General features: G+C 41.8%; 1 protein-coding gene across 1 annotated transcript; it reads left to right on the top strand.

Moving 5' to 3' along the window:
* Positions 1-13,604: 13,604 nt before the first annotated feature.
* Positions 13,605-42,381, top strand: SOCS5 (suppressor of cytokine signaling 5). The gene is made up of 2 exons (XM_080340897.1): positions 13,605-13,818; positions 40,733-42,381. The coding sequence occupies exon 2, from the start codon at positions 40,745-40,747 to the stop codon at positions 42,353-42,355; it is 1,611 nt and encodes a 536-aa protein (XP_080197023.1). The 5' UTR covers positions 13,605-13,818; positions 40,733-40,744; the 3' UTR covers positions 42,356-42,381.
* Positions 42,382-67,866: the final 25,485 nt, after the last annotated feature.

Genomic DNA, 67,866 nt, shown 5'->3' with positions numbered 1-67,866 from the left:
AAACACCATCTTCGGGATTGTTTTTTTTTTTTAATTCAAGTGGATGGGGGAAAAAACTGTGACAGAGTCTCCTCCTCCCCCTGCCCTTTGTGGTTTTTTAATTTTTTTTTTCATTCCCAAGTTGAGTGGAAGAAGAAGGCACTCTTAGCCTCCCCTTCCCAACAGAGAAGAAAGCAGTGCAGCAAATGAAACTTAATGAGGCTGCTATACTCTCTACCAACTGGCAGAAGACCCAGGAGCAGATTTATGCAATGACTGAAGTTTCTTCTGGCTCCTCTCCTGTACCCAGCACCTGATGTCTCTGGGTTTGCCTGCTACTGCAGCTACAAGGTGAGTCTGTGATCATCTGCAGAACTTCATTTACTCTGCAGGCAAGCTGAGTGGAGTCTAAGTGGAACCTGAAATTATTCACCCCCCAGTGGTTATGATGGGCATGGCCTCAAACTACCTCAGATAAATGCTTTGACATTATAGCTCTTCAAGGTAACAGAAATAGTCACTTGGCCCACTGGGTGCTGGACTGCTTGGCGCTAGATGCTGCCAGCGCTTTAAATAAGCAACCTAGACACATGGAACATCTGGTGACAGCAGCGACTTTTAATCACACAGGCCACAGGTCATGTTGTACCATAGCTCACAAAATCAGTGTCACATTTAGCAAAGCACGTTTATGTGACCACCAGGTGCCTTGAGGTCAGATTTAAAAGCTTCTGCAGATGTAGATAGGAACCCAGCAGGATTTTCACAAGCCCCTAAGTGCTTATTTCCCATTAGTTTCTCACTAGGACTGTCTTTAGTAATACTTGAAAAATAATTGAAAAATATGGCATTAGGTGCTGAGGGCACACTGCCTTGCTTCAGACTGCAGAAAGCCAGAAGCTGCTGGGTGGGTAACTGGTTTTTAACCACAGTTATTTTTAGGGCAGCTGGTCCATGACTGCACCAAAATCCTGTAAGGTTCATAGTCTGGGAATGCAGGAGACCTGGGTGAGGTAATAGGGACAATTGCTACGTGATCCAGGTACATTTTAGTTAACAGAATTGCACAGAAAGTCTTGGAAGTCTTTTCTACTTCCTGGGGTGTGGTAATCCCTATGGATTTTTCAAAGACATAAATTCCATGTATACAGGGAAAAAAATAGTTTATTCACCACTTGGGCTGAGCCTGGTGCTTCAAAGTTGTTCTTGCAAGTAAGGATACCTCCCTTCTCCTGCTGGTGCTCTCCAGCCCCACACCCAGACTGGCCGTGCTGGAAGGTGTCAGGCCCTTCTCCAGCTGTGCTTTACTGAGCAACTCCTGCATTCCTTTTTTAAAAGCTGCACACTTTTAAGATATGGAAACAGATTCTTTTTGCAAGATAATCTCCAGTTTCTTCCCTATTCCACAGAGTTACACTGCTCAGAGCCAATTTTAATGCATAGCATTGCTGGGAGATTTGTTATAGAAATGTACATAATCTATATTATGACTTCCCTGAGGAAAAAATAGGAAAGGGTGGGCAGGTGCAGGATGGGAACATTCCCAGGGAAATTAATTGCATTTTCAAGATTTCAGAGTGTTTAGAGCTAGAAGTAATGGATCCAGAACAATGTCCTTGGAAATGTTGTACATCAAATGCAGGGATCAGCAGAGTAGCACTAGATGGCACCACAGTAATTTTCACTGAGAAAGCACAGGCCAAGCCCAGGGAAAGATTGACTCGGGTCCAGCTCAGATTTACCATCTAAACTTTACCTGGGTGGTCTGGGGAGATTCTGAGGAATATAAAACATAGCAGTCTTTCCAAGGATTATAATACAAAGCCTTGAGTAGGTTGATAACTGATATAATATATATGATGAAGAAGAGTGTAGAAAACTACCTGAATGCTTTTACTTCACAAAGTGAAACCACAAGGCACCTGAAAACCTGCTATGTTCTGTTGAACTCAAGGTAAGGGTACCTAGATTCAATACATTTAAAAACACCTCACTCAAAAGCACACCAAAAATTGTGTGTCATCTTGGCAACTGGATAATTCAATATCTGTCTGCAGATATAAACTGGCTGTTTGTAACTAGAGTGTTTTGTGGCTAAAAGTGAAAATTTCACCTAGCAGGCCAAAATCAGCTAGATTTTGGGACTAGCCTCATAGCTTGCATTTCCTATCATACAGAGTTAAATGCTAACTATTGCCAACTTCTTTTAATATTTCCCAAAGATGACAAGTAAGATCAGAGCTTGATACAATGTAGCTTGCTGTCTCTAACAGGTGCTGGAATAAACTAATTTGGGAGCCTGCTTTTAGAACTTAGTGAAAGTGTAGTCTTATAGGAACAACCGAGTGTTTCTATAACTCTTATTACCAAATGCTTATAGGAGAAAACAGCCTGTTGAAAAAATTCATACTCATGCTTGTAAGTTGAACCAATTTAAAGTAAATTCAAGCAGTTGTTGCAATTAAATGGATCTCATAGATCTCATATTTGAATTCTAAAACATTGTAGAACCAGACTTATAAATCTTGTAAATCCTTTTAAAGGAAACACCTAAGTGCAGAATATTCACTACAACAGTATTGTAAGCTATTTTTCTAATCTTACAATTATTTTTTCTATTATGCATTTCTGTGAGGTACATTTTACCTTCTATTATGCTCCAGGTTCAAATCTCCAAAGGTTAATTAGTATCTGTTTCACTGGAATCATTGGAAGTTAATTATTTCAGAGATCAGGAGCTCTGTTTAAGTTTCAAGGACTGGCATGAACGTTTAAGTTTCTTCAAGTTAATATCATTCGAGTTATATAGCTACATACACTCTAGCTATACTTCCAGCCAAAAGGCCATCTACTTTGTCAGTTACAAATGAAAAAAAAAATAAATCTAGTAGTGCATTCCTTTACTACAATAACTATCTTTATCAGTGGAAATAGCCTGACGAGACAATAGGATTGCTTAGAAAATTATGCACTGGAAACAACAATATGATTTGACAATAGGTTGTGCTCCCACTCAGCCAATATGTGCAGGTTGACTCCAATGGACTTTGAACACAACAAGGGTGGAGAAGAGGGGTTGTAAGAGTCAGAGTATAAAAATCTGCCATTGCACCATTGCTTCAAACTGTCAACACTTAAATAGCATTGTTTAATAAGTAAATAAATGCCCCTTGTGCTGGAATTAAGACTGTTTGTCCATGCAAGGCTAAACCTGTGGTAAAGATGAGAGACATATGATGTCCAACAACACTTCAAACTGTCTCTTTTAGTCATGAGCCACTGCTCTTTGAAATGATTACTGTGTGGTTCTGAGAACATCTTGAGAAAAATGTTCTAGTTGTCCTACTTCTTCTAATGTGTACTCTAATAAGGGCTCCTTTAATCTGCGCTTTAAACTTCCTTTAATCTGGTCATGGTTTTACACTTTGAGATGTACCCCTGAGGCTTCCTCTTGCCTCAGAAGAGGCTTGAAAACAACCATAACTTGCTGCTTTCTTTCTCAGACATGTCTAGGTCTACAACTCTGGAGTTGATGTTGGTCCTGATAGACATGTCCTAAAAGCAGACTCCATCCTAGATGCATAAGTGGTCTGTGTGGCTGGCAATGAAACATGGCACTCAAGGAAATAGTCACTGGTGAGGTGAACATCTGAGACACACAGTTTGTTCAGCCCATTTTGCAACCTGAGTGACTTAACCAAAGTTGATCCCAACAATCCATTTGAAGTCCAGAAGAGCAACTGGAAAAGTTTCCTGCACAGTGTGGCATGCCTGTGGGAAATGATGACAATGCCCCAAAGCTCGCTGTTTTCCCTGTCACTCCCACAGTACAGGGTGACACAGAAGTGGATGGGGCAGTGCCTGGCCTTACTTTGAGCAAGTACAGCCACAGCGGTGGTGTGTCCCTGCCCAGCTCTGCAGGCTTGGGAAGAGATATATGCTTGACAAAAGTGCTTGGGTCAGTGCTAATTACATTGCCAGACCACTGTGTGCATGTATGTGGAGGTGGGTGTGTGAGGCAGGAGATTAGGGAGTTGTTTTACCTACGTCTGTTAACTGAGCACCAGATATCTTGCCTAAACTAGTCACCTATGCCCCCTTTGTGTCAATGGCAAAGTAGGTAGGGTAATATATCCTGTTCTAACCTAGGAGATAAAGCTTAGAAAACTAATTTAGAAAATGAACAGCTACTGTTTAGTTAGTTGAACATAGAATCACAGAATAGTTTGGTTTGGAAGGCACCTTTGAAAGTAATCTAGTCCATCCCCCCTGCAATGAGCAGGGACATCTTCAACCAGATCAGGTTGCTTAGAGCCCCATTCAGCCTGGCCTCGAATGTCCCCAGGGATGGGGCATTTACCACCTCTCTGGGTAACCTGTGCCAGTATTTTAGCATCCTCATTGTCAAAAATTTCTTCCTCACACCTAGCCTGAATCTCCCCTGCTTTAGTTTTAAACCATTACTCCTTACACTGTTACAAGAGGCCCTGCTACAAAGCCTGTCCCCATCTTATAGGCCCCTTTTAAGTACTGAAAGTCTGTAATAAGGTCTCCCTGGAGCCTTCTCCAGGCTGAACAACCCCAGCTCTCTCAGCCTGTCCTCATAGGTGAGGTGCTCCAGCCCTCTGATCATCTTGGTGGCACTCTTCTGGGCCCTCTCTAACAGGTCCATGTCTTTCCTGTACTAAAAAGTGTCCCTTTGTTTAAAAAATCAATCTATCATTAAATATTTTCAAAATATACCACATTAAGACCCTTCCAGGTTTAATATTCACATCTAAAACTTTCTCAACATCTTTGATTTGTTGATTGCCATGAATTTTGAGCCTCTCCATTTCCAGCCTAGCCTGGCTCACTCCACCTCAGGCAGCCTGGTGACCCTGAGTTCCCTGGGGACCACTGTACTGATGCTAGTGCAGACACCTGCCTGGCACAGCACCTGCAGCCACAACACCTGCGCACAAGTGATCTGGTGGACTCAGGTCTGCACCACTGTCCCCAGAAAACAGCAGACCTGGGCTGCATTAGGAGGGACATTTGTTGAGGGAAGCGATCCTTCCACTCAGCCCTGGCGAGGCCACACCTGGAGTGCTGTGTCCAGTTCTGGGCTCCCCGGTACACGAGAGATGTGGACTCACTGGAGAGACTCCAGTCAGCACAGGGCCACAAACATGATTAAGGGACTGGAGCCTTTTTTGTAGGAGGAGAGGTGGTCTGTCTAGCATAGATAAAAGGAAGTGCAGGGGAATCTTGAATCTTACTCATGTATACAAAGACCTGACAAGACAAGAGGTGATGGGCACAAATTCAAACATACAAAATTCCATCTGAGCACAAGAAAACACTTTTTTTTACTGTGAGGGTGACTGAACACTGGGACAGGTTGGCCAGAGAGGCTGTGAAGTCTCCATTTTTGGAGATATTAAAAACTCGTTTGGACACAGTCCTGGGTGACCTGCACTAGCTGACCCTGCTTGAGCAGAGGCTTGGACAAGGTGACCTCCAGAGGTCCTCTCCAACCTCCGCCATTCTGTGACTTTGTGATTCTGTGAATCTGCTTTGAGAAAATAAAGCTTCAAGTCTTTATTGAGTCTGTACTTTGTGGACAATGTCCAATCCGTAGTAAATCCAGACAGCCCTGATACAGGAAATAAGGACTAATTTTAACATAAACCTGGTTTACTCTTATGTAAATTACACTGGATTCAGATTAAATGTATGTTCATTAGTATTCCATCCCTTTCACTCTCATTTGCCTATAATTTTCATTTGTGTAGCTCTCTTCAATTATGGCTTTAGTTGTATATGGTTTGTATTCTCACCTCAACTACAAAAAAAGAAAACAAAAAGCAAAACCAACCCAAAGAAACAACTATGTTGTGTATTTTCTCTTTTTCTTCATGGAGAGTTAGGAAAATTTGAGATATATTCCATCTTTTTTTACTACCTTGCTATTCATTACTAATCTATGCCAATCTTGCAGGACAGTGTGTAGTTACAGGGGCCCAGCACTGAAAATACAAACCAGGAATGTATTTGAGTGGCACTAACTAGGTTTCAACCCAATCTTTTTCTGCTGCTGCTGCTGTAGCCTAAAAAACTATGCAAATGCATTGCTGCTGAAGAAAGGAAGGAAAATGAAACAAGTCCAGGCAACAGAACCGCCAGCTCACATCAGTATCTGCCATGGTGAAATAAACCAGATCGTTCAGACAAAATAGGCACAAACGAAGGTCTCATCAGGCATGTAGCTGCTTGAATAGGAACAGCTCTAAACTCAGGAGTGCCACAAATCCCCTTTGAGAAAATGAATTTTGGAACACTTTTAACATTTTTAACTGTTTTTCAGTTTCCATGGAAGAGTAGCATGCCTTAGGCCACTCTAATAACATTCTTGGCTTGCCATGCTGTAACAATCTGTAAAAACTCATCCAGTGAGATGATTTGGGTTTTAATATCAAGTTGCTTTGGAGAACATTCATGGTTGGAAGTGCATAATAATGTTTTATTACTGCTGTAAAAAAAATTTTAAAAAAATGCTAAAAGAGACGTGGTTTGCTTTTGGCCACTGGGGAGCTCCGGTTTGTTATTACATTCTATGCAATGATAATTAATGACTCCACAATCAGCACTAAAAAAGTGTTCCCTGGCCAAAATTTTCAAAAGTAACTAATGGTGTGGGGTTTCTTTGCTTTTATGTGTTCAGTTTGAAATACCTTAAAGAGGGACCTGGTTTTCAGAAAATGCTAAGCATTGCCTTTTTGCAAATCATCTACCTTTCTCTTAAAACCTTCAGAGCCTGTCATTTTCAGGTCATGGTAGGTGCTGCCTACTGGTAACAAAAGAAAGTATGTCAATTCACAAATTAGTAATTGAGCACCAGAGTAGATCACAAATCCATCTCAAAGGAAAGTATTTTAAAATGATACCTTCCTTGCACCTGCAAGAACAGACTTCCAGACTCTTGGCATGACTGGAAGCTACTTAATAAACGAGCATGTGAGCAAAAGAGGGTAGGCTAGGGACTGGTTCTAGCAGTTGTTTTGTATTACTTAGTAAAAGAAAGATCAAGACCACATCCTATAGTCCTGGGTGGTGCTTGGACATGTAGAGTACTTTTGAATGTCATTGTATGTGCTGCACCTGCCTGAAGGTGTCCTGGAGCCTGACTGTCCTTTGCCCGGCAGGAGGAATCATGTTGAAGCGTCCTTGCCTTTTCTTTGAAGGGCAGTCCCTGGCCAGAGCAGGTGTGCTGGATGTTCAGGTCAACATTTCAAACATATATTTCTCTTCTGACACCTGAGGTTCTCACATTTTTAAGTGCAGATTTGCCTTCTATTATTTATTTGGGCAAGATGCAACTTTTGGGCCTGTAAAATTAACAATGAGTGTGCTTGCAAACAACCTGATCACTGTGCTGTGGCTGATTTTTGCATGCAAGCAAAACTGTCAGAGCTCAGTGAAGGCAAAGCAGGATAGCGCTTGGTAGCTTAAGGTGCCCGGCTGCATGGAGCTGACAGGCCTGCTGATGGGGCTTCCTCCATTCTTAATCCTAAATATGTCCCATGTTGGGGTCATTTTTGTTGGGTTAGTCACCAGGCAAGGTTCTGCACTTGTGTGAGCTTGCTCTACCCTCCCCATGATTGTCCACTGTTGCTTTGCAGAGGTCTCTGTCCCTATTGAAAGTCTCTCTTCCCAAATCTTGTGGTTCATCTAGTATGTGCTTAGCATCCTCTTACGCCAAGGTGTCCTTTGCTGACGGGATTTATTCACAGACACCAAGTGGTTATTGTTTTACTCCAGCGCTCTTTCCTTGCTATTCCCTTAGATTTTTCATCACTAATTCTTCTTCTCTGCTTGACTGAAGAACAGTATTCATCTAGTTCCAGTCTGGAGCAAAAAAGCCTGGAAGTAAGGCGGCAGCAACAAATGATCACACTTCTGATGACTGCTCTGACTTTCATGGGCGGTTCTCTGGCTGTGGGTCACTATGGCCTAGAAGCAGTACCCCAGCCTGGGAAAGTTCTGCCATGATAGCTGTCCCATGGTTTTTGCAGACACACAGACTTTTGGGCACAGGGCAGGGATGCTGGGTCTGCAGAGGTGGTGGCTTGTTACGCCAGCCAGAACTGAAAGGGCACTATTTTGCTGTGCTCAACTACAATTTGATTTTACAGCTCCTGACACACTAACAGAGGTTTGATGCTGCTGCTAGGAGTGAGGGGAGAACATGTGCCTTGACTAACTTCATCAAACTTTCTGAAGTTCTGCTTGGAATTAAAAAGTTTTATTTAAGGTCTCTGTCTGCGTTTGTTTGCTCAGAATTGCTCCAGGCTGCAGAGAGGATAAACTCTGGAGAAGGCAGTGAGACAGAGTGCTTGGAGCCCGAGCCACAGAGCTTGCCAGAGTCAGGCAATTTTTCATGCAGAACCAGGATCAGTCAGGGACACACTGAGAAGCAACGATGCAGCAAAGCTGGGCTGGGCAAACGCTGTCAGTGTGGCAGCTCAGGGCCGGGGAAGCAGGCACTGTGGCTGATGGCACAGGAAGTGGGCAGCGTCCCCCAGGAGCGGCAGGCGCAGGGCACGGTGCACGCCATGCCCAGCAGTGCTGTGCTGCGTTGTTGGCAGCACACGCAGGAGCTGGCGGCACGCCCAGGAAATAAACATCGAAAGATGAAAGGAGGCCAATGTGGGAGGTAGCAGCCTGCTCTGTTTCCAGCCTCTGATCACCTTCTAAGCCCTGTTTCCTCACAGTGTCCCCTTGTCCTCCTACAATGAATGGATCATTGCCCTCCACTGGGAAAATGAATTGCCTTCTGATAAAAGGGATTGCCCAGATGTTTCCCCAGAGAACTGCTTTGCATTCAAGGGTGTGTGCACATCCTGAGAAAGGAGGTGATCTGATTTGCTTTAATAGAATCATTGCAGCCTCATAGTCTGGAGCATCTGCAATTGCCTGTGCCTTTCTCATATCCTTCTGAGTCTTACTGATACAGCACTTTAAGATGTCCTTACCAACACATAAGTACAGAAGTACCACAGCAAGCAGCATCATGCTTTGAGGTCTCAGTGCTGGTCCCTTGCAAAACCTAAGTAGATCCCATAGCTGTGTGGATCAGGCTGGTGAAGCCTGGAGACGATAACCAGAAGTCACACAGTCTCCATCCTGCTGGGCTCTTCTGCTATTATAGCAAGACATGTAGATGTAGCCTAAGGTCTTTTCCAACCTAAATGGTTCTATGATTCCATAAGTAGCAGCCTATTTTCTTTCTTTTCCTCTATCCTATCATCAGATCCCTAAAACAAATCATATGGTAGTAAGAACAAAGCAGTTGTTTTTTTTCCCCCTATTCAGTTACTAGTTCTTTGCCCAAGTAGCAGACCAGAATGGCAGGTGTTTTCATTTGATGAAGGTGACTGTTGTTCAACCTTAGTCCTGACAAAAATGGTAACATCAAGAGAATTTATTCTATGATAAGAACAGATATAGCACATCTGGGGGTTTATGTTACTAAAACTTTATACTTCTGAGAAGTCTGTAAGTATCTAGCATAAAAATATTTACTACATACTAGACATGAAAAATGAATGCTAGTTTGCTACAGAAGTAATTAAAAAGGGCAGCAGCCTACAAGTTGAAGTTAAAATTGTCTTAGAGAACTTTTATACATGTGGAGTCACTACTGGGTAATTGCAGAAAAGATTGTTATAGCTTAACTCCAGCTGACAACTCGTTCCGCTCCCCTCACAACCCTCTGGTGGGATGAGAGAGAGAATTGAAAGGGTAAAAGTGAGAAAACTCATGGGTTGAGATAAAGGCACTTTAATAGGTAAAGCAAAAGCCATGCGCACAAGCAAAGCAAAACAAGGTATTAATTCACTGCTTCCCATGGGCAGGCAGCTGTTCAGACATCTCCAGGAAAGCTGGGCTCCATCACCTGTCATGGTTATTTGGGAAGACAAATGCTGTAACTCCTTTCCTTCTTCTTCCTTCAGCTTTATATGCAGAACATGATGTCATATGGTATGGAATATCCCTTTGGCCCACTGGGGTCAGCTGTCCTGGCTATGTCCCCTCCCAACTTCTTGTGCACCCCCAGCCCACTCACTGCTGGGTTGGTGCGAGGAGCAGAAAAGGCCTTGACTCTGTGTAAGCACAGCTCAGCAGTAACTAAAACAGCCCCGTGTTATCAGCACAAGCCCAAAACATAGCCCCATTCTAGTTACTACAAAGAAAATTAACTCTATCCCAGCCAAAATCAGCACAAAGATAAGTGATGCTTTTGAAGCAAAAGCTCTCAGATGATGTAGTGACATTAAATGTTACAGAGTCACAGAATGGTAGAGGTTGGAAGGGACCTCTGGAGGTCATCTTGTCAAACCTCCCCTATTCATGCAGGATCAGCTAGAGCTGGCTGCCCAGGACCACATCCAGATGGCTCTGAAATATCTCCAAGGATGGAGACTCCACAATCTCTCCAGTGCTTGGTCACCCTCACCGTGAGAAGTGTTTCCTGATGTTCAGGCAGAACATCCTTTGCTTCAGTTCATGCACATTGCCTCTGGTCCTGTCACTGGGCAACCCTGTAAAGGGCCTGGCTCTGTTCTCTTTACATCCTCTCTTCAGATATTTATATACATTGATGACATCCCTGGAGCCTTCTCCAAGCTACAGTCCTAGCTCTTCCACCCTCTCCTCATAGAAGAGACACTCCAGTCCCCTAATCACCTTCCTGACCCTCCACTGGACTCTCTCTAGTAGCTCTGTACCTCTCCTGAACTGGAGAGCCCAGGACTGGACACAGCACTCCAGGTATGGCCTCACCAGGCCTGAGTCAGGGGAAATATCTTGTCCCTCGACCTGCTGGCAACAGTTCTTCTGGTGCAGCCCAGGATACCCTTAGCCTTCTCCACAGCAAGGGCACATCACTGGCTCACGTTCAACTTGGTGACCCTCAGATCCCTCTCTGCAAAGCCACTTTCCAGTCAGTCCCCAGTGTGTATGGGCGCATGGGGCTGTTGCTCCCCAGGTGCAGGACTTTGCATTTCCCCTTGTGGAACTGTTAGACTAGCTAGATCCTAGCTATGCTGGCTCTATGTTTATTTTGTCTGTTGTTACTACTTGTTAGCTCATTTTTTTTCTTGCGCTGTTTATGTACGACTACCAAGTGGCAATTTAGCTGCATCTATGCTGGGTGCACATGAATCCTTCATGAGTGCTACTCTGTTCTAGAAACATAAATTCACACATTGGCCTCATCAGTATCATTTTGAATGCAACTAACATCAATTATGTATGTTTCATTATATTTTTCATCCTCTTCCAAGATGCAGGATTGCTTACACAGTTTATTACTTCATCTTTGGATTTTTTTGCTGGCAATGTATATGCTAGGCTGTGTTCTGTATGCAGAAGTATTCTGAATCTATTTCTTCTCCAAGCTGAATGAGGCCTGGCCTATCAGTCCATCCTCACAGAGTAAGTGCTGCAGCTTCTCCTGGACAACTTGGTGGCCTCCACTGAACTCGCTACAGTTTGTTGAGGTTTTCCTAGCATTTGGGGACCCAAAACTGGACACACATATATGTGGCTGAGCAGAAACAGATAATCCCTTTTCTTGGGCTACTGGCTCTATTTCTGGATGCTCTTGGTCTCCTTTGCTTCCAGGACACACTGCTGGCTTGTGGCTAGCATGACTCCACGTCCTTTCCTGCAAAGCTGCTCCCCAGCCCAGCAGTCCCCAGCCTGTACTGTTGCAGAATGCTCTTCCTTCCCAGGTGCTGGCCTTGTTGAATTTTCTCACATTTGTCTTTGCCAAATTTCATAGACTTCCTGACAGGCCATTTCTCCAGCCAGCCTAGATCCCTTTGAATTGCAGCTCTGTCCTCCTGCATTTCCACTCCCCCACTTCAGCATCCTCTGCAAATTTGATGAGCATACACTCCTTCTCCTCTGCAAAAGTCACTGAGAAAGATGTCAAACAGAACAGGCCCCTGCTGTACTTTGTTTGCTACTGGCTTCCAGTAGAGGACAACCCGATGACCCTTACCTGCCAAGCCTGACAATCTAACAATTTTTTTCTCATCTAACTGTCCACCCTCTGTACTGTAGTGTCCCAGTGTGTAGATACAGAAAGAAGACATGCCCTCTGTTACCTGGAATAGCAGCTTGCCTTTTTGCACTGGTGCAGGAACGAGTGACTCCTGCAGCCTCACCTGGAGCACTGTGTGCAGTGCTGGGCACCACAAGATAAAAAAGGATGTAAAGCTACTGGAGAGTGTCCAGAAGAGGGCTACAAAGTTGGTGAAGGGTTTGGAGGGGAAGCCCTATGAGGAGCAGCTAAAATCACTGGGTTTGTTCAGCTTGGAGGAGACTCAGGGGAGACCACATGGTGGCTACAGCTTCCTCACAAGGGGCGGAGGAGGGACAAGAGCTGATCTCTTTAGCGACCAATGACAGAACCCAAGAGAATGTCAGGAAGATGTGCCAGGGGAGGTTTAGGATGGACATTGGGAAAAGGTTCTTCCCTCAGAGGGTGGTGGACACTGGAACAGGCTCCCCAGGGAGGTGTCACGGCCCCAAGCCTGACAGTGTTCAAGAAGAGATTGGACAAGCCCTCAGACACATGGTGTGAACTGTGGCGTTGTTCTGTGCAGGGACAGAAGTTCGACTTGATGATCCTTGTGGGTCCCTTCATACTCAGGACACGCAATGAGTCTATGAAATGTACTTCATTTGTACCTCAGCCAAGCAATGAGTTTGCTCCCCGTTATATGGAGGAGAGCAAAAGAAAACTGTTTTGAACCGGGTGTTATTCCCTTCCAACAGTTTGTTCTTCCAAGAGTCTCAATTTCTAAGCATTTAGCGTCCCTTCCGCTTACAAGGAACCGTTTCACTTCTGCAAACAGGATGGCAGGGCAGCAGCTGCAGGCGGCGCCTACACGAGCAGCTCTGTCCCCCGGGCAGCCCTCTCTTCAGACCGGACAAATCCCGCACTCAGACACGCTGGGGAGCAGCTCCGAGCCCCTCTGGACACCCGCTGAGCGGCGGGGGGGAGCAGAGCCGGGCCCGGGCTGGCTGGCATTCCAGAGGCCGGGCTGGGCCCTGTCTCCCTGCGGCTGTCCCCCCGCAAGGCCAGGGCGGCCGGGCACGTCTGCACCGGCTCCCGCGGGGCATCTCTCCACCTCCGCTGCACGGAGAAGCGCCGGGGTCGGCCACCGCTGTTTCTGCTCTGACGCCGAGTGTCACGGGTGAACGTCGACCCGGCCTCTGCGTGCTGCCGGCAGCCCCGGCGGGGCGGGGCCGGTCGCAGCGGAGCCCCCGCCCCCCGGCCCGGCCCGGCCCGGCCCAGCGGCCGCCGCTCCCCGCCGCTCTCTCCCGTCGGCCCCCGCCACGTGACCCAGCCCCGGCCCGACGCCCCTCGCCCGAACCCAAAATGGCCGCCGGAGAGCCCCTTCCCAGATTGGGCATCGTGCCCGACTCCAAGATGGTCGTCAATGGACTCCAGTCGGAGACAGCCTAGCGGGTCAGTGGGAACGCGGCGGGCCGGTAGGCTGGGAGATGCCCCGCCTCAGCCAGCCTGCCGCTCCCATTGGCGCTGCGGGGGGCCAGCCCTGCTCTCATTGGCCAGCGAGGTGTCGCTCGCGCTTTCTCCGCTCCAGGGCCCGGAGAACTATTTTCCATTCGGCGGAGGGGGGCCGGGGAGGGGGCTCCGCTGGTCGCTCCGTCCGCGCCGAGCGGCAGGCGGCGGGCCCGGGCGGGGCGGCGGAGGATGCTGCGGCCGGTGGGGCCGCCGGGACGGCGCTGAGGGGTCGCTGTCCCCGCCGCGGCGCAGCGGTAGGTGCCTCCCGGTCGGGGCTCGGGGTTGGCGGACGGGACCTGCGCCGCTCGCCCCCCGCCGCGGTCCCAGCCTCGCTGCTGCCCGCCGAGGCCGTGGCTCCGTGAGGGAGGCGGGGAGCTGCCGCGGGCAGCTAGCGCCCGAGGGAGCCGGGGAAAGGGCCGGGCGAGTGCGAGGGGGAGGGCTCGGCCGGGCCGGGGCGCGGCGGAGTGCCCGGGGGGAGAAGGCCGCCCCGGGGCGGGGGAGGGGGGACAGCGGGAGGGCAGCTCTGCTGGGGCCGGCCACCCTCCTGAGAGAGGCGGGGGAGCCGGGACTGGGTTAGCGGCGAAGCCCGGGGCTGGGGGTGGAAGCTGCCTCGGCCCGGATCCGGTGTCAGCACCCGCGGGCAGCCGGTCGGGGCTGCCCCGCGCCGGGTGCTGCGCCCTGGGGCTGCCGGAGGGGCCGTGCAGCCGGTGCGGGAGCGCGGGGGTCGGCCGGCGGTCCGCGGGAGCGGAGTTCGCACGCCTGTTTGTCCCTGTGGAAATCACCTTTGCAAAATTGCCACTAAACAACCTGCAGTTAACCCCTTCCGCGAAGGGTGCGTTGAACCTCAGACTGTGTCCCTCCTGAGCACTCGTGAAAGTTTGGAAGTCCTCTCTATTTGCATCTAATTCAAAGTTATGAATGGTTTCTTGGAATTGTAGAAGCAGTAAATCGTGTTATTTCTGCCGTTGTTAACTTTGTAATTCTATACTTGCACTGAATCACAATAGCTTAATCCTGTAGAATACATTTCTGTCTCTGATATGTTTGTTTCATCAGGTTTGTATCATCTGATCATGTATTCTTGTGAACACTGCATGTACAATAGGTGTGCTTTCATTCCCTGAATACTTACAGAATACTGCTCTTTCTTTTTTTTTTTATTTTCCTCCTGTCCCCTCCAAAGCTTGTTGAAGCTTTCTGCAATGTTTCTATGGCTGTAAGGTATATATTTTAGGCTAACCAGATAATCATCATATGGGGTACAGTATCCCATCATGTGAGGTGTGATCCCTGACCATGCCATGCAAATACTCTCTTACAACAAACAGCACTTTTCCACTGAAGCTAATTCCAGTGTGGTTTATGAGTTTGGTAAAGGTATGGCTTTTCTCACATAAATTGCAACACCTTCAGGAGTGCTTTTGTGGGTGCAGTATACTCCTGTAACAAAATATTTTGGGGATAGATGTGGCCCAAGTCAATGGTTTGCAGGGAGATCATATGAATGGAAAGTACTGCTAAAGTCTGCATTTTTATAGGCTTATTTAAAAATAAATGTTTCATAATTTGCACAGAGGTTGACTGGACTTAATTTTAAGTTGATCTGTCTCCTTTAGAAGACAGGTGAAATAATTATGTGCATTGGATATCAAGATGAGAGTGAAAATTTTAAGAGTTTTTTTTTCTGGCTTTAAAACGTTGTGCAGAACATTAAACTGTTTTCGTGGCTACATAAGTACTTCAAATGATTCAAATACAATTGGGTGTTCTGTTTTCTGGAGTTTTTACTGTATTTTAATGTCTTTTGTGTAATTATTTTTTAAACTTAAAATTCTATTAGAGATGAGCAGTTACACTTTTTTTTTTTTCCCTTTTGGGTGAATGGCAAAAAAGACCCTTCTGTGGCTACAAGTACTAGAGTAAATATTTTACTAGGCTTCAAATGTGTTATAATGTAGCTTTAGAGTAGTTTCACTTTAATAGTCCTGTTAATATCGTATGAGTTAGGACCCAGTACTGGAAGGAGGATGTTCAGTTGCTGTAAATGTCTTTACAGAATTGGTGCCTTAATAAGCCTTTCTAGAAGTGCTTTTATTTTTATTATGGGATTATACAATAAAGGTGTAATTTCCAGTTCCCTTTTGTGTAAACCTGGTTAGCTTCAGTTTAGAGATGTTATGGCAAGATATGCTACTCTTACAAAAGAGACTTTTTAGTCCTGTTCCTCCCCACGAAGTGTATTTGTGCAACACTGACATAGTAATTGATGGGTGCCAGAAGTTTTGAGTCTGATGAATTATTGAGGATGGAATGTCCTTTTGTAAGTCCATTTCAGGAAGGGAAGTTGGGGTTGTGTCACTAAGGTAGTGATCATGGAGCCATTTGTCTTACTTAGATCTCATAACTTTTGAGTTCAAATCCCTCATGGGCCATTGTGCACACAGATGACGTTAGGGCAATTTTGTAGTTAAATTGTGCTACATCCATAGAAAACTTCAGGTGTGGTTCACATACCTCAGGAGCTCACTTTGTAGAGGTTTGTGCCATTAAAGGCTTCCTGCTGCCCTCAGCCTGAACATGACCCTCATTACCTTGAATATCTCCAGCTGGCTGATGAGGTTGCTACAGTGAGATACTGAAAGAAGGCAAATTTCCAAGTTAACAACCTCCTGATACATTCAGTTGTCAGGCTGTAAACCAAGATATTCAAATGGGCCTGGTATCAAAGGAATAACCTTAGAAGTAGGGTGTCTGTCAGACCAGATGTAATTTTTGTGGATTTTGTACACTAATAGCAACTATGGTAGAGGGAATTAGTTACACTCTTGGGGTGCGCTCTTTGTCAGTCCAAAGCAAATGACAAAAAAAGGGAAAACAAAACAATATTGAGACCAGGTGGACTGAGCTGCTCAAATCTGTTCTGATTTTCCAGTTGATCTAAATGTCTTGCATTTACTCTGGTTTCAGAATTGCATTGGCCATACAACCAGCAAGTGAACTCAGACAGCTGGGCAGCATGCAATAGCTTGACATGGCTTCATATGTCTGAGAGCAATGGAAAAACGGCTGGTCAGTCCTTGGAGGAATATCTAGAATTCCTCTTCTGCTGGTCTTTTAATGATGGCAGATATATCTAAGAAAGAAAGAGCACATGGAAGGAATTAGAAATCACCTGTGTTCTATTAAGATGGGGGTTTTTTGGTTGATTTAAGTCTTCTTTGAAACATGTGAAACCTGTCACTCTGTGGCAAGGTTCTAAAGAGGTTACTGTTACATCAAATTCGATGTGGCAATTCACGTTTCCCTGATGACTAACAACCCAAGATGGTATAACATGCATTGCCTTGGTCTCATTCATCATGTTTAATGTTAAGTAGGAGACATATTTTAATCTAATCAAAGGATAGTGGTGATAGCTGTTAATAGTTGCAAATTACCTTGTCCTGTGATAGCCTGCTGCTAAATAGCTTGATTTTTATGGTAGACACTTCATGGAGATTCAGATGACTTCATGTAACTTTCATACAGTAGTTTTATTTATTCTTAAGATTTTTTTAAAGTGGTGATGCTTCATTTACTGCTATAACTAGGGAAAACAAATGTAATCTTCACGGAAATGTACATTCCTGACTGTGTAGAATGAAAGCAAGAACTTTTGATGTAAAAACTTCACCATAATCGCGTAAAATATTGATTCCTATTCCAAAATATTGGAATAGGCTGGCTAGTTAAGTAATTCTTGAGTAGCTGTCTGTTTTCTGCTGATTTCCTTACCTCTTGTTTTCCCAAGAGATATGCTGAGTAGTTTCTTCAACCTTAAGGGGAAATTAGCACTTAGTGTTTATGTTGTGGCATTTATGCCTCAAGGCTTCATTAAGGCCACAAGGCTGGGTTGTGTTGAGCAATGTGTGGTTCCTCCCCTCCATCTGATCATGGCCTGCACTGTGTTGAGATGCCTGCTGTCTTCTGAAGGTGTCTACCTAGTTTAAACAAGATGCATTTTGACTGACAGGGTTTGGGATTATCAGTTTTTCTTATACTATTACCCTATGCATTAGTTTGAAACAAACACGCAATTGCTCCATTGAATAAGTGCTCTGAAACAATATGTATTTGTGTGGTTTGGTTGTTGGACAGCTTCTTTTAATCTTTGAGCTGTATCTAGTTAAAATGCTGTATTTAAAGTTTAGTAAATGTATGCTATACCTTCTGGAGCCCTTATACTTTGTCAGCTCTATAAATTAACTCTGACACACTGAATATTTTTCACCAGCTAACGTAGCTGTTAGTTAAGTTAAATAAAGGAGAAAAGCCCACATGCTCTCTCCGTGCATACAGCTGGACATCTCTGTTAGATTTTTCAACAAAAATGAAATTTTGATTGCTTTTTAAAGCTTCATGAATACACTAATTGGTGAATCATCTAATGTGCAGTTTAGTTTCAGGAAATATGAAATGGCTCACTAACTTCATGGTTATAAGATTATGCAGACCTTCTGAAAATCTCAGTAAGAAAATGTGTGCAGTGGTGGTGGTTGATATTTTTGGCTGTGAGAGAGGTTGGCTAAAGCTCAATGTAGTTAGACATAGTCTGCACTAGTTTATATGGTAGAAACTCATTTGAAGAATCATCTGAAAAGGAGAAAGAGTAATTTTATAAGTTTATTTGCTCTTGGAACCTTATCCAGATTTTGTTGAAGATGTTGGAAGTCAGGAACCTCTTCTAAGGTCTGTACCTGGTCCTGAATTCCTGGGTAACGTGGTAGTTACTTTTCACCTGTGCTTTTACACAGCCACGGTTGTTGAATTTTTCAGCCTTAATGTTGGACAGCTGCAAAACATTTAAAGCCTATCTTTGAAAGATTGGGATAAGGAGGAGGGGGAGATGGAGGCTGCCCAGATAAGTAATACTTCTTGAGGAGCCCGAAGAATTTTCTTTATGTAGCCATATACGGTGTGTTCCTGGCTGGCTGTGTACTACTTGATTATGTACTGTGTTGTCAGCTGAAGTATTTTAACCAGTAGTCCTTTCTTGTGAAAGTTCAAGTCTCTACAGTAGTTGAAGAATCAAAGAGGTCAGGAATTTGCTTTTCTCCTTGGTGCAGCAGAATAAGAAAAAATTCAATGAGTGTATTAAATTCTCTTTGTAAACTCAAGGTTTTTATAGTAAATATTCTCCTAATTGTTGAAGATGCATGAAGTATTCTTAGAATATCGTTGTATTGCAATACGTGTTGCAATGCTTACGGTGAACACCAGTTTCTTATAAGCAACAGCTTTTCCAGTGTTTGGAAGTGTTTCAGTGATTTCTCATTGGCGTATATTTACAGAGGTGGAATGTGGAAGATTGTTTAAAATTTTTAGTATAGTAGAAGCAACCAAAAATAGTTTTCCAGCAATACTAAATCTGATAACGTTTTTGCTCCTCCTCACCAGAGTGAATTTTAACAGTAATTCAAAAGTCAGCCTAGCATCCAGATGAAATAATTTGGGCCTCATTGCACAAGACCCAAGTGTCAATCATAGGATTAAGAATTGTGATTCTGGGATAAAAAGCTCTGGCACTTGGCACTTTTTGCATATTTCCATGAAGCTAGTAGAGACTCAGGGACTGCAGTTGAATTAATTAGGCTTGATCAAGACTGTGATAAAACTGATCAAGATAATCTCTTAGAATATTTGGCCTTTAATAGCAGAAACTTAGGTTGTAGTGATTACTTATGCCAGTTTCTAGTTTGATGTAATTTTCTTTATGGAACTTTACTAGCTGAGGATGTACATGTTGAATAGGGCAGACCTGCAAGTACCCTGTTTCTTGAAGAGAACTTGGACACCAGACTTCCATCTGCAAGATGTCTCTAACTTCTCGTACCTTGAATTCTGTCTGCTAAGATACATCTGCTTTTATGTGTAACTATGTACTTGCCTCTGGTTTTTGGTTTTGCAGTGAGACCTGTGCAGTGGAGTCTAATTTATTGACTGTCTTGCTTATGGAAAAAGTACCCATTACTAAAATTTGGTTTTGGAGAGCTTTTATGTTTGGCCTCTGTGAAGAAGGAAGTATTTTAATCATTCCACTAGTGCAGTAAGAGGTCTCTTATTCTTTTGAAGTAGCGTATGGATAAAGTGAATGAATTTTAGACTGCAAATTATCTTTAATCTTCAGTTGACTGGAATCTTTGTGTGGTAGCTTTGGTTAAACACATACTGCTTAGTTGATGCTTTGCTTTCTTAGATCTTGAATTTTCACATTTCTGTTGGGGAATGGTGAATTCCACACTTTTTTAAAAAACATATGTTAAACCTCACTTGGATAGCAAGTAGAATTCAATTAAATATAAAATAGCATTATGAAATTGGTTTGTAGTTTATTGCCTCAGATAAGCTGTATGAGTAGTAAACCCAGCATTTTTATCAAAAAACTTTTTTTTTTTTTTAATTTAAAATTTGCTCAGTAAGTTAATTTCTATACACTTGTCTTGCAGTCTTTTAAACTTGGTAGATCTCATTTCTCATTCATAAGTCTTGCTCTTGGCTTTGGAAAGGAAAATAGCCATGTATTTTTAAGCTGCCAAACAGTTTGGTGGTAAAATTATTAATACTGAAGATTGAGATCTTTGGTTAAGAGGTTATCTTCACTAAAAGAACGTTCCTTTCAACTAAAACCTGGCGGTCTGTTATTGTTTTCAACTCTCCACTTTTGAGCTAGGATAACGTAATAGCGGGTGGTTGTGCCACTCCTATGGGCTCCACCAAGAGACATCTCTCCATGCTGTCACGTTATTTACTGCTTGGTCCTTTTTAGAATTGTGGCTGTTAGCAAGAGACTTCAGGAGTTGATCCCTCCCAGGGATGGGTACCTGGCTTTGTCAACATTTAAATTATTGCTTTTCATCACCTTTTTCTCAAATAGCATTAATATATAGGCTGGGACTCTGATCACTTGGCAGAGAACCAGGAGATGTTCTGTCATTGTGATCCTAGTTAATAAAGCTTCTGTCTGACCTGTCCTAGATTGTACCTGTGATGTTACGTACTTGGAGTCCTGAGATTCTCGGACACAGTTTCTCAATTTTTATTCAACCAGTTCATTTAATGGATGATCTTGCTTTGAGCAAAGAGAGTTACTCATGCTCCTTTCTTTTTCTGGATAGTTGGTGGTAGCTTGTTGTGGGAGGCCAACTCTGAGTGCTGGAGCTGGCCTAGGAGGGTGGTCTGGGGTGGGTAAGGGGGTGCAGGGGCACGATGGTGTTGTGTTGTCCATTTGACATTCTTTAAAACTTTGGCAACAAGCACGATCTGCTTTAATTTTGACTTTTTTTTATTTATTTATTTATAGTAAGTCAAGGCATTAATGTGGATTGTCACAGTGCTGGGTAAATTTGGGTATAAACTGAGTTTTAAGTTTCAATATCAGATCAGATTTATCTTTAAAAGCGTATATAGTTTTGTCTGCTAAAAATGTTTCTTTTAATTGTTGTCCTAAAGATCTGTGTGCCTTATTTATGGGAGCAAGAATTTGACAACAAGGCCTCTGGTTCTTACCAATATAAGACAAATTATACGTAATAATTTAGATTAAGAAATTAAAATTTCTCTTAATGTAATTTTAGTGAATGCATAGGTACTACTTCTGGGTTTAAGACCCTGAACTGCAAAGTACTGACACTGGGGGAGGATATCATGTATGTGTTCGTGTTCTTTGCTGAGCAGTATGTATTGGCTTAACGGGTTTTTTACTAGGTGTACTTTTTGATGGTCTGGTCTACTCTTGTGTTATATCCCATTACCGTATTTCAGGAGTGCAACACTTGCCTGTTAGTATTTGCTGACTTTATTAGTTTGTAGCCTGGTTTGGCTATTAGCAAAATTCTGTCCCTTCTTGGATTACAGCATTATGGTTGTTGGTTTCTTTTGATGACCTAGTTATCTTTAGAAGAGAATGTTTGAGATTGTGCCCTGGCAAAATTGGTAGAAATACTGAGTTTCTAGTTCCTATTCACTTTGAGGATGATTTTGTTGTTGTTGTTGTTCTTTATTGTGAAGATAACCGAGCAATTATTCCTCTAGTATGACAATTCCAAAGTAACTTCTCTTATGGTCTTCTATGGTACTTTCATGTCTCATTTAATTCTTTTGTGAATTCAGTAAATCGACACGGTAGTCCATATCCTAGAGGTATTTTTATTGGCCATTGAACTGTATTCTAACAAAATTTGTTTGAATAAATACAAGGGCTCTTTCAGATTGATCTGCTGATCTACAGTTTCCCTTTACTGGAACTAAAAAGAAAAAATCTGGGTTAGTTTTTACATTGCTGATACAGTTGTGCTAGAAGAAGTGAGAAAACTGCTTTGCCTCAGGAGTCTGGATTGACCAGTGTCAATTCTCATGTGCAGATGATACGGTTTTGTTCTCTCAAATTCCTTGGGGTCTGAAGCATCTGTTAGAGGATTTAGCATTTTTGACAGTAGAACTGTTAGTCGTTATATGCATATGACATGGTTTTGTTCTCTCAAACTCCTTTGGGAGTGAAGCATCTGTTGAAGGATTTTTATTGTTTTTGTCAGGAAGAATGTGACTAAAATTCAAAACTATCAAGTAACCACACTCAAGTATAGCTCAGAGCTGCTTATGTGGATGACTGACCACCACCATATTGAACAAGGTTTTAATTTTAATATTTGTCTAACAGTTGTAAACAGAATAAATGAGATTAGGGGCCTTGAAGTCCAGAACAGTAGAGTGCTTTATGTCTGAAAAAGCACTGGTCATCTTCTTGTATTTTAGATTAAGGTTTGGACTTGGATTTAGTATGGCACATTGTTTTGGAAAAAACATATAGTTCTTCTGTAGACTATAGAAATATATATAACTCAGGCAAAACTGGCTTCTTGTTAGTTAATTATATACTTGTTTCCAGGACTAGGTCTGGAAGCCAGCTTCCAGGGGCTAACTCTTAAGTGGTCTGAAATCTTCCTGCTTTTGTGCATTGTTTGGTTCATCCCTTTCCCACATCTATTGGTCACTCTTGTATTTTTTCCATCAGTGCCGTTTGGCTTTTTTGTGACTAGTTTTGAGCAGGATTCTAAGAACGGGAAAAAAATGGCGTAATGTAAGCTGTCTTTTTGAGGCTATATTTAATTGATGTTTGGAAATACTTGTTGGTAGTGAGTTCCAGAGGAATTTTGCAGCCCTATTTTCACCAATACAGGTGGTTTATTTGGGTAGAAAATAGTCTCCCTGAGCATCAAAGATGACAATAGATAAGCTGAAGATTTGTAGTTATACCTGTTTTGTAAATGGTTCAGGATATCGATGGCTTTGGTTTTAGTCCTGTAAATTCTTGCTTATAGGCTCAAAAATTATCATGTTTTGAAATCACTTTTTTTTTTCAGTTAGGCAAATAATTCCAGTATTTTGACCATGCAGCGGTAGAAACAAAGACTGCAAAGGATCTGCATAGCCCATGAATTCTATATTATTTTTTTAGTTAAATGTGAGAGATTTATCAATTTTGTACCATAAGCCAATCATCTTAATGCTAGTAAAGTTAACATGGCATGCTAAGAGTATATTTATGTGTACTTGAGGAATACGTCATCCCCTTTAAAGCCTGTAATAAGTGAAAAAGGATTTTGATATGCCAGTTTCATCATCACAGACATATGATTTCATACAGTTTTCTTAATGGGACACCTGCTATGGCATTTTCCATTTTCCTGAGAAATACAGAGATGCTAAGATTTTTTTAATTTTATTTTCCCATGATCCCAGAGAGCAGTGAGTAAAGCAAACCTGAAAATTGTGGAGAAAATATAATATTGTTATGTAAAGAGATAAAACACCATACAGCTGTGGTTTACAATCTGTTCATTACTGTGAAATTTGATAAAAAATTGTATTCTTCTTTTTGAATATTAATGCTTTGTTTGACAAAAGTTTGATACAGCAAAGAAATAGATTTCTTTCATTTTTTGTTGTGCAGTACAAATCTAGGAAAAGCTAGTCTTGTTCAGGGTCTGTTCTCAATTTTTTCCTGTAAATTCACCACTTGTATCTCATTTTCTCAGCGCTCACAAATGTTAGGCTTGGTTTCTTCTGTTACTCGCACACTTGCTTTTCTTTGTACCATCAAGTTATAGCTCTAATGCCAAAAAATCTACTTTGCAATTTCATTTTGGCTGATTTGAAGCAGGTCAGTAATTATAGTTATAGTTTCCAGCAAGTTGAGTTTTTCCAGCAGTCTTTCTATGAAGAATGTGACTGTGAATTAATTGAACATAAAAAATGAGTAAAAAACTTTTTTTCTGCCAAAGGCAAACATAGGAGTAGGTGCTAGTAAGGTTTTCAAACTCTGTTACCTAGGTGATTTATAGATTTACTTCCTTGAGGAACAGCTCTAAGTAGAAAACTGATTTAATTTAGCAAGAAAGTTATTGGGGTACATGTTACTTGTAAAATATACAGCAATTTTTTGGACATTTTAAAATTTTTTTACTCTTAGAAACAAGTTGATGTCGAGGCATTTTTAAAGCCTACTGCCTCCAAGCTTCCTGCTAACAGCGAGGTCGTCATCTCTAAAGCATGGTACCCTGTCTTTTTTCCAAGTTATTCTGAATTCAGAGAGGACAGTGAATTAACAGTTGTTGGTTTAAGAATATGCTGACATCATGGATGACATTCCTAATAGAATTTATTCTCGTTTGCCTCACTAGTTTATGCACATTCTCTAATGTCCTGGAGGGGTTGAGGGGGCAACAATGATGCTCTGTGGCTGACAGGGTGACGTGCTTTAGTTGTTGAATGGTGTGTGGTAGCATTCAGCTGATGCCTCTTCTGAAGGATATTTTAGTTCTGCGGTTTCGTTAATCACTAAATTTTCCTAATGCTCAGTATGCACTTTTTGTTCTGTTCAAGCACCATAGTAGTGGTATAAGGATCAATCCAGAGGTAAATACTTTGTAAATGTAGCTGAGCTTGTTATTAGCATGGAAAAGTAGTTTTGATCATAGCTGTCATTACGGAGCTGTCAGAAACCCCATGGTTCACTTAAAGCAGGAGTTGTGATGTTACAGAAACAGCTATGTTGGCAAAAATTCTGGCCTTTGATTTGGGACAGTAATGGCAGCCAGATCAAGACAAGAATATCCGTGTACAAAGCTGCCTCTCTGTTACAAAATCTTACTAGGTAGGCCTACTGATACAGCACCATTTGCAACTCCCTTAAGTGTAGATGAATGCAGTGCTTCTGATCCTTGTTTCCTATTCATGTAGCTTTGCATGTCTATTTTATAATCTTCTTACTATTCTTGGAATTGGACCATCTATTTAGCTCTAATGGGAAGTGATTGTACTTCAACATTCGAGGCAGCATAGGTAGTTAAATGCCTCTATGCAGGAGCTATGCTTAGGGCTCAAATACGTGTAGAAAATTTCTACTTTAAAAGGCTTTGCAAGCATACCTATCCTATATGTGCAGGAATTAAGTAGATAAGAGTAAACTGTCTATTCATGTACTTCGTCATATGGGACTGCAGAGAAAGAAGATAGATTTGATCCTGCATGGTGAAGAGTAGCAGCACAGCAGCATGTCATAAAGTTTTGCATCTTTCTGCCCTCTTGTCAGGTAGAAAGGACACGTGACCATGGAAATCTGTTGAGGGAACACCTCCAAAACAAACCAACCAACCCCTCAACAACAAACAGCCAGTATTTGAACAAAGGTATAACTTTGGACCAGGTGTGCCAACTTCCAGCTGGCTGTGTGTAGTGCTCTTCTCGTGGTACTTCAAATAGCTTTAAATTGCCCATAGTGGAATGTGAGCAATGGTGACTGGAAGTAAAGGGTTAGTGGAGGTGTCTGTTTCTATCTTATTTATATATGATTTCAGACTAAACAGGATGTCCAGGACTGTTTGGAAGAGAGTCCAAAAAATGAAGAAAAATCTCTCCTGGTCATTGTGTTTTCTTACTGTTGAGGTTGGGTTTTTCCCTTCTTTAGACTCTTCGAGGGCTCTTATCTGGTCCTTGTGGACTTTAGCCCCTGCTTACTATGGGTTTATAAGTCCTCCATTTTCTGTAGTAATTTAAGATAATATTGTCCTGTGTATGCGTTCATGTTGCTTCACATTTTTGTTTGCTTCCTCCGCTCAAGTGCTCTTAGGATGGAGTGTACCAGTGTATGAGATCAAGGCTGCTGAGTCTTCCAGTTCAGTGTATCTTTGAGGCTTGCAAAGGGCCCTCCGATTTGCCTTTCAAACAATGTATTCTGGAGAAAACAAGATGGCACAGAGTATTAACGTTACCTGATCTCAATGAGTAGACAGACAGTTGGAATTTTAGAGGGGAAGATTGTTTATGTTTTGTGTTTGCTGGATCATCCTGCTCTGTAGTTTCACTGACCCTGACATTGTCCATTACACAAATAACTCTAACTCTTAATGGACAATTTGAATAGTTGTGATTCTAAATAATTGACAAAGTGTTCTATTGTGTTCCACAGCTGTAAACTTCTGTAGTGAAGTGCATTGCTGCTGCGTAAGTGAGATAGAAGTTCACACATGAGTCATTGTTCCCGCTGGTGGTGTTCTTTCATCTCTTACTTCTACAGTTAATAGGAAGTGTTAGAAAACAACTGAATACAGCATCTCAAAAATTTATAACTTTGCTGAACGCTAGTCTTTTGGGCTGAAATAATTTGTGTTTTCTTTGCCTTGAGTTTAAATTTGTTTAAGGCTTTCAGCCGAAATTATTTGTCTGTTTTCAGAAACAAAACTAGAGTAATAGTGTGTGCCATTTTTTAAGGCAGTCTCTTCTTTGAAATATTGTAGTGTTCCTCTGAACTCTGGAGTATCTACTTGAAATTTGTTAGTGGGTGACCTCTGGCTGAGATGTAATGTTTTAATTTTATATGAAAATTTGCCAGAATTGAGTCAATTCTCTTATTGAAAATTTGTAGTTTGAACACGGAAACATTTCTTTGTGGAATTCCATGGAGACTGCACTCTGCCTAGCAGGATTTTTCTTTCAAGTACATCTCTGGACTACAGTAAGCTATGCAGAGCCTGGGAACTAGAATTGTCCTAAGTTAATTAGGGACTTGAGAGGGTCTTACAGCACAAAGCCAGATGGGAAATCTCCATGAGACAGCCTTGGCACACGTCAGCTCCATGATCATGCAATCACTCTTCCTCCTTTCCTGTCCCATCAGCTCCCCAACACCTCCAGACTCCTACCAACACCTGTACTCTTGACTGTGACTTAAACTGTGTTAAGACTTTCTTTTTAGAGAAGGTGAGGTATCCACAATGGGCTAAAGCTTGTCTTCCATCTGCGAACAGATGCGTTACTTCTGAGCATGACAAGGATGCCACTCATGCTAATGCGTAACTGTGGGTTGTAGAGGCATGTACTCAGTCACTTATATGACTAGGGTTATATGCATTTGGTCAGTACTGATTGCTGTGACAGTCATCCAAAAAAGATCATTCTGATTCTTTAGAGAACTTAATAGATAAAATCTGGGAAGACTTACTCAGACAATGAACTTAAAGGTTTTTTTTCTTCAGGAGTTCCAAACTGAACCAAGTTTGGCTGTACTTCTATAAAGATAGCAGAAGATGGTCCACACTTCCTGAATTTATAAGATGAGGAGGCGAGTTTTTTAAAACAGCTGAAATGTAACTTTTTGGACATTTTTCCCACAACAACTTCTACTTTGAAGAACTGTATTAGGTAGCTACCCAACCTATAAAATTCAGGCCAAATCAGAAAGCTTCAGAAAATGTGGTCTGATAATGGGAAGCAGTGGGTGATAGTAATAAAAAGATTATTTAAAAAAAGGCAGGGGAAAAATGTTTTCAAAAGCATCTCCTTGTTGGGAAGAAGCCTTTAAGCCTACCAAGTAGGCTGAATTTCTCTGCTGCTCCTGAGGTGGCTAGCTCAAAATTTAAGAACGATGGCCTTGCTTGTTGACACTGTACATCTATAATATCCTTTTTCAATGCATTTCCCCTGCAGCAAAATCCATGTCAATTATGTAGACATTTGAAATTGTGTGAGAGAACTTTCACTGAGTTTTGTTGCTGTCCTCAAACACAAGACTGTTCTCTGCTTTTTCCTTCCTCCCTCCCAGCTGACTGGCAAACTCCTGCCAATCTATAGCAGAAGAGTCTGAGATCCCTGTGAAGTTGCATGGCTGTTTTTTGTTATTCAGACCCTCTAGCTTTATCTAATGATTTGGGAGGTGCTCAAACTCTGGCTTATCTCAAGAAAATGTCTTAGTTTTCATCTACAAATGAGAATTTGGAATTCTAATTCTTGTGATCACCATGCATGTTTTCCATCAGGAACTTCTGGCCACTATGTGACAGTAGCTAGATGTGGAAACTACCACGTCTCCAATAATAAGTTGAGGAAAACTTATATTTCTACATCAAATTATTTTTTTTAATGGAGGGTACTTAAGGGTCATAGCTTCCTGAAATAATTTATTCAATAGGTTGTCCTTGAAAATGTTTATGTAGATGTATCTTAAGTTAAATTGTCTTTTTGAAAAAATGAAGAGGAATAATTCTTGTATTTTTATGTTAATAGTTTTTGCTGTTAACAGTGTTATGGCTCCTGGATCTTCTGAAACGTACAGTGTTTTTCTAGATGAGTCAGTGTCAAGGCTTCATTTTGCCTTTTTGCTTCACAATTATAATTTTTGTTTAATAAAACGGGTTTCCTGGTATAAGGAGAATCTGGTTTAATCTTAAGGAGTGGGATTTCACAGAAATGGCTGAATCAGTGTTAACAGCTCCCTGCTGCTGATAGAGATGGTTCTACCTTTCACTCATGGCTTAAGATCCAATAGCTTCTCCTACCCTTGTGCTGTCACTTGTCTCCTGGCTTTTTTTTCCTAGCTGAAGTGCTGTCTGGTGCTTCCATTAATTAGCGTATAGTGAAAATAGAGGTCAGATGAATGTTGGAACTCATGCAAAGGGATGGGAGGGAAGCAGGAATATCCCTTTTAATAGCAGCAAAGCGATGATAGGTTAGTTATCTTGGATTATCACCCTTAGGGTGTCCTTGTTATAGCTAAATTCTGTTAATGAGAAACAGCCCATAAAGACCTGTAGTCTTCTTTTCATGCAGAGAATAGTAAATTGTCTCAGGCTGATATGGTGAAATAGCATCAATCACTCACTTTGTCTCCATTGTGTTTTGGGGTCTGTTTACTTTTGTGGTCGTGTGGTTTTAGTGGTTTTGTTTGTTTTTTCAAACACCTGTTCTCTGACAAGTTCATCCTCCAGTAATCATTGTTGTCTGATTTAGGTTTGCCAAGTTTTAAGTGGTGTTGCAGACTTTCTTCATGAAATGCAGTCTCTTTAACCATTCATAAAACTGAATCTCTGCTTCCATAAATTTGACTAAGGGCAAAAGAGGATGAGTTTTATTAGTCTCATGCAGCTGACAGTGTTGTTGTCGAGATTAATTTTTCTAGTCTGTTCCTTTGCTGCATCTTCTGGGAGTTCCTGCAGCCTATAACTTAAAGTTAGCTGTATCAGGCAGGAGTCCGTAGATACTTAGCAACTTTCCAATCCTGAATGAGCTGTTGTGTGTTTTGGGTGTTAGAGTAGTATCACAGGTTAGTGAGTTGCCTTTTTCAGATAAGCCATTTTCCTATTGATTAATAAGAATGCACAGTAGCTAACCAGTGGGTTATTGGTCTATGACTAGGTCTTGGTGCAACAATCTTTAGGGAAAATTGGAGTGAGCTTTAGGATTAGATGGACAACATCAAAAGGCAAAGTGTTTATCTTCTATTTTCAGAAGAATTTAGGAGCTTATCAAACACATACATTTTTCTTAGAAAATTCTCATCCTCACATGGGTGCTGCTTTGCTAGAATAAGCATTTTATTTAAATAATTTTGATGTAACACATTGCATTAAGTAAGGCCAAGAAGAGAGATGTAGCCTCATCGTGACAAAAAAGTCACTTCCTTTGTTCTCGCTATGCAATAGGTTCCAGGTCCCTAAAGATGGTGATGTAATAATCTAATGAACATCTCAGTTGTAATGGATTGAGGCAATAGACGCTTTGAAGAGGAAAGACAGATCTGACTTTTTTATTAATGATTGCTTAGTCTCTCTGCCTATCCTGTGTGTACAGTGTTAGTCTTACATTTTTGGTAATGTGAAGAGGTAAAATTTTTTGCATGGCACTTTTATGGTACATCCTGATTTTATGTTTTGAATTGTGGGCATTCCATTTAAAACCACAGAAATCTCCTTGCTTGTGAGTAGAGACCAAGAGAGCCTCTAAATTTACTCATGAGCCTTCTTTGTGTAAAGGTGGAGAATACAAAAGGGGAGCAGGTTTTGTGAAGAGTTGACTTTGCTGTGCTGTCACTCTGAGAAACTTTGTTGTTAGAACAGTAACTCTAAGCTTAGTAATTTATAATCTCATTACACTGAGCTTTTTCCATTTTAAAGATTGCTAATGGATCTTTGTATTAGTACTGTTTAATGTCTCTATGAGATAAAACAAAAGTGTGGTTTTTTTCTTTTAGTAGAACCTGTTTAGTTAAAACCAGAGCAACACGCTCCATGACTTAGGGTGGGTTTGTTCTAGCAATACTGGTGGTGTTACTACCATTACAGCCTCCTTATTTCACAAACTCCATAGTTCTGCATTGACACTTATTGACTGAAACTTCCTTCATACAGAGACTATGTACAAGTACTGACTTTTCCTTTTAACAGTTCTAAATCTCCAGTTATTGAAGTTATGGAAATGTTCATGCTACTGTACATTGTTGGGATTCTTGACTAGCAAGCTAAAAGTAAAATGCCTAAACCGTGAAACTTGGCAGAGGCTCCCTGCTAAGCACTTTGCTTTAAAGAAATTTAGTTCTGATTTTTCAATATTTATACTTAAACCATCTTGCACAAAAATGTTTAAATCTGAAAGGTATTGTTGTCTATATTTTATATATATATATAAATGTTTATTGTTTGCCTATATATATAATTAGACACTTGTTGATTCAATAATATAAAACTCTGCTAAGCTAACAAACTGATAGATTTCTTTCCTTACTCCTCGGAACAATCTGCCTGCCTTGGGCTGAACCTGCAAGGCATTATAATGCTTTAAATTTTTTTACTTGAATTCTAATATTGTGAAAAAACAAACAGCAGAATTTCAGAAAGCTTCAAATTCACTGTAATTATGATTCCTTGTAGAGGTCAAAATATATTTTAAGTGTGTTTTCACACGTTTGGAAGTCTCATTTGAAGTAGTTTGTGCAGTCTACTTTTAGCTAGTTTCCAGAACACTGTTGCAGCGTTGTGAGGGTAGTTGTTTTGTGTTTGTATTGGGTTTTTGGGGTGGAGGTTGGTTGGTTTTAAAATTTCTTTATTCCTCTCCTTAAAGGGGCTCTGTAATTTGCTATGTATCTCCAACTGTCATGGCACATGCTTTATATGTCCAATGTACAGAATATCCAGGACAATCTTGTTTTTTATTTGCTGGCATATTAGTCCATAATTTTAAAGTTTCAATAACACCTTGTGTTAATTTTTGGTAGCGTTTGGAAACCTGCACAGCAAGGCCCGGTGTGTGCTGAGTGGCAGAGCTTGCAGGTACTGAACAATAAGCTACAAGTTACTTTCAGTTGGAAAGTTGCGTGAAAATGTTTCTGGTAGCTCTAACTGGGTATAGTCTAGGATAAATTTGGCTTTGGATCAAAGTGAAAACATGAAACAGGCTAGACCTGTTGGCAGCTGTCCAGCTGCTTCTTTGCAGGGTTTGTATTCTTTTACCTACCCTGGCCCAGCCTAGGGAACCAGGTGCTTGCTGCCAATTAGTCTTGTCAAGACAGCCCAGAGCTTCTCTTGACAAGCCTGACTGCTGACAGCAGCTGTGGGCAAGTCTTAGGCAGGATTTTAACTCCTTGCTTGCCAAATACTTTGCAGGCTTAATCCCTCATTCTGCAGTTACTCAAATATACTTCTGTTTTATGAAAACATGTTTCATACAGAAACTGACCTAGGATTGCCGGTGGTGCTCTAGTGATAGTTTGCTTCTCAGACTTCTGACATGAAAGAATGTAAATTGGGAGTTAAGTCATTATGAAGGTCACTTTATAATTTGTGGATACTATCAGAACTGTCTATCCCAGGCCACCTTCTACTTCATGTAGAGCGTAGCTATAGCTGGGTAAGACACCAGGCTGGTGCAGCAGTTTTCTCCCCAGTAGCCTGAAGCTGAATCTCTCTTCAATGTTGCAGTGACACAAGGGAGTTTGACCAATTTACAGGTCATCTGTTAATATATACTATAAATTACAATTAAATGTTTCATATATTTAAGAATGTCAAGTTGTTTATGTTGCTGCAAAGAGCTCATGTTTAGTTGTGGAATTTTCCTGAGTTTTCTTTTACACGTGTGTATGATGTTTCCACTATCAAGTGCTTTGCTCTAGTAATGTTAGCAGTGAACAAAAAATGCAGATGCTATCCATAAAACCTCAGTGGGTTTTTTATTTCATCAGAAATGACAAATTTATGAACTGAGCAAATCACAGTGCAAGAGATTTTTTTTTTTAAGTGCATGTAGAAATATTTAGTCTTCAGATTAATGCTAACTTTAAAAATTGTAGTTCCTTAGAAATCACAGCTTAGGCTGTTTTTGTGGTTCTAGGAACTTTTGGGTCCATTTCACTCATCTAAAAGAAGGGTGGCTTTTCTTAATATCTTGCAAATTGCATGAATAGCAATACTGCTTTTTCCTATATAGTCACCATTGTTGATATAATACATCAATAGAGAAAGGCAAGTAGAACTTTGTCAGTTTTAAGAAGTAGCAGCTAGCTAGTTTTTGTTAGAGAATACGATCTTTTGCTTGGTCAGAGGGGAAACATGGGAAGTAGCTGGATGCATGGAAAGAGCTCTGTGTGTAGAGGAGTTGCTTTTAAGCTGGTGGGGGGGCAAGGGTACTATGGTGAGAGAGGCATTAGGCAGGCTGTTAAGGTTTTGAAAAATGTAGAGTGTCAAGTGAGAAGAAATTAGACTGTTAAAACAGTATAAATTGATGCCAGAACAGAGGAACTAGCTGTTTGCTAAATAGCCAATTTGCAATTGAATGAATTGCTCTGTTTACAAACTGTCTTAAATTGGATGTTTCTATTGAGCTAGTCAGGGATATGGGATATGTTTGACCCATCTTTTCAACTTTGCTTCCAATTTCCTTTCCTTTTAGTGAAGCATAGCTATTAAGATAAGCTTTTCCTTAAGCATAATGCCTTTCCTTCTTAACTCCCAAGAATTACATATGCATAACCATTAGATCACTCTTTATATCAATTTGAGACATATTGATACTTTAGAACTTGATAGAGAAGGATATGCTTCATTAGTGTTCTTAAGTAGAAACAAGTTCTGCTGTGCTAGGGGAGAGCTCCATGACTTTTTCTCAGAGTACTTATGACTTTTGGAGAGGTCACCAAGAGGGCTGCTGTATTTAACTTGAACACTGACTGGAACCATTTATTCTGCCCACATGAATTTAAAAAAGTATATTGGCAGCTTCTGTTTGAGGAGAGTTAAACATAGCAGTACAGGGAACATTATTTCAGCGAGTTGCCTAGAGTTCTCTTCCATAATGGGTAACCTTACTTAATGAACTTGATGCTTTTTCTGTTTCCTTTTTTAAATTATAAGGTGAAGTTCTGAGTTTCCTACTTAGGGTTTGCTTCAGTTTAATGTTGCTTGTGTGGATTTACATGTTATGAGTGGCCATCAGGATGCTACCTAACTGATTAGAAGGTGTTTACTTGGAATTAATGTGCATCCTTGTCTTGAATTTGCAGACCTTCTACATCAACATCTATCAATATGTGGAGTTCTGGGTAGATCTGTATAGCATTATTTCTGTATTAATACCTGAAACTTATGCTTCCTGTGTGTAGTTCTGATTCTTATATAATCTGAAATACTAGCTTTGTTCATCATAGTCATACTATTATCCACTAGACTTGTGTAAGTACAGGGAAAAGAGTACCTCAGAAACAACTGTCTTTTTATATTTTTGGCTCAGTGTTGCTCACGTTCTGTTTTTCCATTGATGGTTTTTCTCTTTTAAGAATTCTAGATTTTTCTGAACAGAAATGGTTGGCAACTGTATAGTAGTTTCTAATCTAACATGTGAGCATATGTAATCCTGACATTGTCCTTTTTGAACCCTGAAGCCTACTAAGGGGATGGAAGGATGTACCCCACTGTTCAAAATATCTTGGAACAGTATTTTTGAACTGAAGTTAACCATGTGTAGCTGCTTGGAAAGAAGCTGGCAGAATGTCTGCTATCTGAGCTAAGACTGCTTTTTGCTCATTGTGAATCTACACCAAGGAGAGGGAGGATATTACTTCTTAGTTTCAGGTTTGAACAATGGTGCAATATCATTATTTTTCTTTGACTTGACAGTCTGCCAGCTTAAGTCCTTGGAACTTGTAGCTTTCCCTGTGTTTTAGCAGGACACATCAAGCCAACTCAGCATTTTATTTTCGAAGTAAATGTTTTCAGTGGCTGAACTTTCAACATGAATGTTCAAAGCAGCAGTTTAAATAGAGTCCTAATCTCTCTCTTTGCAATCAAAGCCCCACAGTTGATTACTATGTAGGCTTCAAACTGAGATTTCTCTTCGAAGTGTCTGTCTAAGGTCTTGATATTGTGAGCAGAACAAATCAGTAATGCTGTGGAAGGAAGCAGTCTACCCTGGCTGCTGCTTCCTCCCTTCTCATCCGCTCCTCCCTTGTGTTAACATGAATGTTTATACAGAAGTTGTAAACCAGATGGAGTAATGATTGTGACTTTTTTCTGAGAATTCATTTTGGTATGGGTCAGTTCCTTGAGCTGATTGACTGAGCAGCCATACGGTGTGCAGACCACGTCCTGCACCAGCACAGGTGGTCAGGAAGAGGCTGATGACATTTCTCTTGGTTGCAATGCTGACTGAAGCCAAGTTTGTGTGTTGCTGCAATTAGAGTTCTGTATCCTTTAGCTCTTCTTAACAGGTTTGAGGTTTTCATTTTTGGGATTTAGGCCTCCAGATTCTTCTCTGTATGCAGCTGCACTTCCAAATTATCATAGCCTGCTAGGGAAAGCTGCTGGTACTTTGCTTTAATAAGGCTTTCATGAACGCTTGAGACACTTGACCCCTTTACCTTGTCTAGTTAAAAAAAATAACAGCCACCTCTTCCTTCCAGCCCTCCAAATCAGTTCTTTGAGCTGTCTGCAGCGAGCACATCTTTGTGTGTGTGTGTGTGTGTAGAAGAATATTCATGGTTCCACTTTAGCCAACATATTCTTGTTTTTTTTAAGAAATATTGTCTCTAGCATTACAGTAGTAATTTGTTATTTCTGGAATGTATATTGGAAGAGAGGAAACTGCTTTGTAATCCTTAGTATCGCCCTTTCTTCCTACCTCAAGTGTGTTACTTTAAAGGGTAGGTGTTTGCCAACCTTATTCATTTTGACTGAATAAGGTTGAGGAGTGCTTATGTGAGCAGCTTGGTTAGTGCTTCCCTGGGAGCCACAGCCTATAGCAGGCATTTGGCAATGCGCAGCTAGGAAATTAACCTCTTCAGCAAGCGTACCCTAATGGAAACAAATGTCTTCAATAATGGGGTCTCTCGTCACTGTGAAGTGAATAATTTTAAGAAACAATCCACATAGAAGCGTAGTCTCTCTCGTTTTTACTTCTCCCCCCACGGTCCAAGGTGATGTGTACCAGTGTCACAAAATGTGTTTGCCCACTTGCCTGGGTGTGCTCGTGCTAGCGTTGACCTAAACAGGGTGCAAGGAACAGACAGACTGTGATTTTTATCCCTCCTCTCTTTTCCCTCCCATTGCAGGGCTGTGTTTTGTTCTGTGGTGTGTGCATGTAGTGTTTTGGGGTGTGATTTGGGTTTTTTTTGTTTGTATGTAAGAATTGCCTGGTTTTGTTTTCTCTCAATGTTTGTCCTTGTTATCTTATCAAATTATCATCATATCAAAATATCAAAACAAAGACTCTTGTAGATTCTTGTTTTTGAAATAAGCATGCTATACCTGTTTCATAAGGTGTCATACATTATGCATTTTCAGCTTTTGTGAAGATGGTACACTTTTAGGGGTTAATATTTTGAATGTAATTTACCATATTGACATTGTGAAACAAGTGTATTATCTTCAGGACAGAGCACAACCTTGGCTTTGAATGTTCCTCTTAGGAAGTCACAGGTGGAAAGTTCTGGCTAGACCTTGTGACACTTCTGGAGAGGCTGGTCTGAGTTTTCATAGCAATCTAGTAATATGAGGTATTTCAGGATTACTAACAGGTTGTAACTGTTGTCTTTATTTAAATCATATTACATAAATGGTTTTCCTAGCTCTCTTTGTAGTTTCATCGTTTGTACACTCAGAATACTTGAAGACTCCTCTCATGCAAACTTCATGGCTTTGAATGTCTCTAAGTTTACTGCAAATGGGAATATAGTGTTGATACTACTGCTTATTGCTTCTACAATCTCTGTAGAGTGCTAACTACTTGTTATTTTTTTAAGATAACTTATGCCAATTTAAAGTAGATAGAAGTTATTTTTAGTTGAAAAGAGGTTGTTTTAGGAACATTAGTAGAACTTTTGTTCTTCTTATAAAAGCTACAAATTGATGAATTTACTTTGTGGATTTTGGTGGAACTGAATTTATTTCCTGTTTAGGCTAAAATAACCGCTGGCAGTGCTCCTTCCTGAAGCCAGGATGGCTTTAGGGCCTGTTCAGGAGTGATTTGTATTTTGTCAACCTTAGCACTGCAACAAGAAGTCTGTGAAACCACACATCTGTTGCACACTGATGAAACTAATTTAAAATCACTAGATTGAATATTAAACACTTGACCAATGACTCAAGTTTTATTCTAACATTGAGAGCTTTAACTGAGAGGGTCACCCAAATTCAAGGAACTGTTTTTCCTCTATGAAGCATGGTTCCCAAAACACTCACCCCATCCTGTGTCCACTGTCTAGCAAAGGTGATATGACAGGTGGTGCCTTGACTGTTCATGTTTCTGAGCAGAACTGATAAGTAATAATGAAGTATATATATTTAAGTACCATTAAGCATGAAATTTCAATATAAGCTTCCATATCCTTTTTAGATTTTTAATGAGTTAGAATGGTTAGTATGCAACCCCCTTTGCCATCTGTGCCCAGTAAAACAGCATTACTAGTTTTATTTGGAATGCAGGTGTGTCTTCAGAGGCCTGCGTGACCTAATGTTTTAAGTAAGGCTTTTTTGTGTAGACCTTATTCTAGCAGCTATTCTACCAGCCTTACCATTCATTTGCTCTGTTAAGGCTTTGCTCTGAACTAATTACTGTAGGTTTTACTGTCTTGTATTTGTAGACTTGCAAGGAGCATAATGGGGGAAAAAAAAATGGTTGTAAATGTTAATATTGCAAAAGAACTCTACTTCTGCTTTAATCTTTGTACTAAGATTTAGTACTTGTAAGTGTTGCTCTCTCTAAAGATTACTTTTATGGAATCTTTGAATAGTAATAGTATGGCCTAATGTTAAAAGCATTTCAGCAATTTCAGTGCTTCCAGAGCTGAATGGGAACTAATAATGTTTAGTACCTTTTTGACATTACTCTGGAGTTTCTGCCTAGAAATATTAACTTCTAATATTCATGTAGTGATTGCTCAACTCCACAGTTTTTATTTCAGTAATTATGCATCATATTTGAATATTTTTCTTCCTCTTCTGCACATAAAGTTTTAACATAAGTTCTTGATGTTTTTTTGTTTACTCTTCTGTCCTGGGCTTGGTTCTAGTGTGGAACAGCAAATGATTCTCCTCTGTCCTGTTATTAGATTTCTGATAGTAGTGTGAGTATACTAAATCCCTCGACTCCTCTTGGATCTCTGAAAAACAATGATTATTATTTTAGGGAAGCGCTGACATACTCTTTTCATAAAGAACTTGTCTTGTATTCCACTTTCCCATTTTTAGAATCATGGTTCATATTCCTCTTGCTTCACAATCATATAACGTCCTTGTGGCAAGTACAGCAGTTGCTTACCTGGAAAAGTAATATTAGAAAAGTGTGTATTTTTAGCTGCCTTTTGATGTGATGTAGCAGCTGGAAACAAGGAGGAGAGGCAGTGTGAGGTGATCTGACAGCACTGCCAACCACAGCTTGGGAACCACTGCTTTGGACTTGAAACCAAAATGTGAAGAGACCAAATTTGAGCAGGCCTGAGTATGCCCATTGTGCTTGGCTCTGCAGTGATCCAGATGCGGTGGCTTCGCTCTTGGCTCTCAAAAGCTTCATTTGAGGATCCTCCCTTGGGGTCTATGTGACAAATGCTGTTAATGGATGAAAAAGAAAATTCCGTAAAGGTTTTGTATTTTTTTAAAAAAAGTATATAGTGAGCATGCAGTTCCATGCACACATTTAAGATATCAAAGGAATATTTTACTAATTCTATCAGAGGCTAATTGTAAATATCTAAACAAAAAGATTTTCTAACAACTAACAAATACTGTTTTTCTCTTTGTAGTAATCATGTTGCCCACAACTCAAAGAAGGAATGTAGCAAGTTCATTTTGATTTATGTTCTCCAGACAAGATACACTGATTCATACACTTTTCTGGATAAGAAGGGTATCTATATTCTTTAAGTATGACAAAAAGTAATTAACCTTGTAAATTTAACTTTTGGAAAGTACAGTATGTTGAGCCAGTGTGGTGGGGGGTGGGGCAAAACGTTTGAGTAGTTTTCTTTGTTTTTGAAGAGTTTCAGGCAAGCATTGATAACTTCCCACCCATCTAACAGTCCAAAGACATTCTAGACTAGTAGTGCAAAGGAAGAGCAAAAATGAGCAATTTTAGAATAAAAGACGCCACTGAATAATATATGACTGGTGAGAAAAGTAATTCCGGTTCATGGTCAGAAAGATGTGTGCTGTTTCTAGCCTGATTTCCCAAGGGAACGGTGGCTATATACTCTCTCATCCTTTTCCATTTCCCAAAATTTTAAATGTCTCTGACTAGAAAGAGAAAGAAATGTACAGCCTGGCAGAAAAGTGGGTAAAGTCAGCCTTTTATATACAGATACAGTGATGACAGGCTGGCAGGCAGCAAACGTATACTGCCTCCTGGTCAGTGTGGATATTCGGAGACACTGCAAACAGCTATGATTATTGCGATGGGATGATAACATGGTTGTATGGTTCCTACCAACCTGTACATGACCTGACTTAATTAGTTCTGCTGCTCTTAGAACGCTCACAGTCCCTCAGCTTGGTCCAGACAACTCCAGAAAAGAAGAAATTTAGCGAGATGTGTGTGTATATATATATTTATTTATTTATTTTCTTTTTTTTAACCAGGAAGACATTCCTTGCTCATTTGCTTACACACTTTAACTTTTTATGTATGCGCAGAACTCTGTAGCATCCTCTAAGTATAACATTTCTCTGCAAGTTTTTCTCAAGTGGCTCATTCAATAACTCCTTGGGTGTTGTTCAGGTGTCATTAGCACGGAGTCCTAGGTGACTTGTGCCAATAATCTCCAGAGACTGTTAAGGTCTGTTTTGCCTTCCCCATCCACACTAAATTCTTGAGGTCTTATTTGATGCAGTTGGATGTAGATGCTGTTTTTGCTGAGGTATCTGAGGAGGTGGGGTGGGTAGGAACAGAAAGCAAAAGGAGTAAAAGCTTTCCAATAACAGTTAGGTGTTTCCTGTTCATTATCCTTTTGTGATTCTCACTTAAGCTCTCCTCTGGCCTTTCCCCAATCTCAGTGTATTCTGCTGTAAAGTCGTGGGCTTGCAGCTGTGCTTCTGTCTTAAGGGACTTCTTGACTGACTCACTAGAGTATTGCTTACTTGTTTATCATCCACATTATTTCGTGAGACCCAGTGCATTCAATTACTACTTCAGGTTCCTTTCTAGCTGTGAACAGAATAGAACTGCAGCAACAGAGGAGTTGCTTCAAAATATTATGTTTCCAAAGAACAGAGCAGCTTCCATTAAGAGTTAAATTAGATAAGATGGCATCTTCTAGTCCTTTCAGTTTAGCACTTCTCTCAGAACTTAATTAGATCTAATTTAGCTTGGCACTGCCTGACTTTTTTTAGTGTGGAATTAGCCTGTTTCTCTCTGTCCTAGGGCAGTCCTGTGTTTTTGGCAGTCTTGCTCCAATTATCAAACTCTGTTTCTAAAGAAGCAGTTGCAGAATACATGCAACTAATGTTTTTATCTTTTCACTGTAGGTTCATGATCCACTGCCATCATGTTTCTATTGCAGAGCTGCTTTCTTTTAAAGTGCTTTTACTAAAGATAGAAAATCTCCTTGGGCTCTTTCATTCTTTTGTATCTTAAGTAATAAAACCAGACAATGGGATTTTTAAGATGTTTTGTATATGTGGCTTTCATTAATATATAAGAGATTTTATAATTCTGAAGTTCTTCTGATATCTGACTGTCTTTCCTTGTCTTCTGATGATTGCCTCACCTAAGAATGCTTTTAATTTTTTTGCCCCTTAAATTTCTATTGTTGTGCTATATTTTTTAATCTTGCCAGTTATAGCTTGGAATTTGCCTGGCCTATGACTGGAGCTTTTGCTTTTAGATGGTGTATTTGGACATTCACAGTGTGTTTGTTAGATTTTACTGACAGCTCTCATAGTTTAGAGTGACTTGAATAGTTCTTTTTCAGGATTTGTTTTACTCCTTATTGGAAGCTTATCAGGGAGTCATACCTTACATATGACTTCCAAATTCTTCTTAAAATGAAGAATTTGGAACTGCTAATTTCCTCTCCATTAAAAACAACTATGCAGTCCTACCTACATTTTTAATGATGCTATAGAAAAATGGGATGGCCTGCTTGTAGACAGGGTCTGCTTGCAGTTTCCCACATAGTCACTTCATGATGATTTTTCTAAATATCAAAATAGCGTGATGTGTGTCACTTGCACATAACTGTACAAACAAATGCTAAGGCACTTTTTCAAAGGTAGTGTGTTCAATTAAGAAAGTGTTCTTGTGTCTGTAACTTGATAACTGAAGATGTAGCCTTATTTTTTTTAAAACTATATTTAATATTTCTTTTCCTCTTGAATTTAGATAACATAATCCATGGATAAAGTGGGAAAGATGTGGAACAATTTCAAATACAGGTGCCAGAATCTCTTCAGTCACGAGGGTGGAAGCCAAAATGAAAACGTAGTTGTGAACTCCAGTAGTTGCCCATCTGCTAAAGAGAAGGCTGTTCAGGTAACCGATTTGGCTCAGCAACAACCCACCAGCCCTTTGAGAGAAAACATTGCTTTGCAATTAGGTTTAAGTCCTTCAAAGAATTCGGCAAGACGGAACCAAAACTGTGTCACAGAAATTCCTCAAATTGTTGAAATCAGCATTGAGAAAGAGAATGACTCGTGTGTGGCGGCGGGAGCTAGGCTTGCTCGAAGGGACTCTTATTCTCGGCATGCTCCGTGGGGTGGGAAGAAGAAGCATTCCTGCTCTACCAAAACCCAGAGCTCCTTGGATACTGAAAAAAGATTTGGTAGAACGAGAAGTGGTTTGCAGAGGAGGGAGAGAAGGTACGGGGTGAGCTCAGTTCATGATATGGATACAGTATCTAACAGGACGGTAGGTAGCCGTTCTCTGCGACAGCGTCTACAAGATACTGTCGGGCTGTGTTTTCCTATGAGAACTTACAACAAACAGTCCAAACCTCTGTTTTCTAACAAAAGAAAGATCCATCTCTCTGAACTAATGCTTGAGAAATGCCCTTTTCCTGCAGGCTCAGATCTGGCTCAGAAGTGGCATCTGATTAAACAGCACACGGCACCTGTGAGTCCTCATTCAACTTTTTTTGACACATTTGATCCTTCCTTGGTTTCCACAGAAGATGAAGAGGACAGGCTTCGAGAGAGACGCAGACTTAGTATTGAAGAAGGGGTTGATCCCCCTCCCAATGCCCAAATACATACTTTTGAAGCTACAGCACAGGTTAATCCATTGTATAAACTGGGACCAAAGTTAGCCCCTGGTATGACTGAGCTGACCGGGGACAAAAACCTCACACCTCCAGGAAACTGTGACTCTGAAGAGGACACGACGACGCTTTGTCTGCAGTCGCGCAGGCAAAAGCAACGTCAGATGTCTGGAGAGAGCCACGGCCATATCGGCAGGCAGGGGGCTTGGAAGGTGCACACTCAGATCGATTACATCCACTGCCTGGTGCCAGACTTGCTCCAGATCACAGGTAACCCCTGTTACTGGGGGGTGATGGACCGCTACGAAGCCGAGGCGCTTCTGGAGGGTAAACCCGAAGGCACTTTTTTGCTCAGGGATTCTGCGCAGGAGGACTACCTCTTCTCTGTGAGCTTCCGTCGTTACAACCGCTCGCTTCACGCACGCATTGAGCAGTGGAATCACAACTTCAGTTTCGATGCCCACGATCCCTGTGTGTTTCACTCCTCCACTGTCACGGGGCTCCTGGAACACTACAAAGACCCCAGCTCTTGCATGTTCTTTGAACCATTGCTGACTGTGTCTCTGAACAGGACTTTCCCCTTCAGCCTGCAGTATATCTGCCGGGCAGTCATCTGCAGGTGCACTACATATGATGGAATCGATGACCTTCCTCTACCCTCAATGTTGCAAGACTTTCTAAAGGAGTATCACTATAAACAAAAAGTCAGGGTGCGATGGCTGGAGCGGGAACCTATAAAAACAAAGTAAACGCAAATCAGAATAAGCTTATAGATTATGCTTTTTTTGTGTGTGTGTGTTACAGTTTAACTGCAGCGAGCGCACCACCGATGTCTGGCTTTTCTGCAATATCCTATTTAAGCTGAGTGTTAGTATCCTGTCAGATGCTGCCTGCTGTAAATCAAACTAAGTTGTGATGCCTCTCGGAAACATTAAGCAGACACAATTCTGCACGTTTTTCATTAAGGCCTAATGAAAATATTTTTGCTAATTTCTAAATATTTTGTTTCCCTTTTATAGCTGTAGTAATTGGATGAAGAAACTATGAGGCATTTTCCATGGGGCATTCGTGAAATGCTAATAAAGAAAGGCTTTATTAGAGGAGCATTTTTGCTGATATGTGAAGTATTTTTTTAAAATTATCTTCTTGAAAACTTTCCACTAATCAAATTACTGATTTAGCTCACAAATGAGTTTCCAAATACTAGTGAAGAAGGGTATTTTCTTTTAATGAAGAGAAGTTCATTAGAAGTGCAGTCCATTAAGAGTTAATGGTGTTTTGATGTTAACGGATGAATCGTGCTTTTCTCAGTGTATAATGTTTCCTAATCATTAAGACTTGAATATACCTGCTCAGTACTGTAATTCTGTTTTAAACACCTGCAGATTTAAGTGGCATTGTTAGCAAAAGTAATACTGTCTTGGACAGTGAATTAGGGATTTCAGTGGCAGGGTGCAGGATTAGACTATTGCCATGAAACAAAAGGTTGCTTTTTTCCTAACCCAGGATTTGGTGGCCTGACTGCTAGTAACTTACAATGGAAAGTAACAGTGAAACAAAAAAGTTTCATTATTTTAATTATTTAAAGACCTCTGATATTTTTATGGATAAAATTACAAGTGGTTTAATTATAATCAGAATACGAAATCTGGCATATCTGAAATAAATGTCAGGTTTCAAAGGTACTGTTAGACATTAATTGTAAATATCTTTCCATTTGCGCTTTTAAAAATGTTTTAAAGTAATATGCACTGATTAGAGTTTCAACAGATTACTTAGAAACAAGATTCTAAGTTCTGTTTGCTTATTTAATCGGAGATGGAACTTAAAATAGTTCTGTCTTAGGCATTTTTGCACTAAATTTTGTTGGAATGCCCTGACCCCTGTTTAATGTTTTGTACCAATTATGAGTGCTCCCTAGTTTCTTTACCAGCTGCTACAGTATGTTATTACTTACTTCTCTATGGCAGTGACCTGTGCGAGGTAGGGAACATTTTGGCTGCAAGTACAATAAACGTTATTCTTGTATGCTACACTAACCCTTCAATTGATGTATTTTTCTGCTTGCTGTGCCTTGTTCTGGCTTTTTGTGCTAATAAAGTACAGTATGTTCAGTGTTATACTTGTATATCTGCTCTGTTTTTATATATTCCCGTAACTTGTAGCAGTTAACTGAATTTTTAATAGGCTTTTCTTAGTACTTAGTATAGGTAATGCACAAATACCGCGCAGCTGAGTATTGGTTGGTCAGCACACCATATTCCTGGTTTTTGTTACATGCTTATCAAGACCCTAACAGTATGTGCACCATTGAATAATGTTTCTGTAGTCACTGCAAAGTAATGGACTTGTCTGCAGACATAGAGCATTTTACAGTTTTCATAACATTAAGGACAACTGTTAAGCAGAAAATATTCTAAAACTTTATTGATCCCCTGTAATGGTTGCTGAAGGTGTTTCAGCTTGTTATATAGCCAGCTGCTAAGCTTAATGTTTTAATACTCCCCACTGAGTAAGGAATGGTTATTCCTGTAAATTGACAGTACAGCAGTGGCATTTGTTCACTTTTAGACTATTTTAATAAATAGATGTACATGCAAACTGGCCAAATGTCCTGTTTTTACCAAAGAATACTGTCAGATTATGTTGGGTTACTTTTTTAGTGGAAGAAACGTAGAGCGGGGAGGTGCAGTTTCTGTTCTATCAAATATTTATCCCAAGCTATGATGAACCAAAGTGTTTGACAATTTCATCTGAACTTAAGTAATGTATATGTTTATGTTGGTAGACCTTAAAACTTTTCCATCAGTAGTGTCATAATTTTTCTTGAACTCGCAGTGCACCTGAAGGGAATGATTTTAATAATTTTGTAATGACTGGAACAGCACTACAGGGAAGCTTGTACTGCAAGGAGTTAATCTGAAGCACCCAGAAAGCACTTTAAAACATGTGTTTATATGCTTGTGGAAAATTTGTGATCCTGTTATGCAGTCTTTGTAGTAACTTATCTTCTTTCATGTGTTATAAGACTTCAACTGTTAAAATGGAACTTTGTTCAGAATATGTAAATACTAAGTTTATGTAAGTATGTGTACAAATGTGCTAATGGTCACCTAAGTTTTGAATTGTATATGTCATTGGATATGCAACTCCTGGGTTAAAATCTGCTCTAAGCATAAAAAGAGGAAAAAAAAAAAGTCACCAGCATGAAATTGCACCTAAGTGTACCTTCACTGTGTCGTTCTCACTGGTCCCTCAATTGGATCTGAATTCCAGATGAGTTTACTTTAAATCTTGCTTTCAATATTAGTGTCATAGAGTCAACTTACAGCCAAGCTTTGTCCCAAGGTAGGGACCTATTTTTTGTTTACACCCATTGCAGTTGCTTGTCATAAACTAGCTGATGAGATTCTAGCTGTGACATTATCAATGTGGTCAGGAATACACATTCATTTAATTTTTTATCATGTGGAATCTTTGGAAAAAAAAAATAAAAACCCCAAACCCTGATCTCATTTGCTCTTGCATTTGTGTAAATAGTCTTTATGGAGAAGATTTATTGCTCCCTTAAAACACACAAAAAAGGATTATCTATTTCTGTATGACTTTTTTCAAGCTTTGCTTCACTGAAATATACAGACTAACTTGCTAGTGTGGTTATGCTAAACATAATCACTTTTTAAATTATAGTAAACTTGAGCACTGACTACTCAAGTTGAAGTGCTTCTTAATGAATACATTTATTTTCAGTTCTAAAGGCACTAAAACGTTGGGATGTTAACACTGTGAGTAGTTGATTCCTTGCTTCTGTTTGAGGAGTGTGCTTTAACATTTTGATTTTGTTTGAAAAGTCTTATGTGTGTCTTCAAAAGATTTGCACAAGCCACTGATTTATATGTTTTTAACGACAGGATTCAAAGTTATCAGGTATGCTGACCTAATTCCAATCTAAGTTAGTTGCATGACAGATAAGTATTGAGCCTAAATCTTGTAAAGTGTTCTTTCGAGGTGATTCTCATTCCTGCAGAAAGGGCTATAGAAAGGGCTTATGTGGTGGGATTATTTTGCAAAAAAAATCTTACAATAGATCTTTGACCCTATTTGAAAAGAACAGGGTGGTGGTGCTATGTGGGAATCAAAATCTTTGAATATTTAGCACAACTTTGTGGCTTTGTTGTGCGTAAATACACAATAGAAAGCAACAGTTCTACTTTACAAAGATATATGGAAACTACAAATTTTAATTTCCATCAGTTTTTTTCTAACATTGGAAAAATCACTGTGTAAGTAGAACAGTGTCACTAATTAAGTGAGAGATAGTGGATGGAGGGTTTTTTACTCTAACTGGGTCATCATAGAACAGAATTACAATTAAAAACATTAGGGCATTAAATCCAAAACTTATAGAAATCTATGTCTGCATGGAAAATGGAGTAAACTAACTATAATATATTTTGACTGTATAATTGTCTATGGGTTGGGGTTTTTTACCAGTTTTAGAGACATAATTCTTCTGAAAATACTCTTAAGGACATGGAGACACTTATCCACATAATTTGCGTGTCAGAATGGGACTTCTCTTAAGAAAATAAGTTACAGAGCCATGGTTTGCATTTATGTACTTCAAACTTCATATGTATTTGAAAACTCCTTGCTTACAAAACAATAGTCTTTGAATTGGAAGTGAACAATCTTTGAAAGATCTGTGTATCCACAGTGTTTGATAAGATGAATTCAGGCCTTTGCTCAACATCATCTTGGCAGTTACCCACATCCTTAAGTCCATATTCGACTCTAAGGCTCTGCACTATTTAGAAACAAGCAAAGATTCTGAATTTCTGTGGTACAAAACCAGTTTGCTTTAGTTTCTCTGTGCAAGCCAAAATACTTGCAGAATGCTTTAAAGCTTGTCTCTGCTGCAAAGGTGCATGTAAGACTGAAACTGTCCAGGTGGGAGTTGCTGAGTACCAGAGAGATGAATTTGCAGGGACCGTGGTTCTTTTTCTTTTTTTCTTTGTTTTGTTTTGTTTTGTTTTCCAAACCTACCTTGAAATGCAATATTTAATGGAAAAACATGAACCGAATCTTCTGTGATTCTTTCTAAAATAACAATGTTTGTCTCATTGTAAACCCATTCATGCTTAAAATTATGGAAGTTATTTTTGAGTCTCCTTTTTCCAAAAGTGCTGTTGTGAAACGATCACGTATGTGCCAAACTCTCTTCTGCAAGAATCTACGTAGCCCATATATGTGTGTGTGTATTTATATATACCTGTTAATAAGATGCCTCCAAGCATGTGTGCATTAATGGCCTGTTTTGAAGCTACCTGAAGTACACCAATATGGTGAGCGTTAATATATTGCAATTCTAAACATTCTCTAACTTTCTGTCTGTGCATGGCATGCATTGCAAATAAAAGGACTATTTTATTTGTATCTTCAGCTGTATTTACATATTATAGCCGGCTGATTGGTATGTGTTTTCCTGCTATTGCTGCGCTCGCCTAAACAGTTGTGTCCTGGACTGTTACTGAAGGAGATTTTCTTTTGTTCATAATTGCTTAAAAAAAAATCTTACAATAGACAGAAATCAAATCAGTTGGCTTATAAAGTGTTAACTCTTAGCATGGTATAACACTGCTTATTGCTCTCCCTTTTTGCAATATTGATGTATAAAGAATCATTTAGCTTGACCGTGGGTTGCGTCTACCAAATGCACTTGACTTAAAGTCTGAATTTTAAGCTTTTTCAAAATGTATTTTTAATTAAAAATGTTACTGATGAGGGCTTTGAAAGAAAAAGGTTTGGTATTTTCACTGCAAGATACATACAGTAAATGTCTTGCAGTGAGGTAAGGATATATCCAATATGCTTTTTAAGAAGTTTTCCTCTTCTCACTATGTCTTATATCTAGGCTCTTTAAAAGAAAAAAACCCATCTGTTAATGACTTTAACCTTACAATCATTTAAAGACTGAAAAGAAATCTGGTGCTTTTACTTTGCTTGCATGTTGCCATACTGATTTAATAGTGGCTGTTTCAAGAAGCAAATTTTAAATCTGTTATTTCAATGAAGCATTGCTGTTTTTAAATAAAATATTCCATTTACAAAAATTGTGTATCAATAGGGTGTTAACCTGATAACCGTCTTTAATTCTATTGTTATCAAGGTAACTATGGTATATATGCTTTCTAAGCTGAATAAATGTTCACTTTGTAAATTTGCATTAAAGCTACAGCTGTTATCAGCTAGGTTTCTTAGGGCCAACACAATCTGTTTATGAGCTGAAGCTCCTGGTGCTTGACCCTTTTTATTCCTGTCTTCAGTAGAAAAAAAACCAACCAACCAAAACTATGTGTATGTGTGATGTAGCAAATGTGGCAAGTTTCCTTGTTAAGCACACAGCTGCACTGACAAGCAGAAATATATCATGACTTGCTTGTCTGGAGCAAAGCAACCTCTCTGATTTCTCCACAGGAGTTGTAACTTGGTGGCACGTTGGCGAAGAGGAAGCAGAATTAGGTTTTATTCTTCTCTGAGCAGCTGTAAAATTGAACATGCTGTGTGCTTCCTCTGTGATAAGGTAAATTAACTTTTTAGAGCCCTGAGAATTTTAATAGCTTTTGGGAGATACAGAAGTACTTGGCTGCTTTGTCACTTCTTGCTTTCATACTTGTAGTTCTATAAAAGCATGAAGAGATATCTCTATTAAAATTGAATCTATGTAGTCATCAACTGTATAAGCACTACCTTGTAATGTCTTTACAGAGATAGCAGATTCCTACACGATTATATTTAAGCTGTTTGGGGAGAATGAATAATGACACTGTGGGCACAAATTAATTCAGATTGCACTATAAACTTTCTTACCAGAAGCCTTCATTCTTATGAAAAACTATGCGATCCCTGCACAAAAGAAAAAAAAGAAAACACAACAAGCTGTAGATTTGGTGCTGTGCTCTTTGGGAGGTGTCCAAAAAAGCAGCACCCAGACTGTCCCTGGACCTTTTCCCGACATTCCAGTTGAGGGGCCCTGGCAGGCCCGCCGGGCACTCGAGGAGTTGGCTGGCAAGGGAGCCGAGACCGGCGCCTTGTGTAACTGCGCTGGCTTGGGTCTCCCTGCCTTTAGATGGCTTTTAACCTGCTGCAGCTTCAATGTTTCTCCAGCCCCTGCCTGATTTGTCTTTGTTATCTGGTTGCCAAACTGTCTTGCATCTTAATATAGTAAGAAAATGATGTGATTTATGGCTACCCAGCCAGTGTATTAATTAATTAGACGGCTCTGTCTTAATAAAAGGGGTATAAACTACCATATTGTTTTCTTTTTATATTTGTTTGGGAGCAAAAAGTTGTGGTTTTAATGAGTGGAAGTCTATACTGTAAATACATGCTTTTACAAATATTTAGTTGTTGTACATGTCAAAGGGATGAGTAGTTTGATCAAGATAATCAGTAACTCATGTTTATTCCAGCCAATTTCTGTTGTGTCTAAAATACTAGAGTGGAGAGATCCAGAGACTGATAATTATCGTCTTCAGAAGTTTCATCACACTTGAATTCCAGCAAGCTCTTGATTTAGTGACTTTTCAATTAAATCTCAAGAGTTTTTCTCCCTACTTGTGGGCTGAGTACATGTGTATGTGACATACACATGTATTCTAGAGCACAGCCCCCATGAGCACAAACTAAAGAATAGATATAGCTGTTGTCCTGTAAACTGAGAGAGTTTCTCCTTTGTGCCTGGTGGGAGCTGCTCCTAAAGCAAATTAGTGCAAACTCTGTCAATGATGAAAACTGGGCAAAATGCTGCAGGGGAGGAGATAACAGCCGGGCACAACAGTGGCTGTGTGACGAGCTGAAAAAGTACCGTGGGCTGCTCTGTGGAACTATTTCAGGCTTCTTCATTTGTTAATTATGTGTTTTCTAGAGCACTGCTCCTAAAATTACATTTAGTCTAGGCTCCTTTGGAGTTCTTAATCTTTCATCACTAGTGAACTAATAGGATACCAAACCCCTCAAAACAAAACTGTGGGGCTTTGGCTGTTTTATATGGAGATTGCCTTTGTAGTTTTAGCTTCATCGAAACATGCTGAAGGTTAACTGTCTTAAACTTGACTAAAATAAATCCGTAATTGATTAATAAATGGAAGTTATGGGAGTTAACTTACCTATTACAATGACATGTTTGAAATATCAAGCTCTAATTCTGTTAAACTTACGGCAGAGATGTTATATTTCATAATATTATTTGAGTAATTATTCAGAGTGTTTAGGTAAGGAAAAAGCAGTCACAATAATGTTTCCAAAGGGTTTCAGAACATTGGGTGATCTGAAGCTGAGATTTCTATAGTCTCTTCTGTGTCACTCTCCCTAGTGGAGGGAATTTTGGCAATCAATCTCAGAAAACCCTTTGTGTTCTGAGTTTGCAGGCTGTCAAAAGTACATGGGTATCTAGAATAGAATCTATAGGTATACAGAATAAATATAGGACAGGCCCTAGGATGAACACTGCTGGCACTAACGCAAGTTGTGCAGAAGAGAACTATCGATGTGGAACTATCACCTGTGGTGATTTTTCTTGGGCTTCTAAGTGTCCGCATAAGCATTTATTTGGTCACCCAGATCAAATGCTGAGAAGCAGCATGAGAGCTTTCCTCACCTGAGAGACTCCTGAAGCAACTTCACTGTCACTGAACCCAGAGGACCTGGACAAATCAATCTATGAGGAAGGTTTGTGGTGTCACTTCACCTCTGAAGCAGGTGGTGGTGTGAGAAGTATTAGTGTAGTTCCACATGTGGACTTCCCAGCAGTCAATGGGGTAGCTCAGGTGGGGGTGAAATAGTGATGGCATCACCTGCCTTGTGAGAGTGTCCTCGCTTCCCTCTCCCATCAGGTGTCCTGTGGCATCTGGGAAGTCAAGGTTGTAAACCTTCAGTGGGGCTTTTGTAGTGTCTGCTTAAAACTTACCAGATGAATAAAAATTGCTATTTGGAGGGTCTCTTTATCTCCAGAATAGTGTTAGTTGTAGCTCCCATCTGTTATATTAGGAGGAAGATGTAACTTCATCTCCATTTCACGAGTGGGACACAGACTTTGTAAGAAGGTCACGCAGAGCTGGTTGGAGTCGCACTTGCTGGATGTGGGGTAAGTTGGACACGTTGGACTGCTCACTAGCTTGGGTTTCCCTTTAGTGAAAGAAGAATGACGATCCTTGATCCATTTGTGAAATACTTTGCGCTCTAGTGCTGAGCAGTATAATAGAACTAGTTTGTGTTACTGGGACTGTCTGATGCGCTTCCTTCACCTGCGGTAGGTATGTGTCCACTCTCGGTATTTGTAATTCAGTGGTTTTGCTCAAGTGATAAGTGGACATAATATATATGACACGCATATATGTAGGGTACTGGGTGCCATACACCTTTTATTTCCTAATGCAGCCCTTTGCCAAGCCATAGCTTGGGTTTTCCCCATGTAAAGTGGTGTTTTCTCTTTGCGAGCTCCATTGTGGAGATGCTATTTTTGCCTGCTCGCTTCTGAAGTTCTGTTTTTTGTATCCAGATTGATAAAGCTGGTAACCTGCAAGCAGTGTGCAAGGAAAATTTCCTGGCATGAGCCGATGAATTACTGAGACTCTTATCATTCTGTACTACAGAAGCACCTCCTTGTATTTATACACCATTTATCTCCAGTTTCCTTGTGTGCCAAGAAAAGAGCCAGACTTTTCCTTCAAGGAATTGCTTGTATAACCATTCATACCGTGGGCATGTGGGTGCCTGATACTTAAGCCAAATGCTTTCCTGCCCTAGCAGCGTTTGTAAGGGTACTCCCCTTCTCCCAAGTCTAGTGCATGTGTTGCCTACTTTTGGTTGGAGGATGCTTTCACTCTTGTTCTTCCAGCTGCCCAGTTGGGCCACAGCTATTAAACTTGTCTTTTTAACTGAAAATTTGCTTTCTTGTCTTTGTGGGCATGTCTTTGCATAAAGGCTGTGGATTTAAGCTGTTCCACATGTGCCGGAGCCACCGCCGACCATCAGATGAGTATTGCCAGTGTTCGTGCTGTTCAGGAAAAAGCTGGTGGGAAGCATTCTATGAGCAGGGCTTTTAAGCCATGAGTTTGCAAGAGGCATCAACAGCTTCAGCTATTTTTTTTCTGGAAGATTTTAGCTTCAAGGACTCTTAATCCTTATGCTGGCTCACCTCAACTGGATATTTTTACATTGGAGGGGAAAGGAAGGCAAAAGGTACTTGTAAATAACTCCAGCACAAACTTCGAAAGAGCCATTTCCAAGACTGGTATCTGTGTCGCTTTAAGACCTCCTGAATTTCTCAGATGTCTGGTACCTCTCACAGGAATTTGAGACTGGCACCAGCTCCAGAGATAGTTGCCCATAAAAGTTGGGTAGTGCCCTGAAACACTACTTGGCTGCAGCTCTTGGTGAATGCCTTGGAAGTCACTTTCCAGCAAGTCATCACTTACGGCACTATGTACTTCAGTAGACATCGGTGCCCTCCGGAGCTTGCCCTACGTTCTGGTTTCTGGCAGTTTAGACATTTTAACAGAGGTCCCATTTCTAATCCTTGTGCTCCTCTCTGGACCAATGCTACCGAAGGAAACAGCCTGAGGTGGCCTGAGGCTCTGAGCGTGGCTCAACCTTCCTTGGCTTCTTGGGGAGACCTATTGCAGGTGGAGAGGGCCAGGCACAAGAGTTGATCCTGATCCCAGACTGGACAGAGAAAGGATTTAGCAGCCACTCCTGCTTCCCACTCCCTATAGTTAGAGAGCTTTTACTACCCTCCTACAGGCAGAAGTCTTGGGTTCACAGGAGTAAATCTGGCTTGGCTCCTGCCTGAGCCTGTGAACCAAATCCTGCTGTCCTAACAGGGCCAGTCTTGGCAACCTCCTTGTCATGTGCAAGGTGAGAGATTGTGCCCAGCTGCCTTGGTAATTGAACAGGGCTCTCCTCAGGCTGCTTTTTCTGGAGCACAGAGATAGCGTCTCTGCACCCGTATCATGAGCAATTTGTGCTCTGAGCAGTGAGGTGCCTTCAGTTTTGCACAGGGAGAATTTCTGCAGTGTTACTGGCCCCTTCAGATCACTTCAGAGGGCTCCTCTTGTTTTTTCTCAAGACAATGTCTAGTCTCGTCCATTGTAACTTAAGTCAGTGATAGCTTGTAAGGTCTTTGTTTTGCTACAGCAAGTTTTGTCAAAAATAACTAAGCAATTTACTAATCACTAACATTGATCAAGTAGGCACTGATCAACATCATGTTTCAGGTCCTCACAGATTTTTCACCTTCACCCAAAGCTCAGTTTGTTGCCTTCAGTCTGTGAGTCACAAGGTCCTCTGTTAATTCAGGGCTTTGATTTTCTGTTGGGAGATACCGTTATTAACAGTAGAATGAATGCCAAAGCCAAGGAATTTGATTCTCTGCTTGAAGTTTAGTAATCTCTTTTCCCAGTGATGTGTTCCTCCCCTTTTCTTCTGGCATGCTGTTTGGTGTCTGAGCTGCTTAGTTAAGAGTTTGTCTACAACCATCTTTGCTACTCAAACACAACTTTTCTCCTTCATCCTGCAACAATTAGAAACCTTAAGGATTTAGAAACCCTTCACTTCATTCTCTTGTCATTTTCTTCTCGCTGTGTTATTTTAAAATCCATTTCCTTAGGGGATATTTAAACTGGTTTAGACATCTATGAAGATCAGATCACTGAGCCCATGGCAAGCATTCTGATGGCTGTCAAATCAATGAAAACAGTGAGCAAAACCTGTCCTTACAGCTGGTCCTCCCTGTACTGTCTCTGTCTTGATGGAATTACCTTTTGCACTTGCCTTACTTTTCTATCTGAGGTGAGTTTCATATGTATGTGTATCTCTGCCTTTCCCATCCCACAACTTTGCAGTTGTTGGTCAGCATACGTGTTAGGTGGAAGCCAGACGGGCTCGGCATGTGTGTGATGGGTCAACAGGTATTGGAACCTGAGGGGAAAAGTGACAGGACTGGGATTCCTTCTGAGTTGTATGAGGGTCTGGAAGTGCCAGCCAGACCTGGATCAGTGTGTCACCTGCAGTTTTCTGCGGGGTAGCTTTTAGATCTAGAAATATGGAATTGGAAGCTGCGGGTTTTAATTATTTTTGTATTATATGGTTTATTCTACAGTGATTAAATGATGTTGTTTAAGATGGGAAAATACTATGAATTTACAATGAGGACTAAAAGGAAAGCTTTGAGAGGATGTATTGATTTATCTTGAATACTTGAGTAACTACTTCTGAGTAGACTCGGAAACTGTGGACTGGGGACACTGCCTGTCCCTATGGGGATGTGAAATGTCCATGGGCTGTCTTCTGGGGTGCACCACACAGCCCCAGGTCCCCACTCAGCCACCCAGCCTGTCAAATCATTGCAGTTTTTGGGCTCTGTGTTGCTATGTTGTTTGCATGGAAGCTGTGATATGGGGAAGGTGTGTGCTCCCCTCTTCCCTCAAAATGTCACAGCACAGATGTGCTGTCCCAGACCCTCTCTGTGAGGCCACAGCCCTTCAGGAACACAGTTGTGCTTTGTTCCCTGTTAGCATTAGGTCACTCGTCCAAATAAGAGATTTCTTGTTGTGTGTTTGCTGGCGGAAAGCCTGAGCATTATTCCTCACTTACCACATCTGGCTTGGGAGCCAGTGCTATTTGGTGGCCTGTTACACGGCCTGTGTGCTCATCCTCTGTCTTGTTATCATGCTGTGGGCTGACTGCTCGCTCTTGGATCATGCTCCGGCATTCCCTGTTACTCCCAGGTCTTCTATGGGTATTTACAGCCAAACAAACTCTTTTTGGGATGATGCACATGGTCATCCTGGAACACACTTGTCAGGAGCAGTCAGCTCCTACTGTGGAGCTGAGGTGGCCGAAGGTCCAGCCTGACATCTTCCAACAGGAGAAATGGGCTTTGGGAGATGTCGTAGGTAACTGCTTTATAAATTTCTCCCTTGGGACACACCCCGAAGAGTTTTGATCGTGGTCCCAGCAATTGCTCGTGCAACAGAAAGGGTCTTCAGCCTCTAAGGATAATTAAAACAGGTCACAGGAATATGAAGTGTGGTAACTCGCCTACAGGTGTTGGATGAGGTCCCGTGTGTCTCTGTGCTTTGAGTGTATAATTATGACTAAAAATGTAGACATATTTAAAAATAAACTCAGATTATTTTTTAAGCTGGCATGGAGACAAAGAGAGAAAGCAATTCACAGCCTTTTCTTTCATACAGTGATTGTTGAAATTTAAACAGACTAGACCTGCTGTTCTGGTGATGATGGTTGCTGGGATTTTTCTTAACATCTATTTATTTTATTGATGTAAAATTTATTTATGCTAAAAGGGCATATAGGAGAAAACAATCAGAAATAGTGCTGCTTGTTGTTGTTTTTGTGCATGTGTGTGGGAGTGGCGTGGGGTTTTTGGTTCTGTGGTTGTTTTGTTGGGTTTTTTTAATTATAGATTAGTAGCTGTGACGCTAGAGCTTTGCACTGCAAAATGGGACATACCCGTATTTCCATTCATAATGGTACTACTTCTTTGGGGATGAAATCCTTCTGTTTGTAAATACCATTTATCACATGGCAGCACCTGAAGTATGATCTGTAAACAGACACATTAAAACTAGTGAGAGTACTAGAGAGACTACTGTCTTGTATTGTAAAAGGTAAATTAAAAACATTATTAACCAAACAATCTTTCTGTCATCAGAGCTGGAGATAATAGTCTAAAGGTGTGTCATCTTTACAATGAATTTTGTTTGTGGTGATGAAGGAAGTCAGACTGATCTACCCTTGGTTACTTCTGAGTGCTTAAAGCTGCAGTAGCCTGGGTTTCAGGTTTGAGGATTTAAAAAAAATATTTTTAAGCAACCTGCTTAATTTGTAGGTTTTATTTCTCTCCTGAAGCCAGGGAGACCTGTAAATGCTGAATTCACCACATAAAAGTTATATTTGCCTCTAGGCCTGATAACTGAAAGAGCAGAATCTGGCTGGTTAAACTAGAAGACACTCTTAGAGATGTGCTGAATGGTTGGAGATAAAGGAGAAAACATCGTCCTAAATGTGTGGAGATGAGCAGAGATGGAGCACTGTTGTCCTTATTGCGGCGGTTGAGTGCTGACAACAGCTTTTTGTTGTTGTTTCCTAAATTCAGAGATAGTTTAAATCCCCACGCCCCCGAGCTGCTTTGAGCAGCGCTGTGGGCAGCTGGGGCCTGCCGATGGGCGCAGCCTGTGTTCCTGCAGCCAGGCTGGGCTGTTACCGCGGGCTCCTCGGAGCCTCTGGGAAACCCCTTGTGGCACCTCTGCACGGCCTGTCTCAGAGCTTCGGGTTTGCTTTGCCTGTCAGGTGTGTGATTCCAGCAAGGCAAAATCACATTCTGGACAGATTTGATGCGAAGAAAAAGGCCCAGATCTGGCTAGGCCCAATAGCTATTGGTTTTTAAGCTCGTAGAAGCAGTATTAAGCCTTCCAAAAGAGACCGTTTTGCTGTCAGAAGCAGCTGGAGAGCATGGTATGCACACAACTGTTATTTCAGACTAGTCCTCCCTGCCCCACCTCAATTTAACTGTTTAAAACTGCTAAACCCCAAGGTGCTGGGGCAGTTACCAAGTGGAGAAGGAGCACTGCAACTCATCTGGCCCCAGGACGTTGGGTATGGTTGTTCCTTGCTCTTAATCCTCTCCCTGAACGTCTCCTCTGGACTGATGGTTCCATTGAACCTCTGGAGTAGGCACAGGACAGGTTCTGTCTCTTCAGTGTGCTTGCTGGAGCCTCCGAGCAGTCATCCTGTCATGAAGACTTCATGCCAGGCCCATGCATGGAGTTCTCCAGACACATGTCGGGAAAAGAGCCATGTACAAGGCTGTTTGCTTCTCTCAATGGCTTGGGAGTCTGAAGCCACAGTTGCCATGAAAGGTTCTGTGCTTCATTTGAGAGATTACCTCAGCAGTTATTTTCCTTGAATTCTTCGCTGTCCCTAGCTTTTACAGATTTCTTTTGCTCTTCATAAAGTTGTAATTCTATCAGTGAGTTTTATTCTCTCTGTAAATTAGGAAGAAAGGGACAGACGATGCCAGGGTGTGCTAAATGGCACTGCACCGCGGGTATGGCATTGCTGGTGCAAAGCCTGTCCTGACAGTGAGGGACTGAAAGCTGCATCTGTTTCATGGCCGATGGGTCTTGTACTGACCAGACTTCTAATATCAGAACCCAAATGTGTCAGAAAACATTGTTTCCCTTTCAGTTGAACATGTAAAGCTGTTGCAAACACTGCTGCATGCTGGTACTAAAAAAGCCCCACATTTTTCTTCTACAGTTTGAACGGGAAATAATTGTGGTTTTTCAGATCTCATTTTGAAGCAGCAGTTGTTTATAGCTGGCTGACTTTAATAACTGTAATTGTATGTGCAGTCCTGCTCCAGCTGTGCACTGGGCACCATGAGTCACTGTCCAAAAGCACCCCTTAGACTCAAACCCCTCTTAAAAGAGACAATTCTGAAATACTGCTAAATATCCTCTGCTTTGGTCGGGTTTAAAATACTCGTAACTATCCTCTGCTTTGTTATCTGGAAGTCCCCTTCTGGTCAGGCAGCTGTATTGTGGCCATTTTAGATGGTTCCCCAGAAGTTTCCATAGGCATATCCTACATTGCATGCTCCCAAGCCGGAGCTGGGGACAGAGGATCGGGCTGTCCCTGAGCAGCCACAGCGTGGCCAGCAGGGAGGATGAGCGGCAATCTCACCCCACAGCACAGCAGGCAAGTGCACAGGTCACACGTGGGCCATTGCACGAGCCACCAGTGTCACCCTGGACCCTGGGGAGCCTCCCCAGCTCTGCTGCTCCCCACTTCGTGCAGGGCCGCCCGCTGCTTCTGCCCCTTCGCTCTGCTCCTTGCTGCTGTTGCTCCAGCGTTTTTCCTGGTAGGTTATTATGCAATAAACACGACCCGAGAAATCCAGGAATTTGTTCACTTTGTCAGAAGAAGCCACAGTTTAAATACCCTTGTTATTATACTGTTATAAATCTCACCAAATCTTATAAATTTCTTTCCATCAGCAGAACTCAAGTCAGTTTATTAGACAGCTCAATATTGTCTGATGTGGCTGTAAAAGCAAAGAAACTGAGACAGAAAAATAAAGGTCATATCATACTGCCAAGTGGACAGTAAGAATGCTGGGGAAAAGGAGTTTATTCACTTGCAGCACTCTTCCCAGCAGCAATTGCTGTGCTGTAAATACAGTTGAAATACTTATATATTTTAAAAGTTCCTTTAAAATAATTACGATAAATGCCTCCTTATTTCATACGTTTCTTGCCCACATAGCATATTTACATATTACATATAGTTGGAAGGTATTATTAGAGATTCTTGTTCAAGCACCTGAGTCATAGCACCTTTAACTTGCCACCATAAATAGGCATATTTGACTGAGACTGCTTGTGACGTGATGCTTCAGCCTGAGCCTCGGAGGTGCTCTCTCCTACCGATAGCAAGGGCAGACCTCAGAAATCTGACTTCTTTTCTACAGCAAAATCCCATTTGCCCGATTCCTGGCAGATGTTTGCACAGGCGTAGGACCTGAGCCTGACCCTCGATCTGTTGTTGGCCTCTTCAGGTGGGATGAAGATCACCTTCAAGTTAAAACACCCATGGTTCATCTGTCACTGCGGTGCCAACATGACTGTCCACCCTGCCTGTCCTTGTCAGCAATGCTGGAGGCCAACTGCTTGTACTCTGGGAGATGCTCGATTGCTGAACAATACGTGGAGTAAGACTTTTTGAAAGTGTCGTAATATGGGTATGTGCACTATAGCGTATGTGTGCCTCGGATTCCCAGTTTTCTGTTAAGCTTGAGTGGATTTACTGCATGGTGGTTCAAACCACTGCTGGATGCACAGAAGTCCTGGGAAAACATGGACAATAGTTGTCCATCTGGAGAGAAGCTCCGAGTGGGAAAGAGCTATATCTTTTTCCTAGGGGATGCTGAATATATTTGGCCTATCGCTGCACCCCTGCATCTGCTTTGGCTGAAAAGTCCATCCCGTATATTTTCCTGGGTGATGTGAATTTTTACAGCTCATCAGATCTGACCCAGTTTTTGGGACTGCAAATAAATGTCCACTGTGCACTCTCAAGAGATGAGCAGCAGCCCTGGAAGGCTGCTGGACTTGGGCTCTCTCTTTTGATAGAGCACCATCCGACTATGATGCAGAGCAGGATGTGGTTTCTCAAGCAGAATAGCTACATTCTTGCAGGAGGCTTCAGACAGAGGGAATCTTAATTTTAGTTATTGAACACGGAATCACTTATCTGCCTATGAAGCTTTTAGAAGGGAAAGGAGAGCATGGTCATTGTGTGCAGTCCTTTGTGGAAGCATCGTAATAGCTCAAGTTGTTCTTCAAACAGCCAAGTGGCACAGTGTGTGTCACCTGGAAGAATGAAGTACTGAGGAGACCTTACGCTCTAAACTGGAGTGACCTCATGCCACTGTCTCCCAAGCTGCACATGGAAACCGTAGGACTTCTGTACTGTTAGCATGGTCTTAGCTGGGTCTGAAATGAAGTGGTGGGTGGTTGTTGTTGTTTTCAGATTAGCAATCTATCTGATGAATGATATCATAAAGTTCTGCCTAGTAAAAACCACTGCCAACATTTAAAAATATCTACCAAGTCCTCTTCCCATTAAAACAGTCTTGCAAAGTTGCCTTCTCCAAACAGAAAGATGTTTTACTGTGTTTGGTTATGTGGTTTTCCTCCTCAAATTTCTGTGAAAGCATGTGTTTCACAAGGCATATCAAAGTTATCTCATGGGCAAAAACATGCAAACAAGTAGCATATAATTTTCTTGAAATCCCCCTGTAAAATAGCTAGCAATGTTGCCTTCACTGTGCAGATGGTTTTCAGAGGCATAAGAGGAAAGAAGGATTTTGCAGACACTCCAAGCCTGGGGCTGGGGGAGATATGAGCTGTGCCTGTGGCTCCTCAGTTGCTCATCAGCAAGTTATCCAAATGTGCTTTCCATGATTCGATTCCCCATTTGGGAGGGAATGACTGTGTAAAGAATCTAAGTTCTGCTTGTGAGAAATAGAACACAAAGTCCATGTGTTGCTGGGTTGACTGTTGTGATACATAAACCCTGTTTGTGCTCCTGGGAGGAGCTTACTTCACAGGGTGTGAAGATTCTCTTGCATTGGCTCCACGTTGAGCTCTTTCTCCTTAATGCACCCAGTGCATGGAAGAAGAACAAGCCCTCTTATTCCTTGCCTCAATTATCTGCCTGTTGTTTAGGGTGAATCATTAACCAAGCACTTAAGTTTGGCAAAGCAAAATGTTTGTTGAGTGTGTTTTGCAGCCTGCATGGAGCCTTGGCTCCTCTCTACTCACCACCATGCTTTAACAAGATGTTGTGCTTCCAGTACATATGTATGCTGAAGTGTACATATATATTGAAGTTCTGGTGTTGTGCCTGCTTTGGGGCTGAGGAAAGGAAACAGTGGATGTGTCCTGTGGAAAGAAGTTAAGAGGTATGTTAACTTTTCCTTCAATTACTCCTTCACAACCTACTCATGAGTTTTTTTTTTGGTGAAAGGACTGGTAATCCTTTTCCTAGCAGCAGTTAATGAACTGAAACTGTTCTCCAGGGTGATGTTGACATGCCAGCTCTCTGTACATGGAAAATTACTTCTGAGGTCCCACAGGAAATGAATGCTTGGTCTGCTGAAGATCACAGACAAGATACCCTTCAGTGAAAGGTGCAGTTGTTTTGTCCAATGGCTGCTTCACCTGTGTTTCCTCTGCAGATCTTTCTGCTTGCCTTGAAACCATGGTGTTGGTGTGCTGGGCTGTAAATCCCTGGGGGCAGTGATGGAGGAACAGCATGGTCTGGATAAACTCTACTTAACGCGCTTATTCAGATGGAGGTTGATTGGCTTTGTCCTTTATCCATGAAAGAAAAGTGAAGAATTACTGAAATGGTGCAACATTATCAAGCGGGTGAGTGCTTTCATTATAAATCTGCAAATCCTCTTAACCCCTCTTTGTAAAAGCAGAATGAGATCCCTGCAAGCCCTCCTTCTCATAGGCCATCAGTCCTATTCATGCCACAGATACAATGCAAATACTAATTTATCCTTTTTTAAATGCAAGAGCATTTATCTGTCAGTCCTCTAAACCGTATTTCCATGATACAAGAAGAGTTGTCTGGATAATGAAATAATACAGTTACAACAGCACCAGTTTGAACAGATGTTCTTGTCCGTGCTTTTAAAGCAAATGGTCTTGATTTTGCAGCAGTCAATGAGATGCCACCTGAATGCAAGAGTTTGGGTGCATGAAGCTGTTTGCAGAATGAGGGCCTGTATTTGCATTTCTTCTGGAAAGTCTCACTATACTGCACACAAGCCCCATATAGAGAGTTTTACTGAGACTGCATATTCAAGCCTTTGTTCTTAGGAGATGTCAGCAATTATGTTGTCTATTCGACATTAATTCTTCCAGCTGTGCCTCAATCTATTCTGATTGCCCTGATTTATTTCGTCACAGTGTGCTTTTGGCAGCATCCCCTGGCCTGCTCAGTGCTCGTGGTGCTGAGACTGAACCCGGGCTGTATGGCAGGCAGGGCTGTGGTGCATCAGACCCATGCTTGGGCTGCTGCAGGAACCAGCTGGCCAAGGCAGTACCTGGCTGGTGGGCCAGAGGCTCTGGGTGTCCCCCAGCCACCCCTGGAAACTGCTGCTCCTGTTGGCTCTCTGAGGGTGGGAAAACACAGTCATTTCGTGAGGAGCAAGAGTCAGTGTTTCCTCAACCCTTAGCTCAAAAATTGTCACACAAGTTTGGGCTTGTTTCACATTGAAGTTCAATCAAATTTGGAAAAACATGAAGATGTCATATGAAAATGCTGGTCTCTCCAGCTCACCCTTGGCTCCATACCTTCATCATCCAGCCATGGAGGGGCTGTGCAGGTATAACCAAGGTTATGGGTGAGCACAAGGTGCCACTGGCTGGCAGAAAGCCAGCCAATGGTTATTGCTCATAACCCTTTCTCACCTGCCTCCCCTCCTGCTTCTATCTCTGCAGGCCCAGGTCTCCATCCCTCCCCAGTCCTGTTCCCCATCTCCTTCCATCTTCCCTCCACCCCTGCTAGCTCCCAAAGGCAGGCCCATTTTGAAACAAATCTCAGTCTCTTTTGGCCTCTGCCAGTCCTTCCCCTCGCCAGGGCTCCAGGCCCTGTCTCTCCCTTGCTCCCGAGCTCCTTGGTTTTCAGTCGCGCCTCTTGCTGCCATGGCTCTGTGTCCAACCTTCTCAGCGCAAAGCAAACCCTGTTCCTGCAGCTCTGGGGAAGATAAGGGACTTCTTGCCCACAGCAGCAGCAGCAGGTAACTGCTAGTCTCAAAAGCCTTTATTGAGCTGCTAACTGCAGGTTTTTTTTCCTTGTTCTGTAATCTGGCCAAAGTTGGGTAGATTTTAATAGGGGTAGACACATTTGTACCACAAAGGCTGCCTCTCTGCCAAATTTCAAAATTCCCCTTCTGAAGCTAGAAGTCTTCATATAAAAGGCTGTCTGGATTTATTTAATGCATGCCAAGCAATATATTTTTCCCTTAGTAATATTCCTGGAAATAGCTGTACTGTTTTGGCTGAAGCAGATGCTGAACTGCTTGGAATCAAATTCTCAGGGCTACAATTTGGCCAAGTTGAGTAATGTGCCATTTTCTGTCATCAGCATGAGGAAGGAGGAAAAGAAGGTGGCACTGCCAGTCAGAAAACCAACTCCAGCCAACAAGTGTAGCTTTTAAGAAACTATCAGCTTGAAGCCAGTGAGGAACACCCCTGTGCTTGTGTGCCCGATGCACCGTACAGTTGTTACCTTCTTAAATAGTGAACAGGGCAACTCACAAGTGTCAGTGCTGCTGCCAGCTACCTTGAACTGCTTAAATCTGCCCTTTAAGCCATCCTGGCTCCTCCTCTCCACCTTTATCACTCCCGGGCTTAAGGCTGGGTCTATATATGGCATCTGTAGGTGCGTACTGGAGTTTAACCTGAAGTCATCTGTATTGCCTCCTTGGTGCTCATTTCCCACCCGGGAAGTACATCTGCAGAACCCCGCTGTGCCAAACAAGAATGTTCTCCATGGACATTTCGCCACACAGTTTTATCTTTCAGATTAAAGGCTTTTTGCAGGGTTGTGATATGAATGAGAACAAGGATCCTTCCCTGTTCTCTCCTCTATGCTCTGGCTCCTTCCTCTGTTTTTAGGACCTGAGGCACAGTGGCATACAGCTCCTATTCTTCTTCCTGGGTATATACAGTGCTTTGGTACATAAATGGTTTGTGAAATGCTCTGGAACCCTATACCAAATTGTCTTTGTCACAGAAAGCAGAGATTTCTTGATGTTTCATATTGAATTCTAAAATTCCTTGGTATTTAATTTTAAAATGAAAATAAATGACTGAATAAACAAAGCCAGTTATGGTTTTTAAAAGATGGCATGCCTCAGTACCCCAAGCTGGATAATCATCCCCTTCCTGAGCTTGTGCTGTGCAAGTCCTTTGCAGTACTTCTCTTGCTACTCAACAGTTTCCTCAAACGATACTGGTACCATAGCATGGGCCCAGCACTTCTATCAGCTGCAGAGCTGTGAACATCTCTTTTTATGTATACAGTGCTTGCATACTGTGGCTTTGGGCACAGGGTGCTTCAGTGTTAGTGTGGGGCTAAAAAGTACCTCTAAAGGCAATTTCAGAAGTTGCTTACCTTTCCCCAGGGGACAGACCATGTCTTTGATTTTTCTACCTTTAGATGCACAACATGGGCTTCACTGCGCTGCGAATGCAGTGTGAGAGTCGTCCTTGCTTATATTAATTTCTTCCTCCTTCATGTTTGCTTTGCCTGCTGGTCATTTTCTGCTGGTTTTCTCCAAGGCTAGTGATTTTGATGCAATGGTTGTTGCTCATGACCAAAGTAAGGTTGCTGCTGTGCAAGGTAGCCCAGACTGACCCTGACAGTGCTTTGGTAGGAAGAAGCAGCCGTTTCAGAAGAGCACAGCCATCCCAAGTGTGTCTCTGGGCTTCCTGGACACCAGATCTGCTCCAAGGAGCCCCTTGACCCTGTGCCATCTCAAGGACTCTGACTGATAACAGTGAGTGCAGTTTGTGTTGAGGCTTTGTTCTCCACTCTACAGGGAGAAACATTAAACTGCAGAATGACTAAGTGCCTTTTCAAAGGCCACATAGTGAATCAGTGAATGAACAAACCCCAGCAGCTCCAGGCCCCCTTCCCTTTGCAGAACAATGCCTCTTTCCCTCTATCAAGATGTGCACATAGTATATATTGCATACAGAATTATGTATTTCAAAAGAAACTTGGATATTAATATTTATATTGTAGTGATGCCGCTGTCCTCTGGACTCTGTAAATAGCAGCACCACAACAATGCGAATTATTTCTTTTATGCAAAACCCTGGCCAGTGAAATAGATTGTCTATGCAAAATAAAATCACTGCACAAAAGTTTGACAGCTACATTCATTATATATGTCAATCAAAGGATCCTAAAGGCTTTATTGTCACTGTACAATGTCTGAACAATCTGCTAGCCCAATATGCCGCAAAGTTATTTTCTCACTACTTCTTTCATTTAAAAAATAGCCACCAATAACTTTTGTCAGTCTGAAAAAAAAAGCATGAACAGCAAAGAAATCTTAGGTTTACTTGGGTGTCTGTGGGCTGGAGGCATTCCAGGCTTAGCTCACTGCGCCATGCTAAGATACCACAGTGCTACAGTAGATGAGATCCGATCAGAAACACAGGACACACAAATTAAATTACTGCATAAAACCCAGAACAGGCTGAGGCTGTGAAGATGTTATGGTGCGTTAGAAAGGAACAAGTTACACTAAAAGAAGTGAACTTTACTACTTAACCTGCTTTTTGCCTGGTTTTGCCAGGTATCAGATATCGAGGCTCCTCTGTCTCAGGTCTCCCACAAGGTTGAGATCAGCCTTTTAAATTGTCCTGAGTTATTTTCTGAAGCATGGGTTTTGATAAGGTCTTGCTCTCAACAGATAAGCCTGCTCCTTTCTGACCAATTTTCTTTTTCCGGCTTGCTCTCCTTATTGGACCCGTCAAAAATCGGCTATCGGTTATCACTGAATTTGTGGTAACTACGGGCAGGGGGACAGATGGGAGCGCGGCCGTGTCCCCAGGAGGCAAAACCAGCCTGAGCAGCAGCAACGCTGCCCCCGGGCTGCCCCGCTGCCGTGCCGCAGGGAAGCCCCAGGGCCGGGCATCCCAGCTCTGCCCAGTTCAGAGGGCGCAGAGACCAGAGCTCCGCGGGTCCCCGGTGCCTTTCCAGCGCGGGAGCCGCCAGAGGGAGCAGCGGCAGCCCCGGCCGCGGATCCCCCGCCGGGGAGCGGCCTCGCTCCCGGCGTCTCCTGGGCGACCCCCGCCCGGAGGTGCCTTGGCTTGGCAGTGCTGTTGCAGCAAGCGGCAGGGAAGTTGTTGAGGGAGTTCATCTGCCAGAGTCTTCCTCACAGACGAAACACAGCGGCGTGGTCTCGTACTGTGACAGACCCTATCAAATCTGGTTCGTGAGGTGGTCCTAACTTGTCATGCTTTGATTAGCTCTGGGCTGGAGGCTAAATTAAGTTTTCCAGTTCAAAATGTTTTGGAGATTGGTTGTTGCCCCTAAGTGGTCAGCTTGGTTCTTGGTGTGTGTTGGTGTGTGGCTTTGCTTTCAGACCCCGGTCACAGCAGCAAAACCTCATGAATTTGCTTCCTGTACGTGCCTCTGGCTGCACCTTTCTGGTGGCTGTTTTTGACATGAGATGCTGCTTCTGGCCTGGGCTAAATGGCACTTTTCAGCTGCTGGACTAGAAGTGTTAAGAATAATCCTGCACTCTTATGTTTGGGAGTGAACCACAGGGGTGCCCTGTGAGGATGCACCTGGTGGAGATGTTGCAACAGGAATGCTGATTGTGACAGCTACTGTTTATACTGAAAAAAGCAACACAGAGAAGAAATGGAAAAATGGAAACTTTTAAAGAATTGTGGTGTTAATTCATGTGCTGAGAGAGTTTTGCTGCCCACTCACCATCCCCAAAACTGTGTGACATTTCCCTGAGGTGCGCTGTTTGCTGCTGCATCATGGGCATGTGTTTGATGGTAGGAAAAATTTAAACACTTTTTTGTAATCAACAGACTCCAAATGTAACTTTGTGGTACATGGGAGTAAAATACACAGACTAACACTTTCCACAGTGTTGAAATTTGTAGTTTTAGGTGTGTTCTCTCCCCATACAGCATTGCCATCTTTCTGAGGTACTGCACAGAGCCCTTTTATTAACGATTTAAATAATTACCACTGGCATGGCGATGACACAGAAGTCTTTCAGGGCAGTTGCTTTGTGGTGAGTACTAAATGCTGTGCAACAGAGTATCTGTTACGTGTGACACAGCTGACAGCCAAAACAACAATCAACCGCGTATAATTAGGTGATGCTGACATGACACAAAAGGCTTTCTGTGAGCCGAGTGGGCTGTGCTTTTCCAGTGGTCCACCTTCAACCAAGAGCAGGCTTTGTAGTGTGTGGGTGCAATGATGAAGACATTGCAAATCCTTTCCCTACTGTGGTAGGGCTAGGAGCTCCAGTCAGAGTCACAGAATGGTTGGGGTTGGAAGGGACCTCTGGAGATCATCTCATCCAACCCACCTGCTAAAGCAGGTTTGCCCAGAGCAGATGCCACAGGAATGTGTCTAGGCAGGTTTTGAATGTCTCCAGAGAAGGAGACTCCACAACCTCTCTAGGCAGCCTGTTCAGTGCTGTCACTTTCAGAGTAAAGAAGTTTTTCCCCATATTCAGATGGAACCTCCTGTGTTTCAGCCCCTGCCTGTTGCCCCTTATCCTATTTTTGGGCATCACTGAAAAGAATCTGGTCCATCCTCTTGACACCCAACCTTGAGATATTTATAAATATTGATGAGATCCCTCTCAGCCTTCTCCAGGCTGAACAGACCCAGCTCTCTCAGTCTTTCCTCATAAGAAACATCTTCCAGACCCCTCATCATCTTTGTAGCCCTCCGCTGGACTCCCTCCTAGTCACTACACTTGGTGCTGAACACAAAAAATAAAACACAAACCTACCCAAGTCTGAAGCCTCAGCTGTGAGCATCACTGCCTCAGTTTGTTCATTATTACCCCAAAGGAAACTGTCCTGAAGGACCCGGGGGATGCATCACAACAAGCAGTGACGGAGAGGAGTACCCAGCCTCTGCTTCTGTGAGTGCAGAGGTAGCAGCAGCTCCCCAGGGGGCCAAACCCGCCTGTGCATGGTGCTTGGCTGCCTTGCTTCACCGCCTCGTGGGACAGCGTGAGAACTCCCTCTGCCTGGGCGATTGCTCACGCTTCTGCACCTGCGGACTTCATCCGCTAACTCTTAGCAGAAAACGCGTACCGATGCAGGGATGTCTTTTGCCAGCTAGGAGCTGTACCGATGCAGGGATGTCTTTTGCCAGCTAGGAGCTGTTTTTCAGCGTCACTCACTTTTAGTTGACATGTGGAACTAACTGTGGTATTTTCTCAATGTTTAATGTGACCTAATTGTGCACTTCCACTGTCTGGGAGGATCAGCTCTTCTGGTGTGACAGTTGCTGTAAAATTGGTGGCATTCAGATGCCTCTCTGGCATTTACAGCTGGGTACAAGGCACAAGTTCCTTGATTTTGCTGTATCAGCCCAGCAAAATACTGTGTGGCTCTGTGTGCAGTCAACTGCTTTACATTATGCCCAGTAAAGGCTTGTCAATGTTCAAAAGAAATGTAACCTCCAGCTGTCTAATTTGCCCTAGAGGGGGAAAAAAAAAAGTTTATTAATAATCTTCATATTTTATTGGCATGTTTGGTTTGAAGCAGATGGAGGTGATTGATCTACAGGATGAATGACAGGAGGAAAAGTGAGTGGCTGCACTGTTGGAGGAGGAGCAGGTGGTTTTGATGCTGAGGTCTCACTACTGGCTCTTTCTAGTGTGTTTTTTTTGGGGGGGCGAAGGAAGTCAGCCTATTGAAACTGCAGCCCACCAGCTTGCTTGTTTGAGCATGGCCAGCTGGTTTCCTTAAATGCCCATCATTGGCTCTTGCTGTCACCTGCAGGGAAGGGGAAGGTGCAGAGCCTTAACTAATGAGAGACGTGAAGGGGGGTGAGGTGGTCAAGCACCTTCAGCTCAGCCATGCTGTGTCTT

This window comes from Nesoenas mayeri, assembly GCF_963082525.1.
Source record: "Nesoenas mayeri genome assembly, chromosome: 3".
In the NCBI taxonomy this organism is placed as follows: Eukaryota; Metazoa; Chordata; class Aves; order Columbiformes; family Columbidae; genus Nesoenas; species Nesoenas mayeri.
Note: the sequence above shows the minus strand (reverse complement) of the source record. Positions and strands in the feature narration are given on the sequence as shown.

Excerpts from the sequence above, each read along its gene's own strand:
- SOCS5 (XM_080340897.1), top strand. The coding sequence starts at position 40,745 with ATGGATAAAGTGGGAAAGATGTGGAACAATTTCAAATACAGGTGCCAG.